Source organism: Oryx dammah, unplaced genomic scaffold, assembly GCF_014754425.2.
Source record: "Oryx dammah isolate SB20612 unplaced genomic scaffold, SCBI_Odam_1.1 HiC_scaffold_27, whole genome shotgun sequence".
Classification (NCBI taxonomy): Eukaryota; Metazoa; Chordata; class Mammalia; order Artiodactyla; family Bovidae; genus Oryx; species Oryx dammah.
The window spans coordinates 134856001-134916948 of NW_024070211.1; the positions used below are offsets into that span (position 1 = coordinate 134856001).

The 60948-nt window shown below is 43.0% G+C and overlaps 1 protein-coding gene and 2 pseudogenes across 2 annotated transcripts; 1 reads left to right on the forward strand and 2 right to left on the reverse strand.

Moving 5' to 3' along the window:
• Nucleotides 1-16956: 16956 nt before the first annotated feature.
• On the reverse strand, nt 16957-17245 carry LOC120854079 (annotated as a pseudogene).
• Nucleotides 17246-33706: 16461 nt separating this feature from the next.
• LOC120854080 lies at nt 33707-34747 on the forward strand (annotated as a pseudogene).
• Nucleotides 34748-40756: 6009 nt separating this feature from the next.
• On the reverse strand, nt 40757-60539 carry PTPN18 (protein tyrosine phosphatase non-receptor type 18). 2 transcript variants are annotated; one of them, XM_040227888.1, is made up of 15 exons: nt 60364-60539; nt 57966-58074; nt 57627-57703; nt 57452-57547; nt 57308-57346; nt 45669-45737; nt 44870-44932; nt 44510-44652; nt 44043-44109; nt 43888-43965; nt 43704-43793; nt 43373-43461; nt 42211-42419; nt 41710-41784; nt 40757-41496 (listed from the first exon to the last, which is right to left on the reverse strand). In XM_040227888.1, the coding sequence occupies exons 1-15, from the start codon at nt 60454-60456 to the stop codon at nt 41429-41431; spliced, it is 1365 nt and encodes a 454-aa protein (XP_040083822.1). In that variant the 5' UTR covers nt 60457-60539; the 3' UTR covers nt 40757-41428. The 2 variants fall into 2 exon arrangements, with proteins under 2 accessions (XP_040083822.1, XP_040083823.1); XM_040227889.1 differs by lacking the exon at nt 43704-43793.
• Between the last annotated feature and the right edge of the window lie 409 nt (nt 60540-60948).

Here is a 60948-nt window from a genome sequence, read left to right on the forward strand (position 1 = left end):
AATGGAAGATTATAATAACCTTTAATGGAAATGTCTGAAAAAAGAATGTATATACATATACATATTACTGAATCACTGCTCTGAGCTTGAAAGCAACACAGTGTTGCAAATGAATGATCTATCAACTAAGAAACCAAATGTTATGCAGAGAGGAGGAATTAACATAATCCATAAATTGCAATGTCTTGGATTTTACCTTTTTATGCAAAGGAAAAAGAAAACCCTGACTGAAGATTCTACCAGGGACACACCTAGGAAGGGCCAACACTAATAAGGGGCCACCACACAGCAGAGACATGTCAAGTAAAGAAGCAAAGTCCTTGAGACCAGAATCAGCCTTGGACCCTGTCCCGAACTCTATGACTATAACTTGTACTGTCTTGCACAACGAGGAGCTGACTCCATTTCTATGGTTCTTCTTTTAGAATCTGAGTTTTGTGTACGCAGAGTATATTTTCGTGTGGGCCCAAAATCTCTAGTTCTTCCTTTCTCATGAGACGAGCCATGTGGTTTGTTTACCAACTGTTGTGCCAGGGGGAAAGGGCTGCATGTGAAATGAGTGCAAATGTGTGGTAGTTTGAGCATTGTTTGGCATTGCCCTTCTTTCAAAGTGAAAATGTTAGCTGCTCAGTCATGTCCAACTCTTTGCACCCCATGGACAAGTCTCCTCTGTCCATGGGATTCTCCAGGCAAGAATACTAGAGTGGGTTGCCATTTCCTTCTCCAGGGGATCTTCCCCACCCAGAGGTGGAACCTGGGTCTCCTGCATTGCAGGTGGACCACTTACCATCTGAGCCACCAGGGAAGCATCCTTTTACCATCTGAGCCACCAGGGAAGCCCTTCTTTGGGACTGGAATAAAAACTGACCTTTTCCAGTCCTGTGGCCACCTCTGAGTTTTCCAAATTTGCTGACATATGGAATGTAGCACTGTAACAACATCAGCTTCTAGAATTTGAAATAGCTCAGCTGGAATCCAATCACCTCCACTAGATTTGCTCATAGAAATGCTTCCTAAGGCTCACTTGACTTCACACTCCAGAATGTCTGGCTCTTAGTGAGTGACCACACCATCATGTCTATCTAGGTCATTAACGTTTATCTAGGTCATTAAGGTTGTTCTTGTATAGTTCTGTGTATTCTTGCCACCTCTTCTTAGTATCTTCTGCTTCTATTATGTCCTTACCATTTCTGTCCTTGTGCCATCTTTGCATGAAATGTTCCCTTGATATCTACAATTTTCTTGAAGAGGTCTCTAGTCTTTCCTGTTCTATTGTTTTTCTCTATCCTTTTGCAGTGTTCACTGAAGAAAGCCTTCTTATCTCTGCTTGCTATTCTCTGCAACTCTGCATTCAGTTGGGTATATATTTCCTTTTCTCCTTTGCCTTTCATGTCTCTTCTTTCCTCAGCTATTTGTAAAGCCTCCTCAGACAACCACTTTGCCTTCTTGCATTTCTTTTTCTTCAGGATGTTCTTGGTCACTGTCTCTTGTACAGTGGTACAAACCTCTGTCCATAGTTCTGCAGGCACTCTGTCTGCTAGATCTAATCCTTTGAGTCTATCTGTCACCTCCATTGTATAATCATAAGGGATTTGATTTAAGTCATATCAGAATGACTTAGCGGTTTTCCCTACTTTCTTCAATTTAAGCCTGAATTTTGCAATAAAGAGTTCATGATCTGAGCCACAGTCAGCTCCAGGTCTTGTTTTTATTAACTGTATAGAGCTTCTCCATCTTTGGCTGCAAAGAAAATAATCAATCTGACTTTGATTTTGACCATTCAGTGATGTCTATGTGTAGAGATATCTCTTGTGTTTTGGGGAAAGGATGTTTGCTATGACCAATGTGTTTTGATAAAACTCTGCTAACCTTTGCCTTGCTTCATTTTGTACTCCAAGGCCAAACTTGCCTGTTACTTCAGGTATCTCTTGATTTGCTAATTTTGTATTCCAGTCCCCTGTGATGAAAAGGACATCTTTTTTTGGTGACAGCAGAACTGTTTTAACTGATTGTTTGGTTTGTCATCAGATTCCTTGGTTAATACAAGGCCAATATAAGTCCTTCATAATTCTTATCACTAACTCTTCAGATATTCCTATGATCTATAAAATGTTTCCACATCAGCATATACATTCATGTTTGTTTCCTACATTCAATTCACCTACTTAATTAATTCTGAAGTTTCTATGATGACAAAATGTTGAAAAACCAAATGGTTCTTAATTTGCAAAATTACTTTGCAGGGGAAAACATACTATAATCCAGACAATGTTGTGTATCTCTAATATAACCATCTAATGACTCACATACAAAATAAAATTTCTGCATTGAAGGATCCCCTTTCTAATCTAAATGAAATCTTGGGTAGATGGTTCAATTCTGGGGATTCATGGATTCAATCTCTGCTTCTGATTTTGTTATTGTTGTTAGTTATATTGACTGTGTCCTGTATTATCTATAGAGTAACATCTCATGCTTCCCAATGTATATTCAAAATTCCAACTAAAACAATGATGTCTAAATGACTTGATCATATCTATGTTGTTGTTGGTTAGTCACCAAGTCATGTCTGACTCTTTTGCAATCCCCATGGGCTGTATCCTGCCAGGCTCCTCTGTCCATAGTATTTCCCAAGCAAGAATACTGGAGCAGGTTGCTATTTCCTTCTCCAAGGGATCTTCCTGACCCAGAGCTCAAACATGCATCTCCTGCTTGATGAGTGGATTATTTACCACTGAGCCACCTGGGAGGCGTGATATAAAATAATGGGCACGCACACTGCACATAGAGGATAAAATTGGTGTGCATCCTATTGGACAACCTAGAATTGACTATCAGTCCTTGCCAAGCATTCCACTAGATTAACCCCTAAAAGGAGAGAGAGAACTGAGCTATAAGGACTGGGCATTGAGGGACATGATGGAGCCAGGGCAGGTAAGTAACTACTCTGGTATCAGGGGACCAAATATTTGATCACTAATGCTTTCTATCAAAATATTAATGACCAAAAGATGTGGAAATAAAAGGTATATTTTAAAGCAGGACAAGACAAGATTAAGCATAAAATTCCCTCTGTGTGTTTGTCTGGATCCCCTCCCTTCCTCCCTAATGTGCAATGTGTGTCTGCATTACACATTAACTAGAGCTCCTCAAAGGTGGGAGCACCTACTCGCCTGTAGAGATCAATTGCTTTTATTTTTTTCTTCTGACACTAGCACTGTAACTTCTAAAATCACTCTTCTGTTTTCTGCCCATGGACGCCACCAAGGAAGTATCATTAAAATTTTCACCCTCTACTGCTGTCAGAGTCTCCTAAAGAGCTCAAACAATTTGGCAAGTTCTTCATCACAGGTTTGAGCTTTGAAACAACTGATGCAAGTCTGAGGAACCATTTTGAGCAGTGGGGAACCCTCCCAGCCTATCTGTGGTGATAAAGGATCCAAACACCAAGTGCTCTAGAGGCTTCAGGCTTCTCACATATGCCACTGTGCAGGAGGTGGGTGCGGAGAGGAGCGCAAGGCCACACAAGGTGGATGGAAGAGTTGCGGAACCAAAGACGGCTGTCTCAAGAGAAGACTCTCAAAGACCTGGTGCCCACTTAACTGTGAAAAAGGATTTTGTGGGTGGTATTAAAGAAGACACTGAAGAACATCACGTAAGAGTTTATTTTAAACAGTGTGGGAATCTGAAGTGAGTGAAATCATGAAAGACTGAGGCAGTGGCAAAATAAGGTTTTGCTTTGATGACCATGACTCTACGGACAAAGACTCAACTCTGTAGACAATGACCCCTATAGTCATTCAGAAATATACCGCACTGTAAATGGGATTCCCAGGTAGTGCTAGTGGTAAAGAATCCACTTGCCGATACAGGAAAACCTGGAGATGCAGGTTCGATCCCTGGGTCAGGAAGACCCCCTGGAGAAACGGCAACCCACTCCAGTTTTCTTGCCTGGAGAATCTCATGGACGGAGGAGGCTGGTAGGCTACAGTCCATGGGGTCACAAAGGGTCAGACATGACTAAAGCGACTTAACATACACGCTGTGACTGGCCATAGCTATGAAGTGTGGAAAGCCCCTATCTAAGCAAGAAATGGCTAGTGCTTCATCTAGTCAAGGAAGTCACAGTTGTTCTGGAAAATTTGGTGGTGGTCACAGGTGGTTTTGGTGGAAATGACAAACCTTGATTTTGAAGGAACTTCAGTGGCTGAGGTGGCTTTGGTGGCAGCCCTGGTAGTGGCGGATATGGCGGTCATGGGATGTCTATAATGGATTTGGTAATCATGGTAGTTATGGAGGAGGCAGTCCTGGTTATGCTGGAGAAGGCAGAGGCTGTGGAAGTGATGGACAGGGTTATGGACACCAGGGCAGTGGCTATGGTGGAAGAGGCAGCTACGACATCTGTAATAACGGAGGATGTGGAAGTGGTTTTGGTGGTGGTGATGGAAGCAATTTTGAATATGGTGGAAGTTACAATGATTTTGGCCATTACAACAATCAGTCTTCAAATTTAGGAACCACGAAAGGAGGAAACTTTGGAGGCAGAAGTCCTGGCCAAGGTTCCGGCAGTACCTGTAGTCATGATGGTGGCAGAAGGTTTTAATTACAGCCAGGAAGCAGAGTTGAGCAGGAGAGTCAGAGAAGTGACGGGGAAGCTACAGGTTACAATAGATTTATCAACTCAATGAAACACAGTGGTGGCAGGGCCTAACTGCTACAAAGTAGACTTGTTTTAGGCAAGACTCCCTGTGTATGGGCAAAAAATACTCGAGGACTTTAGGTGTGACAAACTGTATAACAGGTTAGTTTAGTTTCTGTTCTGTGTTAAGTGTAAAGCAGTCCAAAAAAGGGTTTTAATGTAGCTTTTTTGTGTACCCATACTGTTAATTGCTGAATGCAATTGTTTGATTATGATGCTGAATAACTGTGTCTTTTTTTAAAATGTGCTGTGTAAAGTTAGTCTACTCTGAAGACATTTTGGTAAACTATATCAACAGTGTGAAGTTAGAATTCCTTCAGGGTGATGCCAAGTTCTATTCAAAATTTATTTACAACCTGCTTGAGTGTAGAAACCTTTGTCTTCAAAAACGATGTAGTTGAACTGACAGTTACCATGTTGTGACCTGGAGTTTACCATTAAAAGGGTCACCCAAGCAGAGTCATGGAGTTTTTGGTTATTAATATGATTGTTAACACATCCTATGCAATATATCTAGTTGAATTATGGTACCAGATAAAGTTCTAGATGGAAATGAAGTTTGTGTATAATCCATTATCATGTGTAATCAATAAATTATTTAATACCTTCTTGAAAAAAAAAAAAGGGTAGAGTTCTTTCCTAGCTCTGTAAGAGCCATGCTGACTTGTTGCTCTCTTTGCATGTGTTTGCCTGCAGCATTTATGTATCCTTGATGACTTTTATGTAAAATATCAGTATGTCATTTTGATGTATGATCCTTTGTCTCAAAAATGCATATGACTATGCCTTATGCATATGACTATGCCTTCAACTTCTAACAGGTGGAAGAGTTCTCAGAGCTTTCTGAGAATCTGCCTCCCAAGTTATAATCCTCAGTTTGGCTCAAATAAAATCCTCTTTTTTCTTCTTAACTTGATAGCTAATTGAATAAAAAAATCTGAAGATGGAACACAGTCTATATGTCCAAAATAGGTATTTACTAAACCTAAGCATTTAACAAATTTCTAGAAGAGTCTGAAGTAATGTTATGGTCTTTATTAGAGACCCAAGTCCTTGGGCCAGTTCCCAGAGGAGCCCCTAGGTATGGAGGGAAAGTCTGCCCCTGGGGTCAGGTAGTCAGCTCCTTCCCACTCATGCAGTCTGGACTGGTCCTTGAATGGCTCACGTTTCATTTTATCTACACATGGCGATGATATTTACCTCTCAGAATGTCTAGGACGATTAAACAAGAGGAGAAAAATCCTAGACCTAAGACACTCTTAGCACATTAGTCACCACCAGGTCCCAACCTCCCCCTCCTCTCTCACCAGTCACCAAAGAATAAAAAAGTTAGTTTCTGGCCCAGATGTTCTAGATTGAGTGCCTGTGTGATCAGGCTGTAGTTTCTCCCAACATCCAAGAAATCCTATATAATGAACATAAATATAAGGAAAATTACTTCAGCATATGATCTCTGAATATTTTTTGTTATAGAGCTTTTCTATGTTATAGAGCTTTTTCTATGGGCTAGATACATTGCACACATTCTTATTTAATACTGTTAGGATACATTTTTAAACAAATTATTTCTGTTTTCTCCCTTTCGTAGACCATTTTTATGAGAAACTTAGTGGCTATGAATCTTTTGACATCTGTATAAATTTTTATAAAGATGAGCCACTTGCTAGTTTTATAGCCCAGAACTATTTCACAATCGTTTGGGGTTCATCCTTTTGAAATGTAAACACCTGAGGTGACACCTCACTCTCCCTATCACTGTAGAGTATAACCTAAGTACCTTTCTTGGAACTGTAACCATCTGCTAGCAAGGAAGATTGTAATAGAAATTTATGATTCCATTGGACAAAGGCATTTAACTAGTGCAAGTGGTTTTCTGATTTCCAAGTGAGTTTAGATGCTGTCAAGATCTCTAATGGGAAGGTGAGGTGCATTAACTGTGAGAGTTTATGTATGTCGTGGTTAAAAATAGAGTGTCATAGAATGGCTGTGGCAGCTCAGCTGTATAAGTGGGTAGAATATCCTTTGCTATCTCTTTTCACAGATAACCTGAAATGCACTGTACACAGATATGCATATTCAATAGTAAAACTGCTTTCTATCTTCTCTGTTTTGTGGAGAGGACTCTATTTTGGAAGGAATTTAATTCCTCTACAATACCCACTGTTGTTGTTGTTGTTGTCATTGTTGTCGTTTAGTCGTGTCCAACCCTTTTGCAACCCCATGGACTGGAGCCCTCCAGGCTTCTCTGCCCAGGCTCCTCTGGGACGTCCCAGACACGAATACTGGAGTAGGTTGCATTTCCTTCTGCAGGAGTTCTTCTTGACCCAGGGATTGAACCCATATGTCTTGCATTGGCAGTGGATTCTTTACCACTGAGCCACCAGGGAAGCCCACAATAATCATTACAACACTCATTTTACAGATAAGAAAAGTGAGGTGAGGAGGTGAACAGGCCGGGGGCATCGGAGCTCAATAAGGTTTCTGAACGGCAGTTCACCCACGGCTTTCATATGGCATTGCTGATTACCCAGACAGCACCTTTCGCGTTCCTGTGACTGGACTTCATAAGATCTGCATTTGGAGAAAACCAGTGGAAAAGTTGCTCTGTAAATTGTGAAGTGCTACCAAAGACATCGGGCCTTCTTATGACGCAGGGCTTCAGACATCATGGACTCAAGAATCCCTTCATCCTATATAATAAGATGCTTCCAGAAGGATGCTTGGCATTACAAACAAAATCAATGGAGTTGTTTTTAGTTAATTATTTGTATATTTATAATTTAATGATTTGTAATAAAATCAAGCTAATGTAAAATTAAGTTTTCTTTTAGGTAAGCTACTAAATTTAGCTAGACTTCAGTTGTTTTTTTTTTTTTTTCACATTTCAAAACAGTTATTTTATTGTACTTTTCTCACCTATTCTTACATGCTGTCCACTTTATTAGAGTCCTTGGCATATTATTCATAGCCCATTTAAATTTCCTCCAATACTTTCAGCATTCTTGTCAAATCTGATTCTGATTCTGGTTCTGTCTTTTAAAATTGTGGGATTTTTTTCCTTTTGGTATGACATGAACTTTTTTTCTTTTTTTTTTTTTTACCCAAAAACAGTAGACAAATTGTAACACAGCTAAACAAAACTCTATTAGAGGGTTCTAGGTACTTTCACCCAAAGCATTTTGCTGCAAACATTTTTGCCTCATAACTGATAGACCATAAGGCATTTTTTCCATGAAAGATAAAATAACTGTTTGGCAGTTTAGTTTCAACTGGTTGAAATCCATTAGGATTTCTTCCAGTTAATGACATTATTAGTGGTTTATCAAGCTGACAAATGACAATGATCTGCCCCAGAAGTTGGTTTACTTTGAAACACTACATTGCATGAGAAAGAGGCCAAGGGTCTTGAAGGCACAGAGTTGAAATCACATTTCCCACAGAACTTTAGAACGTCTGTCAATGAACATATGACAATCTGCCAGGAACAAGCAATGTAGAAGAGCTCACAGTGCAACACAGAGAATGAGCAAACACACATCCTAGTGTTTAGAAACTGACACCTCTCTTAAGGAAGGAAGACATTTCAGTGAAAATGTGCAATGACAAATAAACAAGTAAAAAATACATATTTATAAAATACTGTGAACAAAAGACCTGGAAAATAAGTGCTTAGGTACAATCCACAAAATAAAATAGTTATTTGTGCAGTATTGCCATGGATACATACACTATTTACTTATTGTTACTTTAACTTTTAAGGTAAAACTGCCTTATCAGTTATTTGACAAGAATATTTGTGGCAAAGATGTTTACAACAGCAACAAAAAATGATGTTTACAGCAAGGTACTTACCCAGACAGGACTTTAGAGATCCCAAACCTCTCAATTTTCACCTGGTGTTCTGGTAGTAGGCCATATTGTCAGAACTTTGGAAGTCATGAAAACACAGATGAGGAAACAAAGTCTCCTGATTAGTCACCATCTAGTACTTTCTAAGTAAAACTATGTTCCATGCCTTTCTGAGAATGACTGAAAAGTCAGGCTTCTCACCTTGGTTCTCACTGGCATCCTCTGTGTGGGACTGGCCCAACTTCCTGAGGTCCTGGTTAGGTCCTCTGAAGTACTCCCTTCAGTTCAGTTCAGTTCATTTAAGTCGCTCAGTTGTGTCCAATTCTTTGTGACCCCATGGACTGCAGCATGCCAGGCCTCCCTGTCCATCACCAACTCCCAGAGTTTACCCAAACTCATGCCCATTGAGTCAGTGATGCTGCCCAACCATCTCAGCCTCTGTCGTCCCCTTCTCCTCCTGCCCTCAATCTTTCCCAGCATCGGGATCTTTTCCAATGAGTCAGTTCTTTTCATCAGGTGGCCAAAATATTAGAGTTTCGGCTTCAATATTGGTCCTTCCAATGAATATTCAGCACTGATTTCCTTTAGGATGGACTGGTTGGATCTCCTTGCAGTCCAAGGGACTCTCGAGAGTCTTCTCCAACACCATAGTTCAAAAGCATCAATTCTTCAGTGCTCAGCCTTCTTTATAGTCCAACTCTCACATCCATACATGACTACTGGAAAAACCATAGCTTTAACTAGACGGACCTTTGTTGGCAAATGTGGGTGTTTTTCTAAACAATGATCTCTCTAGATAATTGTAATCTGCATCACCTTGCTAAGCCTTGTCTGCCCCCTTCCCCGTGGCTCCCTTCCATCTGAAGGAACTCTTTGGTAAGGCAGTGCAGAACAACTTCATTTTTAATCTGGCAAATTCATTATTCTCAGTCAGGCCATGTTCATGTGCTGACTTAAATGACTATCTAAGAGGTGCAATCTGGGCCAGGGAGGAGACCAGGAGAGGAAGGAGAGAAGAGCAGCTGCTCACTGCTTGAAGGTCATACACTGCAGATGAGGAGTTGCTGGAGTCCAGCTCCAGCAGCCAAGGAATCAGCCTGAAGGGATGGGCAGTGTCAGCGAGTAAAGATGCAACCTCTCATTAAGTTTTCTTGGACTGCATGTTTATTTCAAGCTTTAGGTTTTCTTTTATACTTTGACAGAAGTATTAGGTCAGAGGTTTGACATTTTTAATTTCCCCAACCCAGATTTATTGTCTCCGTAAATTATTGTTGCCCTTCAAGCAGAGTTTCTGCTTCAGTAGTTCTCTCAGAATTGTGTTTACTTCAACTTGTGATTACATTGTAACTCGTGCTTATATCTGGGCTGCATACCACAAACCTCAGCTTATTTCTTATCTTTCTAGATCCTGTTTGCCCCTAGTATCCTGATCTCACTATCTCTTAAGAAGGCTTCTAGCTATTAATATCTCTAAAATTCCTAATCACTATAAGCTATAGTAAAATATGCTAGCATTACAACATTCCTTAAATCTTTAGCTTCTAACTATTTTTAATTATTCCTAAGCCCTAAATTCAGCAAACTCCTTTGCCATAAACATTTCCCTCACAAATAAGTTTCAGATAACAATCCTTCCCATGGCCTCAAACTGCAGCCTATGTGCTCATCCTGGAACACTCTTTTTAAAGATCCTTGAACAAATGTCAATGATGAACCTTATGAATTATTCTCTGAGTACCAGTGCAGAAGGCTTTGTGCCTTCTCATGCTCCTCTCAAGAACAATAAGCACTTTAATATTCTTTTCAGTCAACTCAGCCAAAGAAAGGAAAAAACAAGTCAGAATCACAAGACCTAGCTCTTTCATCCCAGGTCTGTGCCTGTGGGACAAGGAGAGGGAGTTGGGGCCATGTAAGAGTCAAGCTTGGGGAAGTGATCAGCCTAAAATCAATTGGAGAAGTTTGAGTGGTGGTAGAACCTAAGCGGATCTGACTCCAAAATCTTCCTGAATCCAACAGTTATGCAAATAGCCTTAAAAGTTGTGAGGCTATGATGAGCCATTTGTGGGAAAGCCGCTAAGTCACTTCAGTCATGTCCGAATCTGTGCGACCCCATAGACGGCAGCCCACCAGAATCCTCTGTCCCTGGGATTCTCCAGGCAAGAACACTGGAGTGGGTTGCCATTTCTTTCTCCAATGCATGAAAGTGAAAAGTGAAAGTGAAGTCGTTCAGTCATGTCTGACTCTTAGTGACCCCATGGACTGCAGCCTACCAGGCTCCTCCATCCATGGGATTTTCCAGGCAAGGGTACTGGAGTGGGGTTCCATTGCCTTCTCCTTGTGGGAAAGGGTTCTTCCATTTTATCTTCTCCACAACCATATGAAATTGATACTTTGCCTCAATTTTCTACACAAGAAAAATGGAGACATTGAGATGTTAATGATGTGCCTGACACAATCAGGAGCAAGCCCAGAAACTGTGGTTCTGGAGCCATGGCATCCAAGGTGGCAGCCGGCACCCACCTGAGGCATTGAGATGTGCTGTAAGTGAAAATTCTCACCAAATTTTTAAGATAAGTAAAATGTATTAATATAATAAGTGTTTGTGTCAATTACACATTTAAATGATAATATTTTGATACATTTGTTTATACAAAATACATTATTAAAAGTAATTCCAGGTCTTTCTTTTTGCTTTTCTAATATGGATACTGAGCCACCAGGGAAGCCCAATGTGGATACTAGAAGATATAAAAACATGGGTTGAATTTTATTTCTAGTGAGTAGTGCTGCTCAGGATCCTGTCCTCCTAATCCCATATGGCACTCAGTGCAGAGGATGCTGGTATTTCTGGGCTTCATCACCAAGTAACTTCATGATCCTGAGTAAGGCACTTTATACAGCCAAGAGTGAATTTCTTAGTCTGAAAAATGGGGGAGGGGGGAGGAAATACCCTCACCAAAATCTGCAAGAACCAATCATGATAGCATGCACACACAGGAAGGCTGGCAGTGCTAGAAGTGCAGGACACACTCCCTTCTGAACAGTACTCCGTGCAAACAGCTCCAGTCATGTAACCCAGGGCTTATGTGCTTTCCAAACTGCTGGACACCCACCAGCGTACTGTGAAATCAAGTTTGGGGGATATTACCAGCGTTAAAAAAAGAAAAAAAAAAAACAGAAAACATTAAAACACTTCTCCAGTTAAGGGAAAGAATAGTTCTCAGGAAGTTTTGATTTTGTATTGGGCGGGGGCGGGTAAGGGGGGGTTGCTGTAAATGAACTAAGAAAACCCTTTGTTCCTGTGGAGAATGGAGGTGGCTCAGATGGTAAAGAATCTGCCTATAATTCAGGAGACATGGGTTCAATCCCTGGGTCCGGAAGTTCCCCTGGAGAAAGGAATACCCACTCAGATATTCTGGCCTGGAGAATTCCAATGACAGAGGAGCCTGGTGGGAAACAGTCCCTGGGGTAGCAAAGAATCGGACATGACTGTGCAACTAATACACACACACACACACACACACACACACACATACACACAAACTCTTTAAGGGACTGGCAGAGGAACTACATGGAGAAGAAACTCATGAAGGGCTAGGAGGAAAGTCGGCAGAGAGCTGGGAGAGGGGCTCCTGTGGGTGCAGGAAGTCAAGGGCTTTAGGGCAGCCACCAGGTGGACCTGAACCATGTCCCCTAAGGTGACGAGGTGCAGGGATGATCGGGGCAGTGGCCAGCGACCAGGCCACCAACAGAGCCTCACCCTGAGAGCACAGACTGCGCTCCCCTGGCTCTGTCCCTGCAAACCCCACCCTCACCAGGTCCTAGCAGTTATTGTGCCTGCTCATCTTACCACTATGCCCCCATTCCTGGAAGTCTCTTTCGGGGAGTAGGTACGGCAAGATGGCAATCTTATGCATTTAGTGGATCAACAGCCACTGTTCAGAAAGTACTACTGCCTTCACGGGAGCTGGCTTCACTTAGCAGCTCTGTGGATGCACGTGGACTCCCGCGTCTGCTTCAGGTGACCGGGAGGGCACCAGAAAATTGGGATGAGGAGAGCTTCTAACAGGGCATTGCACAGGCTGTAGGTCTGCACCGGAGGTGGCTGCAGCCTGGGCCACCAGAAGCACAGAGCCGGTGAGTGGGAGCCCTCCCTGGGGACCTGCTGGAGTAGGTGGGAACAGCTGTCCCAGGGCTGTCTTACCAGCCTCCTAGCCAGGAATCCCTAGCCAGTGGCTTGCAGGTGGCTTCCTGGGTTTCAGGCAGGTGTGGAGGGTAGGTGTTGATCTGACACAAGACCCTGTCACTTTGGAGAACGCTTTTGAAAAGATTCAGTGTCCCTTAGGGTATCAAAGCCTCTTGTGTTTATTTGAAAATAAACTTTTCAACAGAAAACTTCATTCCTCTTTTTCATGTAATAGGAACTGACGTCTGTAGTAGGCAAATTAACGGCCCTCCTAACATGTCCCTATCTAAACCCTAGAAGCTGTGAATATGTTAGGTTATACAGCAAAGGGGAAATTATCCTGGATTATCTAAGATATGGAATCACAAGGCTCCTCAAATGTGGAAGAAAGAGGCAGAGAAGGAGCTATGAGGATGGAAGCAAGGTCAGAAAGAGAGATCTAAAGATGCAATGCTTCTGGCTTTGAAGATTGGAGAGATGGAAGAAGGGGTCAAGATTCAAGGAATTTGGGAAGCCTCAAAGCTGGAAAAGGCAAGGAAATGGCCCTCTAGATCCTCCAGAATATAACACAGCCCTGTTAGCCCTTTGATTTAGCCTGTGAGAGCTAAATCAGACTAATTTAGCTAATCAGCTAAATTCAGACTTCTGAAGTACAGAACTGTAAGATAAGTTGTGCTGTTTTTAGCTACTAAGTTTGTGGTAATATGTCACAGCAGCAACAAGAAACTGAAGCAACATCCTACTTGAGGAAACACTGAACTACAGCATACTCCAGATCTACCTAATCGCCCAATCAGAAAGGAAAACAGATACCAGGCCTGTGTGACCCTGGGTCCTGGTAGCCATCACTGCCCTCTGCGCGTTCACAAGCCACCATTCATAACTCATGTCTGGGATCCTGCCTTCATGTCCCTTGGGTGCACAAAGAAAGCCTGACTCATCTTGGTTAGTGCCAAGGTCACGGTGTACATAAAAAACGATGAGCATAGAATGCCCCAGTTGTTTAAACAAGAGGGTTATACATACAACTTGTACACACTTGAATATTTCTGAAAGGATGAATGAGAAGCTTGCTAAAGAGAGGGCCTCGGTTTGGGGTCTGAAATAGGAGGGAGATTCTTCGTACTGTACACACTTTTGTGTGTGTGTGTTTTTCAGTATTTCTATAGTTTTATCTGGTACCACTTCTTTACATGATCATGTGCTCTTTCCCTACAAAACACAAACAACTAAGGAAAGAGAAAACAAGCAGAACACAAGTGGAGCATGTGAATCAGGAGCAGCATACAAGAAAAAGCTTGGGGGAGTGAGTCCTCCTTCAACTGTGGGTGCCACGTGGGCCAGTGTGGCAATCTATCTGTTATATTTCCACTGGGAGTTTCTCTTACTAAGCCATGTTGTCCTTTGCTGGAAGACAGTATATTCAGGGTTCTGCAAAGGCACTGGGACTCACATAAGCATGGTGGTAATTGATGAAACTGCTCTGCTTGGCAGCCCCACTGTGAAAGAGAGCAGGTATGAGAATCCAGATGTCATACTCTCCCATGGATGCTCCTTTACAAACAGACAGTGTGTTGGCTAGGCCTCCAGCTTCTTACCTCAACTTGAGAAATGCTGGTTATTCAACATCAGGTTAAAATAGAACATAAGACCAGATAAAAAGACCAATGTGCAAAGTTTCTGGTAATGAGAATTTTTCAGCATTGACCAAAATCACAAAAGGAAGTGGTAAAAATTCATTTCCAAGGGACTCAGTAGCAATAAGGTAGAGCTTTGCCTGCGGGGACTCTCAGACCAATGTGTGAGATGGGTCATCCCCACAGACACCCTCTACTGTGTAGTGGAAACATCTGCAACAGCTGTTGTGGACAGACAGTCATGAGCTTGTGCTTGCCATTTCCACAGTGTGAACTAGCTTCATCACATTCACTTCTTCATCCCAATTTTAAGATCACTGGGGGAAAAAGTTGTTGATGAAACTGTGTGCTAATGCAAACAAATGGGGGAAAAAAGGTAAAAGTAATAAGTAAAATCTACTGAATGACATTTGATTGGAGAAGAGCCCTTTTATAATGATTTATTCTCCAGGCTAACATATCCCTGGCTTTCTGTATATCCACTAATTTTCTAGAGGAAAAGAGTGGAGCCAGATAATGTAGAAATAGAAGGCAGGACAAGTATCCTCACCTTTAGTATTAAATAGTAATTATGAGATGGTTGGATGGCATCACCGACTCGATGGACATGAGTTTGAGCAAGCTTCAGGAGTTGGCGATGGACAGGGAAGCCTGGCATGCTGCAGTCAATAGGGTTGCAAGTGCTCTGGATACTGGGGCCAAATTTGGATCCTGCATCTAAGTGCTCTTTGTTTCTAAGTGTTCTTCCAGAGTTGATGTTTTGGTCCAGAATTCCAAAGAATTATTACCCAAAAACTCTTACCCAAAAAATTATTACCCAAAAAATCTTACCCAATACTTAATTTGGGCTAACAGTCTTTATAAGGAAAGAAACAACCTCCCATCCTTGTGAATAAATTCTTGCTAGCCTAACCATCATCTCTAACTTTTAGGAGAAGCACTCTGACTGAAACCACCCACTCTGGCCGGAAACCACAGTAACTATTTGCATGAGGTATTTTATGACAGGAGGTTCTGGTAAGGAACACGGAACTAACAAGCCACCACCAGCTGGAAGAATTCCAGAGAGGTCAAAAGGAGATGCCAAGTGTCCTACCACCTCCCAGAACCTTTCTTGCTGGCATCCATCTTGGCTGAGCCATGTGTGTGCCACCAGGAAAGACCCTGAGTCGGAATGATTGGCCAAAGACAACACAGAAACTATCCCGTCACCATAAAAGCCAAGACTGTGAGCCACGTGACAGAGCAGTCCTCCTGGGTTCCCTTACCCTGCTGTTCTCCACCTGGGTGCCCCTTCCCAATAAAGTCTTTTGCTTTGTCAGCACACGTGTCTCCTTGGACAACTCATTTCTGAGTGTTAGACAAGAGCCAATTTTGGGTCCCTGGAAAGGGTCCCCCTTCCTGCAGCATAACCCTGGGCTTTTCTGTCTGATGTCTATTGCTGAGAACTGTGCTAGAGCTAGAGGGCCAGCACCTGTCCAGAGCAGCTTCTAGCCTTTTGCAGACTTGCTAACCAGGCACAGGGCTCAGAAGCAAAGCCACAAAGAGGTTGTGTCCCAGAAATATCTCTACTGATTAGAATCTTGTCTAAACTTAGTTTATTAACAGAATCAATGTTTCAAGCAAAAATGCAGTTCCTCTAGTCTCCTGTATTCCCTGGCCTGTGATGTGTTCCTGGAGGTGAGGAGTTGATTACGGAGACACTGATGAAAAATGTTTTATATTAATAGTTTGCTATTAATTTTTATATGCATTTAAGAAACTATTACTAGCAAAATATTGCTATTAAGCAACCAAGTAGAAGGAATGATTATATTCAAAGTCAAATCAGAAAAAATATTAAGAAAAATAGATTTAAAACACAGATAGCCATGAAAAATACCATGAGTCATAGGCCAGTGACTGATGCTGGGAAGTGCAAGGTGTGTGTGAGGGTGGTCCTTTGCGGGTCTTGCACAAGCCAGTACATCAGACAGCACATAGCAAGCTCCTTCACTCTAAAGACCCTGCTTCCATCCTCTCCAGTTCCCTAGACTTTATCTGTTGATTTGTTCAGTTTTTCACTGGAAGATTCTCCGGCAATTTTACCTCTCTTACACACCATTGTTTTCACTTTTCCATATTCTCTTCCAGGAAGAGGCCACTTGCATGAAACTATTTGCATGCATATTTTTCCATGGTTGTTTTTATCATGCAGATAGTTTACATTTTGGCTTTATTTCATTCAGTATTATATCAGAATCATTTTCCATTTGCAAATAGTTTTCATTTTTAAGGGTTAGTTGTTTCCATTTCTTAGAAATGAGTACCATTGGACACATACCTCTTGCCTTCTACTGAACTTTTAGGCTTTTTTAGAGAATAAATTCATGTAAGTGGCATAAATAAGTCAGAGCATATATGCTTTCATTGGTCCTTTTTTTCCCTATTTATCTGATTTCTTTTATTATTTAAGAAAAATGGAAAATCAAAGGTGCAATTTTCATTCAATAAATATCATTTGATCCTTAGGCAGTTTTGTTGCAGAAAGTGAAGTCCATGATTTTAGAATGATGGTAGCAATTCATCAACCAAGTAATCAGTTTTCACACAGTTTCAAAAATTGCAGCAATTTCCTTGAACTGTCTGTAGAAATCCTGACACTATGGAATTGTCATTTCAAAGGACTTGTTCTTTACTTGGCCTAAATGACCTGCCACCTTGAGCATCCCTGTAACATGAGGATGCTTAAGTGATCTGCAGCTGTCCGAGCTCACAGCCATACCCAGCTTCCACTGAAAATCTATGAGTTGGTTGGTGACCTTGGACTTAGCATCCATCTGTGGCTCACTAGACCCCTCCATTATACGGTCCAGGGCTCTCACCACTCACTCGGGTGGAAGCTCCTGGGGCCATCTCATCATTAGTTCTGAATTGTCCATTCCATTAAGCTTGAGTCTTCTTAGACCCTAAAACTAATGATTGCTTTTATTCTTATAGGCAAAGAACATTTTCAAAGAAAGAGGTAAAATGTTCAGTGGAAAAATGACAAAGGATATGAATGTTTTCTCAGAGAAGAAGGAATACACTTGGCTATAAACATATGATAAATTCTCAACCTAATCGATCATTAAAAATTTGCAAATTCAAGCAAAAAAAGATACCTAGCAAGGTCTGAAAAGTTTGAGGACACATCCTGAATATAAGGTTGGGGAAACAGCCACTTTCATTAAATTTCTGCAGATATGTTAAGTGACAAGATTTGGGGGGAGGATACAAAACTTAAAATGTAAATGCTTTCTGATCCAATAATTCTAAGACTAGATCTTGGAGACTCACAAAAGTTCACAAGGGTAAATAAACAACTGTAGTTATGTCAATATAATGTTTAATAGTGAAAACTGGAAAGATTTTAAACCTCCACCCACAGAAGACCTGGTTGAATAAATCATGATACATGTACCTCAAAGCACTGCCACTGACAGAGGAGAGGTCTGAAATATAGTACAGACATCTGCCAGGGTCAGTCCCAAGAGACATAGTTGGTGTGAACTCTTAGTTGCATGATGTAAGATCTAATTCCCTAGCCACGGATTACACCTAGGTCCCCTGCATTGGGAGTGTGGAGTCTTAGCCACTGGACAACCAGAGAAGTCCACACAGTATTTCCTTTCTCAATAGAACTTGCCAATGAGTTCATTCTTTTTCCCTTAGTGAGTCTTCCATTGACCAAAACACTAGCCTAGGTATCAGAAAACTAGCATTCTGATACTTTCACTGAATGAGTCACTGGATTACACACTGCGCCAGAAGCTGACCGGGAAATAAAATCTTGTCATTTATGGATGAGAAAAATTGCATCACAAAGAGTACAGATGACTGCCAGAGGGTGTTGAGAAAGCAGTCTGAGAAAGCTGGCCAGCACTGGGTCCAGGACTTCTCTAGCCTTGCTCTCTGCTTATGGAAACACAACTTGTGCCACAAGCCCAACTTTCCATGCGTGACAGCCTCCACACTCTGACCACTGTCCACAGAGGTTAGACGCAAGCCCACATGCAAACTTTGCCGTGCCTTTGTCCTGAGACCTACTGCTACACCTCTGACTGACTCTACCCAGATCCGTACCTGCCGAAGGCCAGCTTCCAGAGCAGGCCATGATGGAATGTTCTGGACATGCACTCAACATGCCACCACAAACCACAGATGCTTACTAAGCACTTGAAATGTGACTACTACAACTGACAGACTAGATTTTCATTGTATTTCGTTTAATAAACATACATTTAAATAGTCACGCATGGTTACTTGCTACTGTGTTGGGTAAAGGTACAGCCTTTGCTTTAAGAACTCTGACAAATCTGACTACAACATGTTGGATTGTGGTTAGCTGGACCATGTAAAATTACTTATGGGGAATTTTGTGTGCAATACAAGAAGGAAGAATAGAAAACAAGGAAAGCAGGAGAAACAGAAGAGAGGAATGAGAGTGCCTGTTTTTGAAGCTTGGCAAAATGATAGGGCCGCCAGGGTCTGTGGTTGCATCTGAATGGCCATGGTCAGTGCCCTGGGCATGTGTGAAGTCTGGCTTTGCAGCTGCTAAGAGGGGGCTTTGCTGCTTCCAGCCTCTCAGTACAACCTGCCACAAGTGGAAGCTCATTCCCGTGCCTTGCTATGGGCCCAGCCTAACCAACACTCCCTGTACCTACATGTACACCCAAAATGTTATGGATATGATGGCTTACAAATCTTGATGTACATAGAATGGATTGGCACAAAAAGAAGCATAGCTTAGTTTCTCCATGATCTAGCGTAGAGTGGGGTTGAGGTTTGCAATAACAATAGGCTGACTCGCTCTACCGGTCAACTCTCATTTCTCCCTTGGGTTCCTCTACCATCTGTGGTATGCATCAATATATCCCAAAATGAGCAACAAAACGGACCATTTTCAAGGCAAGTACTCAAAAACACCTGCAAATTCATGTGGGGGACCCCATTTGGGATTAGATTTCTCTAATTTCTTAGAGCGTACAATTGTAATTCAATTTCAGTTTACATATTTTTTATCTTTAAAAAATACATCCATTCTTTTTCATTTGTTTTAGTCACATATGAAACTTACAAATATAGTCATAAAATAGATGATAGTTATTATAGATAGCCATTTTCTACTCCAAAGGTATATAATATTCCCCTATATTTTCTAATATACCTTTATAATTTTTTGAATGTTTAATTTTTTAATATTTGTGAAATTTAAATTTGCTAATAATGAGAAAAAGAGCTGCCAAATTTTTTATCAGTTCTTTAGACATTAATATATTTCTTTTTTTCCACCCATGTAAAACACTTTCTTCAATATTTACCATATTCCTAGATGTACATCAGCTTTTTCTAGATCCGAGATTTTTGTTTCTTGTTCCATCAATCTCTATCAATTTAATTAATACAGTTTTCAAAATTCCTAAAATTCTTCTTAGCTGTTGCTGTACATTTTCTCTTCTACATGAATATCAGTATCAGTTTGTCAAGTTTAATTCTAAAATCCTTTAGGTAATTTGATTGCTTATTTTCTAAGCCTGTCACTCAGTCATGTCTGACTCTTTGTGACTCCATGGATTGTAGCCCACCAGGCTCCTCTGTCCATGGCAAGAATACTGGAGTGGATTACTAAAGATCCTCCTCCAAGGGATCTTCCTAACCCAGGGATCAAACCCAGGTCCCACACTGCAGGCGGATTCTTTACCAACAGAGCCACCAGAGAAGCCCACGAATACTGGAGTGGGTAGCCTAACTGTTCCCCAGGGGATCTTCTCAACCCAGGAATCTAACCAGAGTTTCCCACATTGCAGGCAGATTCTTTTCGAGCTCAGCTACCAGGGAAGCCCAAGCCTAAACAATATAATGGGAAGTTAAATGTTACCCACTATGAATCTTGCCTTCTCCCTGCCCTTACCAACCACATTTCCATACCACACATTGCTGGCAGAAAGCAGCACTCCTCGCACAAAAGATATCCTATTTCCACTCATCTTGTGTTCTGCCATGATGCCAGGCCAATCCCTACATGTTATGGCTGCTGTGGTCTTCCTTGTTGCCTTTTAACCCAAGGAGTCCACTTTGGAGGATCGGTCCAAAGCAAATAGATATGTATTCAAGTGAAAATGTATGTATACCTCAGCATTATTATTAATAAAGAAAATATCCCTAAATATAGGCATAGAAAAGATCTGTGAAGCAAATACATGCCACTAGTCATGCCAGGCAGACCAAGTTTGGACTAGCTGGTAGAGTGCTCAGCCATAAGTGGCCGCTGTCAGCTTGGTGCTACCCTCATAGCGATGTCTACAAAGACTTCAGGTGACCCGGAGACACTTCAAGAAAAATGTTAAATAGAAAAGTGAAGCATATAGCTATAGGTATAAATATATATAATCTTAACAGCAATGTAAAAGGAACTTATATATTCATTCAGTGAATATTTCTTGAGCATTGGCCCTCTAGGGGAGATATCCACTCTTACTCCATCTTTTTCTCCATGACTTCTGGTGATGTTAAAGGGGGATGGCACAGAATATCCTTAAGGAGAGGCTAGCTAAGCCCCTGGACAAGGCTTAGAAAGGTGTTACCACACATGTCCAGGTCCAGAGACTGGATTTTTCCCCCAGATACCTAAAATTGATGAGGCTTATGAGGATCAAATAATGATGATAATTTATGAGTCAATTGCCAAGATGCCTGTGTACCACTTTCTTCAATGCCAATAAGGAAAGAATTCTCCAACAAGTGGAGAATTCAGTGATCCCTCAGGAGCTTTCTGATCCCAGAAGAACCTAACTCAGCCTTGAAAGAGCACTGGCTGACCCAGAATTGGAGCCAGATATGTGTCTTGGAGAAAAGCCACCAGACCCCAGTGAGAGAGCCATGGCAAGGCTAAAGGGTCCACTTTGAGGGGGTTCCAAACAGGTCATATCCTATCAGCTAAGCTTTTGTGTTTTATCTCTACTGTGTAAAGCATACCCAAACTTAAAAGCTTAAACAATAACTTCTTATCTCAGTTTCCCCGAGTCAGGAACCTGGCTGCCGCTGGGCCAGGACAGAGTGGCTCCAGCGGCTCAGGCCATACGTGGGTCTGTGTGCATACATCCCCGGCAATGTGTGTTTTATACTTTGCATGCTTATTTCCAGCAAAGCCTTTCTATGACTAGACATCTAAGCACAGGAATTTTCAATGCTAGCTTTTAAAGTCTGAGTATTCAAATAACTCCTGACCTGACCACTGGATCTGATGAGATTAGGCCACACAGGAGGCAGGTGAGCAGTGGGGCCACAGTCTGTCCAGTGGGGTCTGTGTGGGTGTGCTGAAGTGGGCTTCCCCAGCCCTCTGCACAGCACTATCTTCCTCCCAAGCTTCTCTGAGACAGTAGAACTTGCTCCTGGAGTGTGCCTCTTGCTTGAGGCCTTCTTTCTTTTAATGCCAACACCCACCCCCGCCCCACCCCACGCCACCCCCACTCCCCCAACCCCCACCCCCATCTTATAGATCAGAGGCCAGACTGGTGCAGGGGCTGAGCACAGTGCCCTGCCCCACAGTTTCACCGCACATGTGAAAACCCCACCTCCAGCCCTCCGGGTGCCACCTCCTAGTCCCTGGCGCTCTTCCTTTCACATGACTGAGGCACTGGCCCTGTGCGTGTGAATGTGGGGACAAGACTCAGCATGCTCAAAGCCCCTGAAGCAAATTCTATTCCTTAACCTAGAGTACACCCCATGGAACCAGATACAAGGCTGGCGACTCTGACACTGCCAGCCCCCTGTGACTGCTCTGCCGTCCCTCTGCTGGGACTCAGGCGCAGCCTTACTGGGCATACTACAAGGGGCCACCAAGGATGCAGGCTTCTCGCCTGACATGTGCTGGCAACATCTTCCCTGGTCATCCTCAAAACACACACGAACGGCAGTTCTATAAATAAGACTGCATTAATCAGTCAGACCTGCTAGTCCTAGATCCACAGGACCATACTGCCTGCTCTTTCCGCCAGAGGGACAAAGATGGTCTCTTGACCAACACACCCTGCCTCTATCAATGTCAGTTGCCAGGAACTCGACTGGAACCTGTTTGCCTACAAGTGACCTGGTAAAGCCACCAGGAACCAGGTTCCTTTCCAGACTGCATCTGCACTTCCACGGCTATACCTTCATCTTTTTTCACATTGATTGATGCCTGTCTCCCAAATGACGTGTTTGTCACCTCTACCTGCCTCCTTCTCTTCTTTTCCTTCTTCTAGAAAATATGGTGCTTGCTATTGATAGTTCTAACATACCATGATTTTTTATGTTTCCCTTCCCCAAACACCATGCCTTCAATCTCACATTAGAGCTAAAATTATCTCTTTGTCTTAGAATCACAAAACTCAGTTGCTTAAAACATAACATGGGTCTCTTTGAAAAAACTGAACATATGAAGAAATTCAGAATATGGGGGAAATGCAGAAATAGCTAATATTGGGAAAAGTGTGTGTATGTGTGTGTGTGTGTGTGTGTGTGTGTGTGTGTGTGTAGGTGGGAGGAGTAGGGGAAAGAACCAAAAATTGGCAGGGAAAAGCCATGAGACATATTTTATTTTCTTCCAGCAAATAGTAAAGGCATTCTACGAATGTACTCATTGTTCTCCAGGAGGACACTCAGTCCTGGGGAATCTAGACTTCTTTTAATGCACCCTCAAATGAAGCATTTTGTATACATGAAATTGTCTAGACATCTAAACTTATCTTTTCCAAAAAAGGAACAATTATATAATTGAATGCTAATCTTATATAGGAAAACGGGTGCTAACGATGAGAGCTGGGTGTTAATTTTAAATTTCATAAGGTCTGGTTATATTAGTGCAATCAAAATTTTCCTCAACTCAAACATCTATTGCTCAGGTCCCCACCAATCATTGAACTCTCTAAAAAGCAGGGAAGTTCAGAGCCACTTAAAGAACGTTTCTTAGATATTTTATTCTGTGGCTGACATGTGTACTGGGTGTGTGTAAGGCATATAGTTTGATCAAATAAGTGTGCTTATGTGGTTAAGATCATCTATGTGAAAGAAACAAGTAAATAAAGGACTAGAAGAAATAGTTGCCAGAGGCCTACTCTTCCTACCCAACTTCTCCTGCTGCCCACCCAGCACCATGGACTGTGCTCCTGTACAGCAGGTTGGGGTAGGTTCTGCCCGGTCTCAGTGAGAAGGCCAAACAGCTGTCCCAAGTTCAAGGAGGAGAGCATGAGATGCCCCCATTTTCCAAATACACATGCTAGGTCTGGTCTGGTGCATGTGCAGTGGGCACATCTGGGGGCAAGTCAGGTATCCCAGGAAGAAGCCTCGAAGTTTCTGGATGGAAAAGCACTCAGTGTAAATAAATGAGGGAACAGAACCGGGTTTCAAATGCCGCTTCCTGGTCATTCATTCTTACCAGTCCCCGTGGTGTCCTTTCCCTGCTCACCACTTTGCCCACAAAAGTAGAGCATAGCCACAGAAGGACACCTGTGCAGAGCTCCTCATCTGAAATAGGAGAGAAAAGTGGGAAACAAGTGATGGCTGATTCAATGCACACTGAGTCTCCCCAGTGGGCCGCCAGCTCAGACAGACAGGCATGCCTTTCATGATCCTCCCAGGAGAGTTTTGTTTGATTGATTTTAATAATCACACAGCACTATCCCAGAGGGTGATAGCCATCTTCACAGACAGACCGCCCCCCTCAAGTCCAGAAAAAACTGTGTTTAGTGAACTTTTGAGAATATATCCGGAGAGTAGACTCCTAATGAACTGGTTTGCTAAAGGGCAGCCATTATCAAATAATTAATGAAAACTGTTACTTCAATATATTTTCCCATTGGCAATACATGAAAGGACCAATTTGCACATTATGGGGTCTCTGTGGTTCTGTTTCAATGACCCCAGGAGAACACAAAAGTCAACTCTCACTGGTAATTAACAGCCACAAGAAACTGAACTCGGTGAGTACAGCTCTGTCAAGGTGTGATTTCTTCAAGAGGCCCCTCCTGACCCCTCCTTCCTCATTTATTACTGGACCAAGACACACCCACCCTTGCTCTCCCTTGCAATGTTTATTGTACTTTTCACCTAGATAGGAAAGTGCTTCCTTCTCTTTCTGCTCCCCTCCTTCCTCTGTGCTGTGAATACTATAGAGGTTTCCCCAGTATACCACCCATGTTGGTGTCCTTTTGCTCATATCTAAATACACCTGCCAAATTTGAGAGAAACAGAAATATGGCTGAGTCTTCTCTCCGAAGCTCAGATGTCTTGATCATGAACATTTCTCCCACCACCAAAACAAACCCAAATTAAGGAATACGAAGCCGACTAGAGTATTCAAAGCAACTGTTTCAATGTGTTTTTTTTCCAACCCCACCAAATAATTCTGCAATTCTCAGTAGACAGTGATTGCATGCGTGCTAAGTCACTTCAGTCATATCAGACTCTTTGCAACCCCACGGACTATAGCCTGCCAGGCTCCTCTGTCCATGGGATACTCCCAGCAAGAATACTGGAGTGGGGTTGCCATGCCCTCCTCCAGAGGATCTTCCCGACCCCAGGAATAGAACCTGAGTCTGTCTCCTGCATTAGCAGGTGGGTTCTTTACCACTAGCACCACCTGGGAAACCCCAGACACTGATTAGGTGTTTCACAAATTAAGCTCAATTTTGACATCTACCTGCAGAAGGCATCAGATCCCACAGGTTGCTGCTAAGTCGCTTCAGTCGTATCCGACTCTGTGTGACCCCATAGACGGCAGCCCACCAGGCTCCCACCATCCCTAGGAATCTGCAGGCAAGAACACTGGAGTGGGTTGCCATTTCCTTCTTCAACGCATGAAAGTGAAGAGTGAAAGTGAAGTCGCTCAGTCGTGTCCGACTCTTAGCGACCCTATGGACTGCAACCCACCAGGCTCCTCTGTCCATGGGATTTTCCAGGCAAGAGTACTGGAGTGGGGTGCCACTGCCTTCTCCATCCCACAGGTTAAGTCCTACTTAATCAGTCCTACTTTGTGTTCTTCTGGGGTCATAACTTGGCTCAGTCCTACCAAGACTACCCCACTTTAAATGTCAGGGCAAGGCCGGGTTGTTACCTGTGCTTCTGACCAACTAGCTATCAGTTGAAGGTTCCTCAAACACCTATGATTAATTTGCTACAGTGCCTTATGGAATTCAGGAAAACAGTTTACTTAATTAGGTTACTGATTTATTACAAAGGACAGGAATGAACAGTCAAAGAGATACACAGGGTGAGATCTGAAAAGGTCCTGAATGCAGGAGCTTCGGTGCCTGCAGAGTTTAAGGTGTGTCACGCTCTCAGCATGATGATGCTTTCTGGTTAACCAACCTGGAAGCTCAAAAAGTCAGAAGTTCAGGGATATTTATGGAGGCTTCATTACGTGAGCATGACCAGTTAAATCTTTGGCCATTGACGACTGAACTCAATCTCCAGCCATCGCCCATGCCTCACATGACCTTCCCAGGTGGGAGGTTGGTGCTGAGTGTTCCAACCCTCTAATCATCTTAGTGGTTTCCCAGACAACCAGCGTCCAACCTCGGTGCATGCAAAGTTGCTTCAGTCATGTCCGACTCTTTGCGATCCCATAGACTATAGCCCACCAGGCTCCTCTGTCCAGGGTATTCTCCAGACAAGAATACTGGAGTGGTTGCCACTACCTACTCCAGGGGAATCTTTCTGATCCAGAGATTGAACCCACGTCTCTTGTGTCTCTTACCTTGGTAGGCAGGTTCTTTACCACTAATGCCACCTGGAAAGGCCTCAGGGGTTTTCCAAAAGTCACCTTATTAATGTAAATTCAGGTATGGTAGATATGGGTTTGTTACAAGTAACATGACACTTATTTCACCTTTATGGCTCTGAAGCACTTTCAAGAACTGAGGACAAAAGATCATATACTATAACAAAAGCGCTCCCCTTGCTCCTACTACTTAGGAAATTCCAAGGGTTTTGGGAGCTGGCAGCCAGGAACAATAGATGAAGTCAAAAATAAATATTTGTTACAAACCACAATTTCCCATTGTTTATATTTTTGATGTTGCTTGATTTTAAAGCATCCACTGTATACATAATGCAAATTTGAACCAGTTCCTGGTAGCTGTAGAGCTACTGATCCCACACTCTCATGGGGGCTTTGACCTATTTAAAGGTCAGGGTGGAAAAAGTTCAACTTTAGGCTTTTAGGCATGATCACACTGTAGTGCTCTTTCTCATCAACAGTTTCCATTCTTATTAAATTCAATAAATATTTATTTACTAACCCCAAACTCTGCTGAACCCGCGGAAGAAAACAAAAATTTTTGAAACTGGCGTCTTGCTTACCATAAGTTTAATAAGATAAGGCAAAAATTCCTACTCCTTGGGATTTCCCTGGTGGTCCAGTGGCTAAGACTCCATGCTGCCAATGCAGAGGGCCTGGATTCAACCCCAGATCAGGGAACTAGATCCCACATGCCACAGCTAAGAGTTTTCATGCTGCAACTAAGAGTCCACAGGCCACAACTATGGCAAGACTCAATGCAAGCCAAATAAATATTTTTTTAATTTATTTATTTTTTATTTTACTTTACAATTCTGTATTGGTTTTGCCATACATTGACATGAATCCACCACGGGTGTACATGCGTTCCCAAACATGAACCCCCCTCCCACCTCCCTCCCCAAAACATCTCTCTGGGTCATCCCAGTGTACCAGTCCCAAGCGTGCCATATCCTGCATCGGACATAGACTGGCAATTCAATTCTTGCATGATATTATACATGTTTCAATGCCATTCTCCCAAATCATCTCACCCTCTCCCTCTCCCTCTGAGTCCAAAAGTCCGCTATACACATCTGTGTCTTTTTTGCTGTCCTGCATACAGGGTCATCATTGCCATCTTTCTAAATTCCATATATATGTGTTAGTATACTGTATTGGTGTTTTTCTTTCTGGCTTACTGCACTCTGTATAATCGGCTCCAGTTTCATCCATCTCATCAGAACTGATTCAAATGTATTCTTTATAAGCAAAGTGAAAAGACAGCCTTCCGAATGGGAGAAAATAATAGCAAATGAAGCAACTGACAAACAACTAATCTCAAAAATATACAAGCAACTCCTGCAGCTCAATTCCAGAAAAATAAACGACCCAATCAAAAAATGGGCCAAAGAACTAAACAGACATTTCTCCAAAGAAGACATACAGATGGCTAACAAACACATGAAAAGATGCTCAACATCACTCATTATTAGAGAAATGCAAATCAAAACCACAATGAGGTACCACTTCACACCAGTCAGAATGTCTGCAATCCAAAAATCTGCAAGCAATAAATGCTGGAGAGGGTGTGGAGAGAAGGGAACCCTCCTACACTGTTGGTGGGAATGCAAACTAGTACAGCCACTATGGAGAACAGTGTGGAGATTCCTTTAAAAATTGCAAATAGAACTGCCTTATGACCCAGCAATCCCACTGCTGGCATACACACTGAGGAAACCAGAATTGAAAGAGACATATGTACCCCAATGTTCATCGCAACACTGTTTATAGTAGCCAGGACATGGAAACAACCTAGATGTCCATCAGCAGATGAATGGATAACAAATAAATATTTTTAAAAATTTCCTACTCTTGGCACTTGAAAAAAAGTCATGATAGTCACCCTGCTGACCTTATCAGTCATCAGTCCCCAAATAGCCAATCAGATACATAGACTTCTTAGGGAAGTCATCCTCAAAGAGAAGGCTGCCAGCCATATGTTTACTTGAGACCTGTGGAATCCATTGAAATCACTTCTCAAGCGAATTTTGTATTTATGTTTGGACCGTCTTCTTAGCTGTTAAAGCCTCTGAAATTGATTAGAATGCTGATGTGGCTTTTACAAACCCTTGTCTTTCTCATATTTTCTTAAGGATTCATATCCTCTGGAGCAATTTGTATATTCTACAAGAAATGTGCCATAAAATAAGTAAATAAAACAATTCCCAGTTACTAGATAATTTATTCATATGTTGCCTTCTTTTGGACTAAATTAAGCTGTTATCAAACTTTGACCAATGAACAATCGCTGCTTAGTGATTTCTTTTGTGACTTTCACTGAGGCCACAATTGGCATCTGCAGGCTTTCCAACAAGACCATTTTGCAGGAGTCTCCAAAATTTACAAACAGCTTATGACAACCCACTTAAAAACTGGGCAAAAGACCTGAATAGACATTTCTCTAAAGAGGACATACAGATGGCCAATCGGCACATGAAAAAATGCTCAGCATCGCTAGTTATTCAGTTCAGTTCAGTCGCTCAGTCATGTCCGACTCTTTGCGACCCCATGAATTGCAGCACGCCAGGCCTCCCTGTCCATCACCAACTCCCGGAGTTCACTCAGATTCACGTCCGTCGAGTCCGTGATGCCATCCAGCCATCTCATCCTCTGTCGTCCCCTTCTCCTCCTGCCCCCAATCCCTCCCAGCATCAGAGTCTTTTCCAATGAGTCAACTCTTCGCATGAGGTGGCCAAAGTACTGGAGTTTCAGCTTCAGCATCATTCCTTCCAAAGAAATCCCAGGGCTGATCTCCTTCAGAATGGACTGGTTGGATCTCCTTGCAGTCCAAGGGACTCTCAAGAGTCTTCTCCAACACCACAGTTCAAAAGCATCAATTCTTTGGCACTCAGCCTTCACAGTCCAACTCTCACTTCCATACATGACTACTGGAAAAACCATAGCCTTGACTAGACGGACCTTAGTCGGCAAAGTAATGGCTCTGTTTTTGAATATGCTATCTCGGTTGGTCATAACTTTTCTTCCAAGGAGTAAGCGTCTTTTAATTTCATGGCTGCAGTCACCATCTGCAGTGATTTTGGAGCCCAAAAAAATAAAGTCTGACACTGTTTCCACTGTTTCCCCATCTATTTCCCATGAAGTGATGGGACCGGATGCCGTGATCTTCGTTTACTGAATGTTGAGCTTTAAGCCAACTTTTTCACTCTCCTCTTTCACTTTCATCAAGAGGCTTTTTAGCTCCTCTTCACTTTCTGCCGTAAGGGTGGTGTCATCTGCATATCTGAGCTGATTGATATTTCTCCCAGCAATCTTGATTCCAGCTTGTGTTTCTTCCAACCCAGCGTTTCTCATGATGTACTCTGCATAGAAGTTAAATAAGCAGGGTGACAATATACAGCCTTGACGTACTCCTTTTCCTATTTGGAACCAGTCTGTTGTTCCATGTCCAGTTCTAACTGTTGCTTCCTGACCTGCAAACAGATTTCTCAAGAGGCAGGTCAGGTGGTCTGGTATTCCCATCTCTCTCAGAATTTTCCACAGTTTATTGTGATCCACACAGTCAAAGGCTTTGGCATAGGCAATAAAGCAGAAATAGATGTTTTTCTGGAACTCTCTAGCTTTTTCCATGATCCAGCGGATGTTGGCAATTTGATCTCTGGTTCCTCTGCCTTTTCTAAAACCAGCTTGAACATCAGGAAGTTCACGGTTCACATGTTGCTGAAGCCTGGCTTGGAGAATTTTGAGCATTACTCTACTAGCATGTGAGATGAGTACAATTAGAGACATGCAAATCAAAACTACAATGAGATATCACCTCACACCGATCAGAATGGCTATTATCAAAAAATCCACAAACAACAAATGCTGGAGAGGGCATGAAGTGAAGGGAACCCTCCTGCACACTTGGTGGGAATGTAAATTGGTACAGCCACTATGAAGAACAGTACGGAGGTTCCTTAGAAAACTAAAAATAGAACTACCATATGACCCTACAATCCCACTCCTGGGCATATATCCAGAGAAAAACATGGCTGAAAAAGATACATGCACCCCCATCTTCATTGCAGCACTGTTTACAATAGCCAAGACGTGGAAACAACCTAAATATCCATCAACAGTGAGTGAAAGTGAAAATCACTCAGTCCTGTCCGACTCTTTGTGACCCCATGGACTATACAGTCCATGGAATTCTCCAGGCCAGAATGCTGGAGTGGGTAGCCTTTTCCTTCTCCAGGGGGTCTTCCCAACCCAGGGATTAAACCCAGGTCTCCTGCATTGCAGGCAGATTCTTTACCAGCTGAGAAAGATGTGGTACATTTATACAGTGGAATATTACTCCGTCATTAAAAAAGAATGAAATAAGGCCATTTGCAGCAACATGGATGGGCCTGGAGAGTGTCATACTTAGTGAAGTAAGTCAGGGAAAGAGAAATAGCATATGACATGCCTTATATGTGGAATCTAAAAAGAAATGATACAAATGAACTTACAAAACAGAAGGAGACTCACAGACTTAGAAAATGAACTCGTGGTTGCTGGTGGGGGAAGGGATAGTTAAGACTTTGGGAAGGTCATATATACACTGCTATATTCAAAATGGATAACCAACAAAAATCTATAGTACAGCACATGGAACTCTGCTCAATGTCATGTGGCAGACTGGATGGAAGGGGCGTTTAGGGGAGAATGGATACGTGTATATATATGGCTGAGTCCCTTCACTGTTCACCTGAAACTATCACAACATTTTTTTTTTTTAATCATCTATCTTTTATTTTTTATTTTTTTTAATTTATTTATTTTTTATTTTACTTTACAATTCTGTATTGGTTTTGCCTATACATCAATGCAAGATGTTTTTGGTGTTAAAAAATTAAATTAAACTTTTAAGAAAAGACCAATTTGCAGGACATGACTGAGCAGTTCCACTTGCTGAACTGAAATCCACATGTACTGAGCACTGCTGTGTACAGGGTATGCTCCAAACACAGAGGCAGCAAAGAAGAGCAAGACTCATCCCTGACCCACAGGATTACCCTGAAGTCCCCAAATCATGCCAGCCAGGGAGGGATATGACAAGAGCTAACACCAGGTCTTCTGGGAAATAGAGACCAAAGGGTAGGGCAGGTGAGAGAATGTTCCATCCTTTCCCTGAGCAGGTGAGATAGGAGCTGGGTCCTGTGGGATGAGGGAAGCTGTAGCTGAAGGAGAGTAGGGAGCTTTGGGGAAGGCAGTGCATTTTGCTGGGACCACTGGCTCTGTGGGTGAGAGAGAGTAGAAGGTGGGAAAAATAAGTGGGATGGGGCCAGGCAGCCCAGTTGCCAAAGGCCATTAGATTCTTAGCAGCCCTAGACCTCAGGGACTCCCTTCTGTGTAAGATTTGAGAAGTTCACTGAGGACCTGAGACCTAAATGGAAATTCTTCACCTCTTCTGGCTGCATGAGATCAGCTACCCATCGCCTGATGTCCAGCAGCATCTTTCAGTACCACATTTTGGTGGCAGGCGGTGCAGAGGGAGGTGAGCAATAAGAGCGTTTTATTAAGAGTTAAGAAACTGGGACTTCGCGGGCAGTCCAGTGGTTAAGACTGTGCTGGCAAGGCAGGGGACATGGGTTCAATTCCTGGTCAGGGAACTGAAATCCCACATGCTGTATGATGTGGCCAAAAGATAGAGTTAGGAAACGAAAACAAAGTTTCCATCACTGTGTAAAACACCTCTACACCACTGGGGTTAAAAATAACACATGTGACAAATGGATAAGAAAGCTGTGGTACATATACACAATGAAATATTACTCAGCTATTGAAAATAATACATTTGAATCAGCTTTAAAGAGGTGGATGAAACTATTATACAGAGTAGTATAGGATGTAGTATAGTAATAGAATGGAGCCTATTATACAGAGTGAAGTAAGTCAGAAAGAAAAACATCAATACAGTATATTAATGCATATATATGGAATTTAGAAAGATGATGACGATGACTCTATATGTAAGATAGCAAAAGAGACACAGACATAAAGAACAGACTTTGGGACTCTGTGGGAGAAGGCGAGGGTGGGATGATTTGAGAGAATAGCATTGAAACATGTATGTTACCATATGTGAAACAGATCTCCAGTCCAGGTTCGGTGCATGAGACAGGGTGCTCAGGGCTGGTGTACTGGGATGACCCTGAGGGATGGGATGGGGAGGGAGGTGGGAGGGGGGTTCAGGATGGGGAAACGCATGTACACCCATGGCTGTTTCATGTCAATGTGTGGCAAAAACCACCACAATATTGTAAAGTAATTAGCTTCCAATTAAAATAAATAAATTATTTTTTTAAATTTTTTAAATAACACATATGGCCACAGATAGGGCCTTATATTTTCTCAGAGACATCACAATCTAAACCAATAACAAATACTATTCATAGAGGAGGAGTAAAGTCAGAAGATGTTGAATTCAGAAAGGGGAGAAGAATCACCGAGGGGAGAGTGGAGGAGATGTCACCTGATACCACCCTACTTAAACACAGACCACAACTTGTCCCGGTTTCACTGGTGCTGGCAGAAGGCACGAGACTGCTGAGTCAGCGACCACGGGGCACCCATCATTCTTGCATCTCCTGCCGTGACATCCCACTGGAGAGGGATGTGTGAGAGATGGGTGTCACTCACACAAAGGGCTGAATCACAGCTGAGGAACACTGAGTGCAGGGAACATTCCAGAGGGAGCCATCGCCCCTCTGAAAATTTCCTGCTGCAAACACAACTCTGAGGATGGGCTGGGGAAAGAATGGCCCAGCCTCACATTCTGGGAACACCCAGTATTTGAGTCTCTGGTGACCGCCATAACAAACGATCATAAACTGGTGGTTTAAATCAACGGGTCTGGGACGCAAAGGCTTTAAATAGAGCTGTTAGCAAGGCTGGTTTCTTCTGGAGGCCCCATGGGAAAGTCCACTCCAGGTCTCTCCGCCAGCTTCTAGTGGTTTCCTTTGGTGTTGCTCAGCTTGCAGATGCATCAACTCAATCTCTGCCTCCATCTTCAAAGACCTTCTCTCTGTCTCTCTGTCACAAATCTCCTTTCTTTTATAAGAACATCAGCCAATCCTAAATCCAGGATGATCTCAGGGTGCTTAACTTAATTATACTAGCAAAGATCCTTTTCCAAAAAATGTCAACTTCACAGGTTCCCAGAGCTAGGAATTAGACATTTTGGGAAGGAGGAGCAATATTCCACTCACACTCAGCAAAGATATTCAGGAAAGGAAGAGGCCCACAGAGGATAGCTCTCTCAATGCTGAGAACCTTCTCAATAAGAGGAGGGCTGTGTGTCAACCTGAGGCAATCACTAACATGGAAAGACTTAAGGCACATTTGAGACAAAGCATCATATTTTACTAAAAACTGGGAAGCTATTAGGTTGGTGCAAAAGTAATTTCAGTTTTTCAGTTGCTGAAATTTGCAATTTGACATTGGAATACATCCTTATAATTCTTATATAAATGTGGCTATGTTATACATCATTTTAATGCACATAACTCACTATATTTTCTTGCTAATGACTTACTATTTGCTGTTTCTTTTATATACATTTTGGACTATGGAAATGATATTAGACAAAAAGCAAATTCAAGTGATTCTCTTATTCAAGTTCAACATGGGTCACAAAGCAGCAGAGATATCTCTCAACATCAACAACACACTTGGCTTAGGAATGGCTAACGAACGTATAGTGCAGCGGTGGTTCGAGAAGTTTTGCAAAGGAAGTGAGACCTTTGAAGGTGAGGAGCATAGTGGCCAGCTATTGGAAGTTGACAACGACCAGTTGAGAGAAATCATCGAAGCTGATCACCTTACAATTACACAAGAAGTTGCCAAAGAACTCAGTGTCCACCATTCTATGGTTGTTCAGCATTTGAAGCAAATTGGAAAGGTGAAAAAGCTCAATTAGTGGGTGAAAAAAATTATCGTTTTGAACAATGAACCATGTCTCGATTGGATTGTGACATTCTACAAAAAGTGGATTGTATACACCAACCGGCGACCACCAGCTCAGTGAGTGGTTGGACTGAGAAGAAGCTCCATAGCACTTCCCAAAGCCAAACTTGCACTAAAAAAAGGTCCTGGTCACTGTTTGGTGGTCTGCTACTGGTCTCATCCACTACAGCTTTCTTAATCCTGCCTGATGAAACCATTACATCTGAGAGGTAAGCTCAGCAAATCGATGAGATGCACCGAAAGCTGCAACACCTGCATCCACCATTGGTCAACAGAGTGGGTCCAGTTCTTCTCCATGACAATGTCCAACAGCACATCACACAACCAATGCTTCAAAAGTTGAATGAATTAGACCACAAAGTTTTGCCTTATCCACCATATTCACCTGACCTCTCATCAACTGACTACCACTTCTTCAAGCATCTCAACAACTTTTTGCAGGGAAAACATTTCAATAACTAGCAGGAAGCAGAAAATGCTTTCCAAGAGTTCACTGAATCTTGAAACATGGATTTTTACACTACAGGAATAAACTTATTTCTCATTGGCAAAAATATGTTGATTGTAATGGTTCCTATTTTGACTAGTAAAGATGTGTTTGAGCCTAGTTATAATAATTTAAAATTCACAGTCCGAAACCACAATTATGTTTGCACCAACCTTAATAGGAATAGACAATGGTTCAAAATTGGGAAATGAGTATGTCAAGGCTATATATTGTCACCCTGCTTATTTAACTTAAATGCAGAATACATCATGCAAAATGATGTGCTGGATCGCACTGGAATGAGACTCCCAGGGAAAATACCAACAACCTCAGATATGCAGATGATACCACCTTAATGGCAGAAAGCAAAGAGGAACTAAAGAGCATCTTGATGAAGGTGAAAGAGGAGAGTGAAAAAGCTGCTTTGAAATGCAACATGCAAAACACTAACATCATGGCATCTGGTCCCATCACTTCAAGGCAAATAGATGGGGGTGGGGGGTGGCAAATGGAAACAGTGACAGACTTTATTTTCTTGGGCAGATAGTAACTGTAGCCATAAAAACATATCTATACATGTTCATGTTCATATAAAAATACTTTTCCTCTTTTTAATATAAATTAAATCACATGCTCTTTTTTTTTTTTTTTCCATTTTACAATGTGATTTGGAGATTCCAACACACCAGGGCATAGAGGTGCTTTCACTCCCTTTTTTAAATAGCTGCATAAAATTCCACCACAGCATTTATTTAACCACGATCCCAGGGAGAACAAATGTTTCCAGTCTTCTAGTCTACTACTACAGTGAATAACATGGTGTAACAGTCATTGTGTAATTCTGTGACTACCTACATAAGATAAACGCCTAGAAATGAAATTTCTGGTTCAAATTGCACGTGCATTTTAAATTTTAATAGCTATTGTTACAGTGCTCTCCGTAGAGGCTGTATGAATTTATACACTTTCTGGCCTTGTATGAGAATATCTGTTTTCTCACATCTTAGTCAACATACTTCATTAAACTTTTTGATCTTTGCTAACATAAATGAAGACAGTGATCTCAGTATAATTCTAATTTTCATGGTTTTTATTACACATGAACTAGGGAATCTCTGCACATTTTTGAGTCTAGGGGCTTTATTTATTGATTCATAGAAACGTTTTACATCTCAGAAATTCAGCCGTTTGATCTCATATGTAATTTTTTTCAAGTTTGTCATTAATTTTCTGACTATGCTTATGGTAATTTTTGTGAGGTTGAAATCTGCATTAAAATTTATCAGTATTTCTGGGCTTCTGATTTACATTTCCATAGCTAGCAAGGAGTGCTGCAGTCCAAAATTAAATAGAAATCTTCCCATAATTTATTCTAAGATTGTTATGGGTTAATATTTTACATTTAAACCTTTGATGCATTTGGAATTTGTCTTGCCATGAAGCATATGGCTCAATCTTGTTTTTCCTAAATGGCTCACTGCACCCTGCTCACTCTGCTCCAATTGTCTTGCTGTATCTAACTGTTCGCTGAACCCAGGGTTCAGTTCAGTAGCTCAGTCGTGTCCGACTCTTTGCGACCCCATGAATCACAGCACGCCAGGCCTCCCTGTCCATCACCAACTCCGGAGTTCACTCAGACTCATGTCCATCGAGTCAGTGATGCCATCCAGCCATCTCATCCTCTGTTGTCCCCTTCTCCTCCTGCCCCCAATCCGTCCCAGCATCAGAGTCTTTTCCAATGAGTCAACTCATCGCATGAGGTGGCCAAAGTACTGGAGTTTCAGCTTTAGCATCATTCCTTCCAAAGAAATCCCAGGGCTGATCTCCTTCAGAATGGACTGGTTGGATCTCCTTGCAGTCCAAGGGACTCTCAAGAGTCTTCTCCAACACCACAGTTCAAAATAGGCAAGCACAAGTGGGGAAGCTGGAAAACTCAAAGAGCTGTAGAACTACAGACAAGTTTATTCTCTCTGGGCTGGACAACAGCCCCAGTGAAGTAGACATTGCTAGGCAGTCAGTATAGAATCCTGAGACCTCCGTCTTATTTTCAGTAAACATCTCACTCCATTAGCATAAAACTATATCTTTTGTCTAGAATTCCTGGAATGTGTCTTTGGTCTGATAAATTATCAGCACTCAGATCCAAGGAAAGGCAGTAATTAGCTTCTATTCCATACTCTTGAGGGGAAAACAACCGACATCATTAATCTTAAACCCATACATCTGATCCAGCAAAATGGCCAGGAGGCAAGAAAAACGGTGAGGAGAGAAGCAATAAAGATGTTAAGCATCTTGACCTTTAAACTGATTGGTTAGAAATAACATGATTTAAGAACAGGAGCCAACTGAAAAAGGAAGAGATTAATACTGGTAAAGATACAAAACTGCTGTAATCCCCACTTTGGGGGGATTCTTTACCCCACTCAGTGTCTTCGCACAGGGCTTTATACTTTCCTCCTCTCTAATAAATCGTATCCGCTTGCTACCGTGAGTGTTTATGTGTTCCTCCAGTCCATACTTTGGCTTCATGAACAACAACTCAGATTCCCGTTTCAGTAGCAGCAGACACAACACAACTCACAATCTCCAGGGCTTTCCAGGTAGAACGTAAATATGCTTACAGAACAAAAGTAGCCCTTGGCCAAGTACCTCCTCATGCACAGACACAGTGCTCTAAGTGGTCTCAGCTGTAACATAATCATTATTAACAGGATAGGGAGGGTGTGGCGTGAGAGAACCTGACCTGCCATCTTGGCTAATTTGCTCTATCCCCACAGCTACTTAATTATATCAATAACCTATGTTGAATAAATGATTTTCTGCCCACTGATTTAAAATGCAACAGTTATTGAAGACTAGAGCCACTAGATTTTAAGCAGGAGAATATATAATTAAATTTACTTTCATTTATTTTTGTTTTAGGTACATGTTTTTGGTTTTGTTTTTGTTTTTGAGGATCATAGTTTCCCGACTAGTGATCAAATCAGTGCCCCCTGCAGTGGAATTCTAACCACTGGACCACCAGGGAATTCCCATGACTCAAGTAGAGCTTTTGATATTATCATCTCAACTATATGGAATTCTGTCTGATTCTAGGGATAATCAAAAAAATTTTAAGAAATTTTTTTTTCTTAAAAAATTTTCTGTGTCTATTGTAAAAATCTAGATTCACAGTGTAGGAGCAAAGTAGCCAATATGGCATGGCCTGCCTCTCTCACCCCATTATTTTATAAATAATGATTACAGAACAGCTGAGATCACTAACAGCACTGTGTGTGCGCATCACTGTAAGGAACATGTGGGGTACTCTCTTGGCCACGGGCTACTTTTTTCTGTAAGCATATGTAAGCTCCACCTGAAAAAGCCCTTCTGGCTGCATCATGGTGGTGAAGATGCATTATGACTGTGTCCACTGGGTCAACCACGAGAGGAGAGAATATAGCATGACTGCTGCTACAGTTGCTGTGCCCGTCAGGGAGAATAAATGTATTTGCAGTTCCTAGAACTCCTCGAGTTTTCTTCCAGCCTCTTAGTCCATGCCTTGCCTACTGTGGGTTCAATAAACAGTGCACATAGTGAGGAAGGGTGAGACACACAGTTATATATGTAGCAGCAATATGATAAATATAATTTTACAGTCCTCATTTTATAGACTGGAAAACTGAAGCATTGAGGAATTAAGAAGCTTGCTCAAGATCACACTAGTAAGTGACTGACTCCAAGCTATTCATCATTATGATATGGCCCAGCTTAAAGAAACAATCAAATGATGGAAAGACACCTCTTCCTTCTGCCATAGGCCCCCTCTCCCCTGAGACACTACTTTTATCCCCTTCTGGTCTCCAGAGCACAATGACAATGTTTCTGGCTTTGAAGTTGGTTTACACTCTAAACACCACCTTTAGCCTTCTTTACTTTAGCAGTTCCAGGGCCTCCTTTCTGCCTATCTAAATCAAGATTAGCTCCAATTTTCTCCTGTTGCCCATTAAGCTAGGGCCTCCCTCGTTTCTCTGCAGTTCATAGTTTCTGCTGGTTGACTGCTTCTTGTGCATGGCCTATACACACTTGAAAAGCTTCCACCAACACTCAAAGGGCAAATGACTTGTCTCAGTGCCTATAGTGAATGCAGGGGCTTGGAGTTAATTATGGTTGAACATTTCTTGAGCAGAGGCTAGGCTCTTTACATTATCTTTCACTGAATTCTCATAGTTACTGTGTGAGGGATGTGGCCTGGTTAGGCAGGTGGAAGGTGGTGGTCCGTGCTCATCACAGACACAGGGTAGCTTTCCAACAGCTTGGGGGACGTACTGCATTAGGGAGGAATAGCTGGCCATCCACCCAGATAAACCTAACATTGTTGGACAGACGCTGCCAGAAGGAAGATCATGTCAGGAAAGAGGCTCACAGAGCAGGATCAGGGTTTTGGAGCATCAGGTGTAAATTTACTCATCTTTTTTTCTACCTTGTGTTCTGTCTGGTTTGATGGTTTTATATATTTGGCTGGATAACCCATCTGTCTGTCCAGCTAGAGCTTTGTGTGGCTCACCCAGTGTCTGCTGTCTTTCTGGCTGGAGGTCTGCATGTCTGTGCTATGGGTTAGTCCAAGGATCTTTTCAAGCTGGCAGTTGGTCTGTCTGGGGGTTGTTTTTCCAGCTGAGTCTACTTGGAGGTTCACCAGTCTATCAGTCTGAGGTCAGTACATCTGACTATGAGGCTAGTGCGCTGTCTTGCTGAGTGCAGATTTGTTTGCCAAGCTGGTGATCTGTGTGCATCTGCTGTCCAGCTCAAGGGCTGGGGCTTGTCTGGCTAGCAGCCTGTGCGAACAGCTAGGGGTCTGACTTGTTGGCATCCTTCCATCTGTCCAGATCGGAGTCTACCTGTTCATCTGGTTCTGGGGTCTCTTCATCTACCTTGGGATGTAGCTGGCCAGTTGCTTTGGGATCCATCTATTTCTCTGGTTGAGGATGGTGTCTCACTGTGGCTGAGAATCTTATCTGTCCAACTAGGGGGTCCATCCAACCAAAGGGATCCTATGTATCTGAGGGCTAGGAGCCCATCTGGCTAGCAGGGAGTCCATCTACCTGAAGGATTTGCAGTGTATGTCCCACTGGCAGATAGTCTGTGTAGTGGGGAGGGGTCCATCTGACTCCTGTTGCTTTTTCTATCTGCTTATCTGACCAGCTGATCACCTGGGAGTCCACCTGGCTGTCTTCCCAGCAGGAGATATATCGATTTGTCTGCCAAAATATGGATTCTGTATAGTTGGTGAGCTGATGAAGTCTGTCCACTTGTCTGCCTAGTTGGAAGTCTGCCTGGCTAGGTGACGTGTCTGTGCAGTCAAAGGTCTGTGTGGCTGGTATCTGTCTGACTGGAGTACATTTGGCTTCCTGGGAGTCCATGTGATTAGGCCTATCAGTCTGTCTGCCCACATGGTAGGTCTGTGTAGCTGAAGGCCTGTCTAACTCAGAGGACATCTGTGTCTATTCAGCTGGGGATCTGTTTATGGCTGTCTGGGAGTCTGTCCAGCCAAGGGTCTGTCTGTCTGGTGTCTGTCTAGCAACCTAGCCGGAGGAGAGGGTCTGTCTGTCTGGTGATGTCTTTTGCATGGGGTGGTCTGTTAGACTGTTGGTGTGTCACTCTCCCTGACTGGAGGTCTACCCAGGGAATGGACTATCCCTCTGAAGCTCTGGCTGTCAAGGGGAATGGCCTGCCTCTCCAGGTTGGAATTCTATCTGCTTACCCATCTGGGGATCTCCTTACCTGTCTGTCTGAAATCAGTCTGCTTGGCTGTTGTTACGCATGGCTTCCATCTGTCTGAATGATAGCGGGGGGTGAGGGTCCATCCATCTCTTTGTGTTGTAAGCTGAATGTCTGAATGAGGGAGTCTCAGATACTGAAATGAACCAATCTTTCAGGTGGTCTCCAGAAGCCTATCTATCCATCATCCCCTTCACAATGGGGGGCCCTACCAGACCCTTAGGGTTGAGTTTATCCTTGAATATGCTCAGTGTGACCTCACTAGCCATCATCACCCAACTACCTCCCCAAGTCTCATGGTGTTGCTAACTCGGCCTCTGTTTACTGGTGCCAAACAGAAATGCAGAGACAGTTTTGGGTGAAGTAGAAAAAAGTAGCTTTTATTGTTTTGCCAGGCAAAGGGGGCCACAGTGGGCTAACGCCATGAATACCATGTGGCCCACCCTAGAGGGGTAGTGAGGAGTTTTACAGTGTTCAAGGAGCAGGGGGTGATCATGGACCAAGCTCATGGACCAAGCCTTCGACTGGTTGGCATCAGGGTGAGGTTTTCAGCATCTTCAACCTCTGCTTTCAACCCGTCTAGGGTCTATGTTCTTGTTGTCAGAAGTTTTTATCTTGTGGGGGTCTGCTTCCTATAAAAACAACTTAGGAGTGTGTGTGTGTCAGGCCTTTATCCCTTTCAGGAAACTGGGAGTTCAGTGATTCTACTATGTGGTAGAATTATAGTCTAAATTGTTACCCATTCCCTAGCTCAACTATTCTTTGTTTCTACATCTTCACATTTCCAAATCATTAACTCTTGAGTCAGCATTTTACTTCAAAGGATAAGGACACAGGGACTTGAACATGGTTTCAGTGCCTTCAATGCTATAATCACTAAGGCAGAGCCCCACATCTTCCACGCTAAGAAACGTTTATTTTCATTCAGCCCAGCACCCCCATTCCCAACACTTCATCAAGCAGAGCATGACCCTCAGCAGTCCAGGCACCCACGTGGAGCAACAGACAGGCAGGGGTGCAGCGCTCACACCCGGGTCCATTCAGCAGGCGGATCTCGGGGTCCTTTAGGCCTCCCAATGCGCAGGTTAAAGCCTGGAAGAGGAAGGGCACCAAAAGGCTCATAAGAGAAGCTGAGGTGTGGATAAGAAGGCAACCGGTGGAAAATCATTCTCAGGCCTCCAGGCCCTCCTGGTTTGCTGCAGCCACGTCCGCAGGGCTCTGAGGATGTGAGTCCCCTGCCACCGTCCCCGCCCCATGGCCGTCGCAATTGCAATCGGCCCCAGCAACCGAGTTTATCTGACTTACCTAGCCCACCAGTCTGAGCTCCATCCGCCACGTCCTCATAGGCGCCAGGCCCAGCCGGGCTTTCGTCAACAGGAACTGCGGGCAGAAAACCACCCGAACAGGTCAACTCAGACGGCCCTTCAAATTCCGGCATCCTCCCTGCCCAAGAAGGCTGGCTGGGGGCTGCAGGTCCGGGCCCAGGGGCCAGGGGCGTGGCCAGGGGAGTAACCAAGACGGAGCCCTCTGCCCAGAGCAGGAGACCGGGTCAGAGGCTGCGGCGGGGCCAGAGACCACAGCGTGGCCCGAGACGCTTCCGGGCGTGACCTGAGGACAGGCAACAGTCCTAGAGGCATGGCCGAGGAAGCCCGAACTCAGCCCTCCAGGGCGTGCCCCGGCCAGACTCGAGCCGGGGGAGGGGAGGTCATCGCGGCCTCCAGGCTCTCCAGAACCTGGCCAGAGAGGAGCTGGAGGAACAGGTGGGGGACGAGCCAACCCAGACCCGCCCCGGCCTCCTAGACTTACCGCGGCCCGGCTGCGCGCCGCGCGCGTCCTCAGATTGCGCCTGGTGCCGCCAGGCGCGCGGCGTCACCTGGCTGTAGAGTGGCGTGTCCTCCGTGCTGCGCGCCCGCGCGCCCGCGCCTGCCCCGGTGCCCACAGGGGCCGCACGCTTCTGTACCACCGCGTAAGTGTCGGCCATGGAGAGGGCCGGAGGCCCGGGCACCGAGATGCTCCTGCGGGTGGGGAGGGCGGGGAGGAAGTGAAACTGCAGCGCCGAGGCGGGGGAGGGAGGGAGGGAGCTCGCTGGGCGAGCAAACCACCAGCTTCCTTCCCGCCTGAGGCGGCTCGCAGTGAAGGAGCACTGAGATGGAGGCGGTTGGTCTCTGGAGAAGGGGGTCTCGTTTCTGTGTCCCTAGGGCCCAGCAGGTTGGGTGGATGAAGGAAGGAAGGGCCCAGCTGGCAGGTGAATGGGACGAGGTATTATTGAGGAGTGGTCATTTCTGTGTAGTTGTTTATTGAATAAATGAATGAGGAAGTGACATCTAAAGGGAAGGAAGCTGCTAAGTCACTTCAGTCCTGTCCGACTGTGTGCACCCCCGTAGACGGCAGCCCACCAGGCTCCCCCATCCTTGGGATTCTCCAGGCAAGAACACTGGAGTGGGTTGCCATTTCCTTCTCCAATGCATGAAAGTGAAAAGTGAAAGTGAAGTGGCTCAGTCGTGTCCGACTCTTCGAGACCCATGGACTGCAGCCCACCAGGCTCCTCCGTCCATAGGATTTTCCAGGCAAGAGTACTGGAGTGGGGTGCCACTGCCTTCTCCAAAGGGAAGGAAGGGAAGGTGTCAAAATGGAGAGCTGGTCTCAGACCAAGGGCTGAAGTCTGCCGCACCAGATATGAGGCCTGACAGGTGGGCAGCATCAAGAAATATCTGCTGAATTAATGCCTTGGGGGGAATGAGGAAAGTACTGACACCGGAATGTAGGGGTAGGGGCAGAGACAGTGTCATCTCTGGTATTAAAGAATCATCTTCAGAAAGGTTCTCAGAGCTCAGTTCAAAGAAAGGGCTGGTGAACATTTGGTGAACTGAACAACAAGGATGGAGCCAGTGTTTCAAGGGTGAGGAACGGGCTAGCCACCAAGAAGGAAAAACTGGAAAGAGAAGACTCCGGGGATGGGGCTAGGTACCTAAGGACTCCGCTGGATGGGCGGGCGATGGCATTCAGGGTCTGGGAAGTCCAGAGGGAGAGGGCGTCATCGTAGAGTGGGACACAATTCTGGGGGAAAGACAGGAGGGGAAAGGCATGAGGCTTCAGAGGACGTGGAGATCCCTGTGGTCTCTGTGGGGGCAGCTTAGGAGGAGACACTCTGATAAGGAAGCAAGGAGGATGACAAAGGTAGATATCAGAGTCAGTCCCTGCTACTGGAAGGAGTCCAAGGGCTAGATGCTGCTGTGGTAGTGGCCACAGACCTCTGCTCTGGGTCCTGGTCTCTGAGGGTTGGAAGGGGGCCTTGGTACCTCCTTGAGGTTCTGGTAATGAGGGCTGGCATTCTGTATCGCTGAGAGAAACATCTGAGCCACTGTGTGGTACAGGAACCTGTACTGCTCCTGGGGTAGTGGGTAGAGGGGAAGAGAGGTCATTGAGAAGGGAAGACAAGAGCAGGAGGGATGTGTCCCTGGAATGGGGAGACCCTGCTCACACCTCTGTCTGTATGGCCATAGGCCGCTGCTTCCGAATCTCGAGGACCACACTGAAGAGGCTGAAGTTAGGTGGGATCGTCTAGGGCAGAGAGACGGGCACATGAGAAGGACCTGTGGGCACAGGATGCACACTTGACGCGCATGCCCTCTTCATACCTGGGTCAGAAGCAACTGTCTCACATAATCCACAGTGCACAGGACACCTGTTCGCCCGCAGCCAGCACTGACAAGTAAGAATCAGAATGAGCTCGACCAGGGCCTTCCTGCAACCCATTTTAAAGGGGACATTTGGGGTGGGAGGTGAAGGACTTAATTAAAGCAGGGGCCCCTGCAGCACTTTTTGGTTCCCAGTATCCCAGGTTATAATTTGAAAGGAAAAACTTTTTAATTGCTGATATTTGTTTAGCATCAGCTGTGTACTTATTCCCCAGCAGACAGTCTGTGTTCAATAAATACTGACAATTTCAGTTGCAACTTTAACAAGTGTGGCCTCAGGTTTCTTAAAATAGGCATTCGAGAAACTGCAAGACTGGCTCCAAGTCCTGCACTATTCTTCCCTGCCTCCCTCCCCAACTACCATCCCCTCTGTCTCACCAGATCCCAATAAAGCCCATTTATTAAACCTGCAGTGGACACAGAGGGGGTTGGAACCAGATCCCTGGAGGTGCCGAGCTTCCTCAACCATGGCAAGCACATGGTCAGGATTGCTGGGGACCCCTCTGTCTGGCCAGGACATATACTGCAGCTGGGACACTGAGCGGGATTCCTGAAACACGGAAAATGAGAGGCAAAGAATAAAAAAAGAAAGAAAAGCACATATTGAGCAACTACTTTATGTCAGCCCTATTCTCCACATCTTCTATTTAAATGAAACAGATAATAACTAAAGAGAAGGGTACTATTGTTAATGCCCATTTTACAGATAAGAAAGCAGAGACAGGAAGCTCTCACTATGTGGAAGTCTCCTCCTCCCCTTTCAGTACCTTCTGGAAGGTGACCTGCAGGATCCTGAGTGTGATGTCTGGATTCAGCCACATCTCCCTTGTCTGTGGATATGGCGCATGTGGGAAGAGGGCAGAGAAAAATGATCACAGGTGCCAAAAGACACATTTTCAGGAAACTGCATTTCTGATTTAAAATTTTAAAAAAGTAGTTCCCTGGTGGCCTAGAGGTTAGGATTCTGGGCTTTTACTGCCATGGCCTGGTTCAGTGCCTGGTCATGGAACTGAGATCCTGTAAGTCGTGCAAGACAGTCCTCCCCAACCCCACCCCACCCCCCCAAAAAAAACACCTATTTCTAAAAATTCATTTAGTCTAAATATCCCCCATGACTTCTGTGAAGGAAACATTTTACATAAGGGATAAAGAGAAACTATGAGCTAGTTCCAACAAGCTCATTTACAATGAAAGAAAGAAATGTCTTTTGTTTTAAAGCAAAAGTTTGCTTGTATTTATCAGTACCAATTGTTTCTATAACCTATGAGAGATTTTTCTGAGTTCTTTTGAAATGGTAAGGGAAATAAGAATTTTAAGAACCTAACCAGGTACATTTATATTTATAGAGATAATCGTGATAGTAGTTAAAATGCAAAATCAGTGTGTATGATGAGTTCTGACTATTTGCATGCTAATAGCAGAGAGCTCCCTGCAGTGTGATGGGGACTGTGGGGAAATTGCTCATTCTTTCAAGCCCAGCCCAAAAGCTTTCCACTCAGAATCTTCTGTGAAACACAAAATCCAAGATTTCCATAAAGTGCTGTACCCACCTCTGCCCCAACTCACCAGAGTGATGCAGAAAGGCCCAATCTGCAGTGGTTCCTGTTGTAGGGCCCAATAACGCTCACACTTTTTCTGCAAAAAACAAGGGGAAAAGGGTAGAGACTGAAGAGGGGGAGTCTGCCTCAAGAGTTCATATTAACATGTGTACAACCCCTTGGAACAGCCCAGCTTGCTAGTGGAAGCACAGAGAGCAGCAGCATCTCATCAGATTAAACACAGACTCAGTGGAGATGTGAGCTTCTGACTGTGCAGGAGCAAGACAGTCCAGAATATTTTACTGTAAGCAACTAAAAACCTGGAAAGAAATGTATGAGCCACTATTTTCAGACACTGGTCCACATGCATTTGCAGGACTGTGATCACTGAACAAAGGGAAACACATGAGTGAAACCCTATGAGTTCCCAAGGTTACTGCCTAGAAGCAGTAACCAGGCTGCAGACCGTGAAGGGTCTGATGATCCCACTAGCTGAGAAACCAGAAATCTTGGCTCAGGGAGGCCAAGACAGAGTTCTTGAAAGAACAGTACTATGCAAACAAAAGCAAAGAACACCAGAAGTCTGCATGAGGTCCCCTTGAGTCTTCAGCTGATAATAATCTAGGCACATATGATATGAAACCCCATGAAGCTAGGAAAGAATAACTTTCCATGAAAGCATAATAGCTGTGGAACTACAAGATGAACATTTCCTAGAGCTCACAATGGAACAAATAATTTACATTTCCTCCAGCCAGAGTGGAGACCTGATTGATTAAAAAGGGCATTCAGTAAGGAACAAGACACCACACATTAGTAAGTAGAATGAACTTAGTTCTAGAATAAAGGCTTCTTTAGACGTACCCTTAAAAAGCTTAAAAATAAACCTTACAATGATCAAATATCCAAAAATAACTGCCTTCCAAAAAAAGTTCCAACACTTTTAAAAAAAATTTTCTTTTTAAAGGAAAATAACAAGATCTAAAATTGATCCATACTTGTGTAAAATTTGGGCTTCCCATGTGGCACTAATGGTAAATAACCCACCTGGCAATGCAGGATACATAAGAGGTGTGGGTTTGATCCCTGGGAAGATCCCCTGGAGGACAAAAGGGCAACCCACTCCAGTATTGCCTGGAGAATCTCCATGGACAGAGGAGCCTGGCAGGCTACAGTCCATAGGGTCATAAAGAGTCAGACATGACCCAAGCAACTTAGCAAGTGTAAAATGTAAAATATTAAGCATCCAGTAAAAATTTACTAGACATACAAACAAGCAAAAAATATGATCTACACCCAGGAGATAAGTCAGTCAATAGAAAAAGACCTAATACAGATGAGGAAAAAGGCAGACAAAGACTTTAAGATGGCTTTTATAAATATGTTCAAAGATGAGAAGGAAAAACACGAATGTGATAGGAAAAAAAAGATATAAAAAAGACCTAAATGAAAATAAAATATATGAAATAAAAAATTCACTATCTAAGGTAAATGAAAAGATGTTCAACATTGGTAATTATTAGAGAAATGCAAATTAAAATTACAATGAGGTACCACCTCACACTAGTCAGAATGGCCATCAGTAAAAAGTCTACAAATAACAAATGCTGATGAGGGTGTGGAGAAAAGAGAACCCCCGTACATTGCTGGTGGGAATGTAAATTGGTGCAGCCACTATGGAAAACAGTATGGAGGTTCTTTAAAAACTAAAAAGAGTGGCTATATGATCCAGAAATCCTACTCCTGGGCATATATTTGGACTAGACTATTATCTGAAAAGATACATGCACACTGTGTTCATAGTAGTAGTACTCACAATAGCCAAGACATGGAAACAACCTAAATGTCAATTGACAGATGAATGGGTAAAGGAGATGTATGTATATATACACACACACAATATACTCATGCATAAAAAAAGAATGAAATAATGCCATTTTCAGTATGATAGAGATTATTATACTAAGTAGGTCAGAAAGAGAAGACAAATACCAATATGACATCACTTATATGTGAAATCTAAAATCTGACACAAATGAACTTATCTACAAAAGAGAAACAGACTCACGAACACAAAGAACAGCCTTGTAGTTACTGGGGGAAACAGGGATGTGGAGGGAACAATCGGGAGTGTGGGATTAGCAAATGCAAACTATTATATATAGACTGGATAAACAAGGTCCTGGTATATAGCACAGGGAACGATATTCAGTATCCTGTGATAAACCATAATGCAAAAGAATATGAAAAAAAACTCACTGTCTAATCACAGATTAGGGGCGTCCCTGGTGGTCCAGTGACTAAAATTCTATCTCCCAACACAGGGTGCCTGGGTCAGGAAACTAGACCCAGCTGAAGATCCTGAGTACCTCAGGTAAGATCTGGCATAGCCAAATAAATAAATAATTTTTTTTAATAGCAGATTAGATACCAGAAGATCAGTGAACAAAAAGGCATAGCAATAGAAACTATTAAAAGTGAAAAAGAGAGAGAAAAAGTGGAGGAAAAAAACTAACAGAATCATATATCTGTGGAAATATATCAAGTGGCCTAATGTATGTGTACCTGGAGTTCAAAAGGAGAGGCGAGGGGAGAATGGAAACTATTTTTGAAGAAATAATAGTGGAAATTTTTCCAAATTTCATGAAACTATGAACCCACAGACCCAGAAATGTCAATGAACCATAAGGAGAATAATCCAAGGATTACTAACACCAAGTTAGATCATGATCAAATTGCTGAAAAATCACAATAAAGAAAAAAAATCTTAAAACCATTATACACAAAAAGACATTAAATTTGAGAAATAAGAATGACAGCAGAATTTTGTCAGAAGCTTGCAAGCCAGAGGTCAATGGTGTTATGCCCTGAAAATGCTAAAATTAAAAATTCAGACAAAAGCTGAAAGACTTTATCATAAGCAAAACTGCACTATGAGAAATATTAAAGTAAGCTTTTCAGGAACTTTCCTAGTGGTCCAGTGGTTAAGACTCTGCACTCCCACTGAAGGGGGTATGGGTTTGATCCCTGGTTGGGAACTAATATCCCACATGCTGCATGGTGAGGCCAAAATAAATAAATAAAATTCTGATTTCTTGTTTAACAAAAGAAAAAGCTTTTCATACAAAAGAAACATGATATCAGGTGGGATAATGACCTACACAAAGGGATGAAGAATAAAGAAAAAAAGTAAACAGGTAGCTAAGCACAAAAGGTATTTCTCATTTTTAACATCTTTAAAAGATAATCTAGTGAATTTTACGAAAAAAGAAGGAATAGCAATCCTTCACAAATTTTTCCAAAAATTTGAAAAAGGAATATTTTATAAGGCCAGTATTACTCTGGTATCAAAACCAGACAGATATCACAAGAAAACTATTCAACATCTCAAGAATATAGACAGAAGAATTATTAACAAAAGATTATACACAGTACACAAGATTGGTTCAAGATATGAAAGCCAATCAATGTCATATACCATAATAACAGAAAATAAAAGAGAAACACATGATCATCTCAATAGATGCAGAAAAATGAACAAAATCCAGTACCTCTTCATACATAATAAAAACATGAAAGGCACTAGACATAGAAAAGAAATTCCTCATTTTAAATTAAAAAGCAAAACCAACAACAAATATCAAAAAAAAAACCCTACAGGTAACTTAACACTTAATATTGAAAGACTGAATGGTTTGTGCTTAAGGTCAGGAACAAGACAAAGATGTTTGCACTTTCTGCTTCTGAACAATTTCGTATTGGAAGTTGTAACCAGTGCAATTAGGAAAAAAGAAATGAAGCAAAGAAGCAAAGAAAGGAGAGGAGGTGTGAGGGAGGAAGAAAGAAAAGGACAGGAAAGAAAAAAGATGGGAAGGAAGAAGAAACAAAGGGAAGTTACCCACGTTGGAAGAGACAAAACTATCTCAACTTGCAGACAGCATGATGTCATATATAAAAGTGATATTAGATAAAGTGTTAATCGCTCAGTCGTGTCCGACTCTCTGTGACCCCGTGGAACGTAGCCCGCCAGACTCCTCTGTCCACAGATTTTTCCAGACAAGAATACTGGAGCAGGTAGCCATTCCCTTCTCCAGGGCATCTTTCTGAGCCAGGAATCGAACCTGGGTCTCCTACATTGCACGCAGATTCTAGCCACTGGGAAAGCTCTATAGAAATCATATATAAAAAACCCTGAAGAATACACACACACATACACTAATACCTCTAATAAGAGGTAAAAAGTGAGTTCAGCAAGGTTCAGAATACAAAATCAATACAGAAAAATCAATTGTATTTTCACGTAAAGAAAACTGTTGTTTGCAATATCTACCCTGAATTGATAGATTCAGTGCAATCCTTATCGAAATCCTAGCCTTTTTGATGATATTGGCAAGCTGATCTTAAAATTAATATGTTAACATTAATAAATGTGTTGTGGATACCCAAGGCTGCCCTCAGGTTTGATGATTCAATAGGAGGACTCACAGGACTCTGTACAGAGTTGTACTCATGGCCACAATTTATCACAATGAAAGGATACAGAATAAACTGGCAAAGGGAAAAGGCACACAGGGTGAAGTCTGCAGAAAACAAGGTGCCAGCTTCCAAGGGTCTTCACCCAGTAGAGTCACTTAGGATGTGCTTAACTCCTCCAGCTATGAGTTGTGACCACACATGTGAAATGTCCACAGGGAAGCTCCTTAGGAATTCAGTGCCCAAGATTTTTACTGGGGGACTCTGTGTGGTATGTAGGCACCTCTGACTAGCATGGGCCAAAACTTCAGAAGGAAAGCAGGTATCATATAAACCTGCTATCACTTAGACACATTGCTTATATAAATACTTTAGCAAAGTTGGCCACTCTTATTGGAAATCGGATTTCCAGTTAAGAGCCAACATTGCAAGAAGGCCTTTCTAAGCATAAGCACTTAGGCTTGCTATGTTAACTCTTCTGCACAGCAAGTGACCAAGAATAGACAAAACAATCTTGAAAATAGAACAGATTTGAAAGACTCACACTTATTGATTTTAACACTTAACTACAGACCTACAATACATTGTAGTACTGGCATAGTACTACAATCAATGGAATAGAATTGACAGTCCAGAAATAAACCTTTACATGTACAGTGGGTCAATTGATTTTCAACAAAGGACCAAGACCATCCAGTGGAAAGAGCAGTCTTTTACCCAGTAGTACTGGAACAACTGGATTATCTATATGAATTTGGATCCCCTATCTTGCACCATATACAAAAATTAAGTCAAAATGAAAATGAATCAGAGACCTAAGCATAAAACACTTAGAAGAAAACATAGGAGTAAATCTTTTTGACCTCTGGTTAGACAATGACGTGTTAGAAACAGCACCAAAAGTACATCAAAACAATAGATTGGAAAGATTCAAACTTATAGAAGGTTTGTGCTTCAAAGGACACTGTAAAGAAAATGAAAAGACACCCATACAATGAGACAAATATTTGTAAATCATATACTGATAAGGGACTTGTATTCAAAAGAATTCTCCAATAATAAAAAGACAAATAATCCAATTAAAAAGTGGCAAAGGACCTAAACAAATACTTGTCCAAGGAAGACATACAAATGGAAAGATAAGCACATGAAAAGATATTTGGTAAATCCACACCATTAGGCAAAGGCAAACCAAAACCAGGAGACACCCCTTCCCACCCATTAGGATGGCTAAAAAACAAAAACAAAAAGTAACATGTATCTTGGTGAGTGTATGGAAAAAAATAGAACCCTTGTGCATTGTTGGTGAGAATATAAAGTGGTGCAGCCACTGTGGAAAACAAAACAAAAACATTAAATACAACATTGCCACATGATCCAGCAATTAATTCTACTACCCCAAAAAATTGAAAACAAGGACTCAAAACTGATACTTATATATTAATATTTATAGCAGCATTATCACAATAACCAAAAGGTAGAAACAACCCAAATGTCCATCAACAAATGAATGGATAAACAAAATGTGATACAAATATAAAACAAAATGTTATTCAGCCTTAAAGAGAATGAAATTTTGATATGCTCTGCAACATGGATGAACCTTGAAAACATGATAAATGAAATAAGTCAGACACAAAAGGACAGGTATTATATGATTCCACTGAGATGAGGTACCTAGAATAGGCAAATTACTAAAGCCAGAAAGTAAAATAAAGGCTACCAAAACCTACAAGAAGAGTAAAGGTAAAGTAATTATTAAATGGATAGAGTTTCTGTTTTGGATGATGAACAAGTTCTGGAATTGGATATTGATAATGGTTAGAAACATTGTGAATGTACTTAATGTTTCTAAATTGTACATTTGAAATCATTAAAATGGCAACATTTATGTATGTTTTACCACAACTGAAAAAAGAAAGACATGATGAATACCACTTCACATCCAACAGGATGGCTATAATGAAAAAGACAAAAATAACAGATTTTGACAAGAATGTAGAGAAATTGGAAGACTCATACATTGCTGCTTGAAATGTAAACTGGAAAACAGTTTGGCAGGTGCTCAAAATGTTAAAAATAAAGCTTACCATATGACCCAACAATTCCACTTCTAGGTATATACTGAAGAGAAATGAAAACATACTTCTATACAGAAACTTGCACATGAATGTTTATAGCAGCAATATTCATAATCACCAAAAAGTGGAAATAGCTCACAGTTTATAAAGTGATTGTGCTGCGTGTGCTTAGTCACTCAGTCATGTCCAACTCTTTGCAGCCCCATGGACTGCAGCCCGGCAGGCTCTTCTGTCCATGCAGATTCTCCAGGCAAGAATACTGGAGTGGGTTGCCATGCCCTCCTCTAGAGGATCTTCCCAACCCAGAGATCAAAGTCAGGTCTTCCACTTTGCAGGCGGATCCTTTACTGACCAAGCCATGGAAATATAAAACGGAATGTTATCCAGCAACAAGAAGGACTGAAGTATTGACATGGGCTTCCCTGGTGGCTCAGCCAACACATGCTACACTGTGCATGAATCTGAAAAATACTACCTTAGGGTTTGAAGCCACTCACCAAAGGCAATCTGTCATATGATTGCAGCTATATGAAAAGTCCAGAGTGGGCAAATCGAACAGAGTAGATAGATTAGTAGTTGCTTAGGATGGAGTTTGGTAGGAAATGGAGTATGACTGCTAATGGATATAGTGTTTCTTTATGGGGTGATGAAAATATTCTAAAATTTATTGTGGTGATGGTTGTATAATTCAGGAATATACTAAAAACAACTGAATTGTACACTTTAGATGGATGAATTATATCTCAATAAAGTTTTTTTAATCTATATGAAAATAATAGCAGTATGTTGTGTAGTATATTTTAAATTTAGAACTAAACCTGTGGTAACAATAGCCTGAAGCATAGAAAGAGAAAATTGAAATATGCTGTTGTAAAGTTCTCACATTTTACCTGAAATGGTATAATAATAGTATTTGAACATAGACTGTGATAAGTACATATTTCACTAAACACAACAGCACATAATACAGAGGTAAAACTAATAAGGTAATAATGACTATGAAATAGAGTCATAAAAATTCTCAGTAAAAAAAGACAGAAAAGAAAGGAACAAGAACAGATGGAACAAATAGAAAACAAATAGCAAAATCATAGATTTATACACATTACTGACACTTTAAAGGTGGTGGCGGTTTAGTCACTAAGTCTTGTCTGACTCTTGAGGCCCCATAGACTGTAGCCTGTCAGGCTCCTCTGTCCATGAGATTTTCCAGGCAAGAATACTGGAGAGGGTTACCATTTCCTTCTCCAGGAATCTTCCCAACCCAGGGATCAAACTCTCGCACTGCAGGTGTATTCTTTACTGCTGAGCCACCAGGGAATACCCCAACACATCGTTAGCCGCTCAGTCACATCCGACTCTTTGTGACCCCATGCACTGTAGCCCGCCAGGCTCCTCTGTCCAGGGAATTCTCCAGGCAAGAATACTAGAGTGAGTAGCCATTCCCTTTTTCCAGGGCATCTTCCCCACCCAGGGTCAAACCCAGGTCTCCTGCATTACAGACAGATGCTTAACCATCTGAGCCACCAGGGAAGCCCAACACATTAAATACTACGCCAATTAAAGGCAGAGATTGTCAGATTGGATTTAAAAAGTGAGTATCCGCAATATGACAGCTATAAGAAACAATTTAAAAATAAAAATGAGGAATTCCCTGATGGTCCAAGGGTTAGGACTCCATGCTTCCATTGCAGGGGGCACAGGTTCAATCCCTGATTGGAGAACTAAGATCCCTCAAGCCTCGTGGTATGGACAAAAAAATGAAACTGAACACAGATTTTAAAAAGTAAAAGAATAAGAAAGATGATCACACACACTCTAATCTAAGGAAGTTTAAATGGCATATTAACACCAAAGTACACGTCAGAGAAAGGGTCACAAAAGAGACATTACATATTGAGAACAGGCTTGATTCATCAGGAGACATAATCCTGACTGTATAAGCACTCAATTTTAGTTTTAAAGTAACTTAAGCCAAAATTGACAGAACTGAAAGAAAAAATAGATAAATGAAAAATTACAGAAATCTCAACATTCCTCTTTCAGCAAATAATAGGACAAGTAGACCAAAAAACATTTCTGCTTTATTGACTATGCCAAGTCTTTGACTGTGTGGATCACAATAAACTGAAAATTCTGAGAGAGATGGGAATACCAGACCACCTGACCTGCCTCTTGAGAAACCTGTATGCAGATCAGAAAGCAACAGTTAGAACTGGACATGGAACAACAGACTGGTTCCAAATGGGAAAAGGAGTACGTCAAGGCTGTATATTGTCACCCTGCTTATTTAACTTCTATGCAGAGTACATCATGAGAAATGCTTGGCTGGATGAAGCCCAAGCTGGAATCAAGATTGCCAGGAGAAATATCAATAACCTCAGATATGAAGATGACACCACCCTTATGGCAGAAAGTGAAAAAGAACTAAAGAGCCTCTTGATGAAAGTGAAAGAGGAGAGTGGAAAAAGTTGCCTTAAAGCTCAACATTCAGAAAACGAAGATCATGGCATCCGGTCACATCACTTCATGGGAAATAGATGAGGAAACAGTGGAGGCTGACTTTATTTTTTGGGCTCCAAAATCACTGCAGATGGTGATTGCAGCCATAAAATTAAAAGACACTTACTCCTTGGAAGAAAAGTTATGACCAACTTAGCATATTAAAAAGCAGAGACATTACTTTGCCAACAAAGGTCCGTCTAGTCAAGGATATGGTTTTTCCAGCAGTCATGTATGGATGTGAGAGTTGGACTGTGAAGAAGGCTGAGCGCCGAAGAATTGATGCTTTTGAACTGTGGTGTTGGAGAAGACTCTTGAGAGTCCCTTGAACTGCAAGGAGATCCAACCACTCCATCCTAAAAGAAATCACTCCTGAATGTCCATTGGAAGGACTGATGTTGAAGCTAAAACTCCAATATTTTGGCCACCTGATATGAAGAGCTGACTCATTTGAAAAGACCCTGATGCTGGGAAAGATTGAAGGCAGGAGGAGAAGGGGACCACAGAGGATGAGATGGTTAGATGGCATCACTGACTCAATGGACATGAGTCTGGGTAAACTCCAGGAGTTCGTGATGGACAGGGAGACCTGGTGAGCTGTGATTCATGGGGTCACAAAGAGTCGGACACGACTGAGCGACTGAACTGAACTGAGACAAAAAAATATGAATAATATAACTTGAGTAATACTATTGACAAGCTTATACTAATTGACAGTTATAAAACAGTTGAAGGTTTCAACACTCCTGTTGGGAACTGACAGAACATTTAGAGAAAATAAATCAGTAAAGATATATCAGTTCAGTTCAGTTCAGTTCAGTCGCTCAGTCGTGTCCGACTCTTTGCGACCCCATGAATCCTGTCCATCACCATCTCCCGGAGTTCACTCAGACTCACGTCCATCGAGTCCGTGATGCCATCCAGCCATCTCATCCTCTGTCATCCCCTTCTCCTCCTGCCCCAAATCCCTCCCAGCATCAGAGTCTTTTCCAATGAAGATACAATAAAGATATAAAAGATTAAAGTGTCTTTCAAAAAGACACAATCAATTTGACCTGATATTTATAGAATACTCAACCAAGCAGAATACACATTCTTTTCAAGTGCACACAAAACACTTACCAAGATAAATCGTATTCATGGCCACAAAACAAGTTTCAATACATCTGGAATAATATAAAATTGTTCTTTGACCACAATGGAACTGAAATTTAATAACAGTCCCCAATATTTGGAAATTAAGCACAGCTATAGTCAAATACCATGTCAAAGAAGAAATCACAAGGGCAACTAGAACACATGTTGAATTAACTGGAAAAAAAGACAACATAGTTTATGAAATGTAGCTAGAGCAGTGTATGGAGAAAAATGTATGGCATTACTTACACGTGATAAAAATCACAAATCTATTATTTAAGCTTAAAGAACTAGAAAAAAGCAAGTTAAACCTAAACCAGAAGAAAGAAATGATAAAGATAAAAGAAATTAATGAAATAAAAATTTAAAAATAGAGAAAATGAATAAAATTCAAAGCAGCTTCTTTGAAAAAATAAAACTAATAATCTTCTAGCCCAGAGATTGGCTAACTTTCTATAAATGGCCAGACAATAAATCTTTTAGACTTTGTGAGCCATATAGTCTACTTAACTTGCAACTACTGAACTTGACAATTGTGGCATGCATACACTATGTAAACCAATGAGTGTGACTGTGTTCTAATACATTTTTATTTACAAAAACAGGCAGCAGGACAGACTTAGTACAACAGTTAAAAGTTTGATTCTTTATTCTAGCCAGACCAAATAGCCAGGAGAGAAGATATCAGAAGTATCAAAATTAGAGATGAAAAATGTACATCACTATAGATTGCATAGACTCCATGATCAGCCAGCTATCCATCCCAGCCGGCCAGGATGCAGAAACCATGTGCCTTTAGTGCTGATACACATTTATTGAGCAACTAATTTATACTTATGGGCAAAACAAAGATCCCTGCTCTCCTGGAACTTTGCTTCTACTCAGAGAGACAGAAGAAACAATATACATAATGCATTTGTAGATTATCTTATATTTCATTCAGAAGTTGGTAAGAACTGTGAAGAAAAATGAAAGTAAGACCAGGGAAGGAGAGTGGGAGTCTCAAATGGGGTGAGGTCCAGGAAGATCTCATTGAGGAAGGAGCATCTGAGCCAAGACCTGAGGATGGTGATGCAGCAGCCCAAGGAGAAAAATGTCCCAGGCAGAGGGAACAGACGAAGCATAGGACTCAAGGCAGAACAAAGGCCCCAGTGGTTGGAGCATAGTGAATAAGTGGGAGAAACATGGGGAAAGACATCAGACTTGTACTGGGGAAGCCACAGTTATAGGGTCTTATGGTCTATGGGGCAGGAAGACCAGCAGGAGAGGGTTGCCAACATTGGAAGGATGAACCACACGAATAAAAGGAAAAAGATCATTTAAAAAATTAAAGCCAGTAATAGTGGGCTTGGCAGAGCTACAGTGGGGTTACTCCAAGAACGGGTCCCTTGAGTCATGGGATCAGGGGAGAGCTAGTGAGATTTCTCCTGTCTCCTGCATAAGGACATGCACTGGAGAGGCTGAGCACACCTACCCGTCCATTCTCCATCTCCTGACAGGCCATCAGGATGACCTAGACATAGGGGTAAGGGAGGAGAATCAGTTTAAGGGGTGCAGTTATCAGGGCCAAGGGAGGACCCAGAATACAGGCCACACCTCCCCCTCCCCCAAAGCTGACCTTGACCCCAAATTCCCAGATGAGGCGCCAGAAGTCTAGCAAGGTGTGAGGCAGGGGTCCTTGCGTGGCGATGTAGGCCTGGCTTCCGTCTGCACCCTGGTAAAGGCTAAGTTCACTATCGAGGTTCCCCTGTCACCTCCACCACCTCTGCCCCTTTCCTGACTCCCAGCCTGACCCTGATGAAGTTGCCATTGATGTAGTCGCCATGTCCCTCTTCCTGGAGCAGGGAAAGGATCACTCGTGTCTGATCGTCTGCCAGCAGAAGTGAGAAACATGGAGTTTGTGGGTGACAGCCCTGATGGCCTCCCAGATGAAAGCCAGCAGGGGACAGCACACCTGGGGGGATCCCATCGAGGTGCACTGGTGGGATGCTGGGGATAAATGCAGCCAGAGCAAGGCTCCTGGAGGGAGAGTTCTGGGAGCCCAGTAGGACACAGGGACGCTGGCTAGCACCTGGATCCCACAGCGTGGGGGCACCGACCCTCCGGACGCCCCACCCCCACCCCCGACTTACAAGGCAGCACATCCTTGTAGCGGTTCTTCCTCAGGTTCTCGGGGCGACTGCCGGCCTCCGTTGAGCACACGCTTTCCGTCTTCCAGGCGGCTGAGTGGGCCCGGATGTCCTGGTGGGAGGACCGCAAGAAGACCCGGGGGTAGGAAGAGAGAGTAAGCGAGGAGCCAGATCAGAGGCCTGGGACACTGAGGCTCTCACAGGGATATGCGGCACGTGCCCTATGAAAGGTGAGTGCTGCGTCCAGATAGTGCTGCTGCTGCTGAGTCGCTTCAGTCGTGTCCGACTCTGTGCGACCCCACAGACGACAGCCCACCAGGCTCCCCCGCCCCTGGGATTCTCCAGGCAAGAATGCTGGAGTGGGTTGCCATTTCCTTCTCCAATACATGAAAGTGAAAAGTGAAAGGGAAGTTGCTCAGTCGTGTCCCACCGACTCTTAGCGACCCCATGGACTGCAGCCCACCAGGCTCCTCCGTCCATGGGATTTTCCAGGCAAGAGTACTGGAGTGGGTTGCCATTCCCTTCTCCAATATTGATTCAATAACAGCAGCCATTCAGAGTGCCCTCTCTATGCTAAGCCCTGTGTAAGGGCATTGAACTATCTGCAAGGTGCCTCCGAAGTGGGTATTATTGACTCCCCGTTGTGCAGTAAGAAAGCTGAGGCACCACATGTGTCAGTGACTTTCTGAAAGTGGGTGAGTGTTGAACTCAGACCTCTGAGCATCTGTCCCCATACCCTCAGTGTGTATTTACATTTTATCATGAACAATAATTGTAATATATTATGTACTTAATATAATAAACATGATACACAAGAGGATAATATACAATGTATATGAATTAAATGTATAACATTACTTATGTAGATACTGTTAGGTGCTTTAATACTGTTAGATTATTATGATCAGTGAATAGTATTGCCATCATCACCAGGCATTCATAATCATGACAATAATAAATAACACCTACCAAGCCACCATGACTGCAAGCCACCATTCTAAGTGTTCTTACACCCATCAGGTAGGTCATTTAAGTCTTCATGGACACATTTCTGCAGTAGATACCACTATGGATATTTCTACTATGTAGATGAGGAAACCAAGGCCCAGAGAGGCCTTGGAAGATTCTTGTGAGTGCAGGAGATTGCAGGAGGCTGGCCTCCAGCAACTGGCACTGCTCACCACCCAGCTTCTGCATAGGGATCCTCAGCACTGCTCACTGTCCCAAACTGGACCCAGACCTGGATGGATACGATGTCATGTACTACCTGGGTATTATATGTTTACCTTTATTATGCACATTTTCATATTGCATAAATTATATATTCTGCATTTATTACACAGTTCTTATATATAATATTTATTTTATATTTGTATAAAGATTTATACTTTTATTATTGTTTCTTAGAAACTTGAATAACTGCTCATTTTATAAATGAGTTTTCATGTTTATTCTACTGTTCTATGAAATTAATGTATAAGTTATAGTTTATGACATATTTATACATATACACTATATATTTTATATTTATTAATAAAACTATTTCATAAATCTGTTCTCTATTTCTATTGTGCTTAATGAATATATAGTCACTTATTACTTACATATATTTATCAGACATTTCTAAATTTAAGATGTCACCATATATGATTCTAACACGTTTCTATGCTATTATATTTAAAATATCTCAGTACTTGTACAGTGCGATGTCTACGACGCTGCTGCATTAGCACTCCTTACGTATAGCATGCACTACCCCACTGTAAAGTTTAGGATTATTTATAACTAGTGACAAAGCCGCCTATGAAGTAAGCGCTCAAGAAAAAAGCTAAGCGCGCTTTACCCACACTGGCTATTTTAATCCTCAGGTCAGTTTCGTCACCTTTCACCCTAGGAGAAACAGGCCACAGAGACCGGATAAAGAGCCTCAGGCCACATCGTCTGTAAGAACTGGCCTCCATATCTTCACTGCAGCGGGGCCTCTTGGTTCCTCTTTGCCCAGCCCCTTCCTCCCCAGGACCACAGTGGGGACAGTGACCACCGGGTCGCCTGGAGCGGCCGAGCATCGCGTGAGCGCCCGCCTTCTCCGCTCAGCATCCCCACGATACCAGGAGCTCAGCTAGGGCGCAGGGACCCGAGGGCGTGTGCGGCCCCGCCCGGGCCGGCAGTGGACTTCGCCCTCTGGGGCTCTGCAGGCAGAGGGTGAAGACGGGCAGGGAGAGAGAGAGTGCGACAGAGAGAGGTGCTGGGGAGAGAAAAACAGAGAGATCTCGAAGTGAGAAGACGACCCTGGACGCCGAGAGAGAAGCAAAGTGCAGCAGGGTGCACAGAAGAACAGACGGAGGTCCGAACTGTCCAGGGTGAGGAGCAGGAGCTCGGCAGTCCACACTCGCCCACTCACGCTGAACTCGCCGGCGAAGACCACCCCATCCCTGCCGCCTAGTGCTTCCAGCTGCTCCAAGAAGCTCCGCGCCGCATCCAAACTGCGGCTCATGGTGCCGCCTGGGAGTGAGGTGCAGTCCGCCTGGGAGTGAGGTGCAGTCCACCTGCACCTCCGCTCTCTCCGCGGGAATAGACTCCGCTGAAGGCAGCCGAGGCCCCACCTCAGATCTCGCCGGCCAATGGGAGTGCTCAGCGGCAGACAGGGCGCGCCCCTCAGCCAATGACACTCAGAGCCCGCCCCAGCCCCGCCCACAGGCTACCGGACTGAGGGCGCTAGGTTCCCCTGGCTGCGCGTGGGGCTAGAAAACTGCGCCGGCGCTTCCATTTTTTTGTCTCCGCGCGGGCTGGCTGAGTCCCTGTGGTCCTATGGACACCGCCTCTAGCTTGGGCCCGGGGTCCACGCCCTGGCATGGCGGATGTCTACATGCCCTCGCCCGGCCTCCAGGGAGCTGGACGTGTCCGGATCCCAACCAGGGTGGCGTGTCAGCTGTGAGTAAAGACGGCTGCCTAGATGGAGCTGAAATTCCTGACTGGGAAACCCTGT

Excerpts from the sequence above, each read along its gene's own strand:
- PTPN18 (XM_040227888.1), bottom strand. The coding sequence starts at position 60,456 with ATGAGCCGCAGTTTGGATGCGGCGCGGAGCTTCTTGGAGCAGCTGGAA. Across the intron at positions 44,933-45,668 it reads GGCCTTTCTGCATCACTCTG|ACAAGGGAGATGTGGCTGAA; the intron begins GTGAGTTGGGGC and ends CCATATCCACAG. Across the intron at positions 41,497-41,709 it reads AGCTCAGACTGGTGGGCTAG|GCTTTAACCTGCGCATTGGG; the intron begins GTAAGTCAGATA and ends TTCCTCTTCCAG.